Source organism: Tympanuchus pallidicinctus, unplaced genomic scaffold (genome assembly GCF_026119805.1).
Source record: "Tympanuchus pallidicinctus isolate F22 unplaced genomic scaffold, pur_lepc_1.0 scaffold19, whole genome shotgun sequence".
In the NCBI taxonomy this organism is placed as follows: Eukaryota; Metazoa; Chordata; class Aves; order Galliformes; family Phasianidae; genus Tympanuchus; species Tympanuchus pallidicinctus.
Genome location: NW_026294710.1, coordinates 13,941,705 through 14,012,652, shown reverse-complemented (window position 1 = coordinate 14,012,652; position 70,948 = coordinate 13,941,705). Strand labels below are relative to the sequence as shown.

The 70,948-nt window shown below is 44.6% G+C and overlaps 1 protein-coding gene and 1 long non-coding RNA gene across 9 annotated transcripts in view; both read left to right on the top strand.

The window, feature by feature from the left end:
• PFKFB3 (6-phosphofructo-2-kinase/fructose-2,6-biphosphatase 3) overlaps positions 1-22,530 on the top strand; it is a 37,104-nt gene extending 14,574 nt beyond the window's left edge. Inside the window, exons 2-17 of one of the 7 annotated variants that reach the window (XM_052680978.1) lie at positions 4,661-4,778; positions 9,575-9,700; positions 9,969-10,065; positions 10,705-10,771; positions 11,085-11,159; positions 11,443-11,499; positions 12,478-12,602; positions 13,409-13,616; positions 14,289-14,435; positions 14,777-14,881; positions 15,723-15,852; positions 16,041-16,103; positions 16,266-16,330; positions 17,760-17,930; positions 19,327-19,349; positions 22,077-22,530. In XM_052680978.1, coding sequence (XP_052536938.1) covers positions 4,661-4,778; positions 9,575-9,700; positions 9,969-10,065; positions 10,705-10,771; positions 11,085-11,159; positions 11,443-11,499; positions 12,478-12,602; positions 13,409-13,616; positions 14,289-14,435; positions 14,777-14,881; positions 15,723-15,852; positions 16,041-16,103; positions 16,266-16,330; positions 17,760-17,930; positions 19,327-19,349; positions 22,077-22,083 — 1,584 coding nt within the window. In that variant the 3' untranslated portion in view covers positions 22,084-22,530. Of the gene's footprint in view, positions 1-3,930; positions 4,779-9,574; positions 9,701-9,968; positions 10,066-10,704; positions 10,772-11,084; positions 11,160-11,442; positions 11,500-12,477; positions 12,603-13,408; positions 13,617-14,288; positions 14,436-14,776; positions 14,882-15,722; positions 15,853-16,040; positions 16,104-16,265; positions 16,331-17,759; positions 17,931-19,326; positions 19,350-21,110; positions 21,166-22,076 lie in introns of those variants that run through there. The other 6 variants (XM_052680984.1, XM_052680980.1, XM_052680977.1 and 3 more) reach the window with 6 other exon arrangements.
• Positions 22,531-28,131: 5,601 nt separating this feature from the next.
• LOC128079623 (uncharacterized) lies at positions 28,132-53,533 on the top strand. Of its 2 annotated transcripts, XR_008206239.1 has the most exons (4): positions 28,132-28,404; positions 34,626-34,794; positions 37,219-43,713; positions 49,461-53,533. It is a non-coding gene; the product is annotated as an uncharacterized LOC128079623 (long non-coding RNA). The 2 variants fall into 2 exon arrangements; XR_008206240.1 differs by lacking the exon at positions 37,219-43,713.
• Positions 53,534-70,948: the final 17,415 nt, after the last annotated feature.

Genomic DNA, 70,948 nt, shown 5'->3' with positions numbered 1-70,948 from the left:
GTGGTGAGGTGCTGGAACAGGCTGCCCAGAGAGGTTGTGGATGCCCTGTCCCTGGAGATGTTCAAGGCCAGGTTGGATGGGCCCTGGGCAGCCTGGTCTGATATTAAATGGGGAGGTTGGTGGCCCTGCCTGTGGCAGGGTAGTTGGAGCTTCATGATCCTTGAGGTCCCTTCTAACCCAAGCCATTCCATGATTCTATGATTCTGTCTTTGCAGCTCCAAAGTAAGAGCAGCTCCCAGCATGGCACTGAGATGGTATTGGTACATTGGGGTTGGGCAATGCGTTGTTCCTCTGTGGGGATTTCCCCCTCTCGATATTAGTGCTTGTTCCTCAAGCCTGAACCCATCTGAATTATTTTCCCTTCTCTGCTTGCAGCTATTTTAAGAAAAGCCACTGCTTGCAGCAGCGGATGTGCGCTGGGCAACCCGGAGCATTTGCTTGGTGTATTTCAATGCTTGGAGATTGCTTACTGTTGGGGAAGGATGACGTTCCCTTAGCACACCAGGTTCAACTGCAGAGTGCAACAGATTAAAACGTGAACAGCCTGTCCCTGGATGGAGGAGTGGGTTCGTTGGGTGTTTGCATGGGGCTGGGAGACCGGAGCTCAGCCCCAAGCATGCAATGTTCCAATGCAATCCCTTCCACTCTGCTCGCCTTTTGCAAATGCTTGCAGGGTCCCCCCAAAAAACACTGCCAGCAGCAAGTGAGGGACATAACCTCTTGATCCTTACCTTCATGAAAGCCCCCATTTCCCCAGTACACTGCAAACACAATTTTCTTGGCTCCTCCAAGGTTCTGCTGACATTTTTTGGAAACGAAAGAGCTTGTTTGCAACTCTTGTTTACAAATAGCCCTCTCCTATTCCAGATGAGTAATTTTCTCTGTTGCAATGTGGTGTCTTTAGGGCAATGGCAATGTTTTAGGCAGCTGCTGGTTGAATTTTGCAATCAGAGAGAACTGTGCCCAATTCACAGATTGGTAAACTGAGGCCGCGCTGGGAATTGCTCATACAGAGCTGCATCCTTAGGGTGACGGCAGCCCAACTCTGACCCACCATCTCCAAATTTTAACCGTGCAGAATAACAGACTCATAGGATCAGGTTGGATATTGGGACTTGCAATTTCATGGGTATCTCCATCTGATGTAACTCCATTTGATGGTTGGATGAGATGATCTTAGTGGTGTTTTCCAGCCTTAAAGACTGTATGATTCCATCTGTCTTCCCGGACCTCCTGAGCATCACACAAACTGCTCCCCATTGCCTCAATGCCACATCACAAATAGATATACTGCACTGAGTGTAGGCATGAATAGCTCTCACACTTTCCTTTCAAGTTTCCATTAAAGGAAAAAAGAAAAAGAAAATAAAAGAAAAAGAAAGGGAAAGGGTGATGAATCACAGCTTAGTCAGAGTTGGGGCTGCCGTTCCCTGCATTTTGATGGCAAGGGAGCAATGCCAGAGTGGCTGGCTGCCATCCCTAAAGAGATGGGGACTTGAGGTTTTGATTTTGGGTCACATCACGTTGGGATGAGCTGCTTGATCAGCAGGGACACAAAGCAGGGAGTGGAGGAGTTTGGGCTTTGGCAGCAGAGATGCTAACAACCTATCATCACCATAGGTTTCCAGCTCTCCTGGAATTGGGATTTCATGCTCCCACCTCCACCCCCACTCCCTGTAGACCCTTCAAGGTCATTGCAGCCCATCCAGCACCTGCAAATCTCAAGCCATTCCCTTTTTACACCTCCCCACACATCTCGTGCTGCCCCACCCTTTCAAATCAGCTTGCCTTATAAATAGTAATGATGCTCCTTCCAGCTGACCTCCCTGGCAGCAGCTGGCTGCTCATGCCTTTGAAAAACCAGGCCACTTATTTAGGAGTTTAAGGATGGTCTGGCTTTCCGCTCCAGTTATCTGGCTGTCTTTAGCCAAGAATTACAAGGTGGATCTAATTTGAAGTGATGGTGATTTTCGCTCAGGCGGAGGTTTGTTCTCCTCCCACTCCTCTCAATGTTCCCAAGGCAGTGATTTTAGGATCAGCTGTGAAAAGCCACCCCGCCATCCCCACCTTCATACCTTTCCAAATCTCAGCATCCTCTCCAGTTCCCTCACAGCAGCTTTCCTCCCATCCCTCTTTTTGCCTGTGAATATACTTACCCTGCATAGCAGAGTGAGGCACCGTGTGTTGTTTTGCCCCATCCATCTTAGTTCCATATAGGGAGGCAGCTAAAAATATATTCCTTCTGGGTTTGTTACAAAAATATACACTAGGTTTGCTTCTAGAGGAGGAAAACATAATAATGTCAAATACCATATATATAGAACAATATAGAGGATTATATATAGAGAGGAGGGAAATAGCACAATATCTTGTATATACAGAATAACATGGGGGATTATATAGAAAGGAATATACAGAGAGGATGAAAATATCATGGGTATATAGAATAACATATAGCATTATATAGAGAAGAATATACAGAGAGGATTTTATATATATATATATTTATATGATAGAATCATAGAATGGTCTGAGTTGAAAAGGACCTCAATGATCATTCAGTTTCAACAGCCTGCTATGTGCAGGTCACCAGACCAGGCTGCTCAAAGCCACATCCAGCCTGGCCTTGAATGCCTCCAGGGATGGGGCATCCACAACCTCCTTGGGCAACCTGAATATATATCCAGAATAGGATAGAACCCCAGATGTACTTCTTGGCATTTTAATCTCCATGCAATATTTGCACTGTTAACACCTATACAAGCAGACATGTGGCATTTTCAGCCACAAGATACATCAGGTTTACACACTGGCCACCCAGGACCCCTCTTAGGTCCCCCTCATTGCACGGGGGCTGCACCCGAAGGGTGGATATTTAATTATTGGAGTGGAGAGGAGGGGGGAAAGAACATTTCTTCGAGTTGCTAATACAGCTTGACACGATATTCCTTAAAGCGGACAGGTCAACCCGCGGCCGTGCAGGTTGACTGTAAAGACGCGGGGATGCATCGCGTAGTGAAGAACCCAGCGCAGAGCGCACCGCCCCGCTCTCCTTCACTCCGGGGCCGGCAGCGCTGCGCGGAGCGGGGCGGGAAGAGGCGGAGCGGCGCGGGGATCCCCGCGGGGGGAGGAGGCGGCCCTGCCCGGCTCAGCCATGTGCGACGTGAGCGACGTGCGGCGCCCTCAGCCCCGCCGGCCGCCGCCCCCCCCGCGCGGGATGCGCGCACGGCAGCGCGCCTTTACGCGCCCCGTCCTTCTGCTCCGCGTTACGTTATTCGCAACCCATTTCTTTCACGTCAGTTTCGCTTTGTAATTTTTTTTTTAATTCAATTTCTGCTTCAGTCTCAACCCCCCCCCCCCCCTTTCTTTTTAGCTTTTCTCTATTTCACGTTTAAATTTTTATTTATTTAGGGCTTTTTTTTTTTTTTTCTTTTACTTTTCATTTCTGCTTTATTTGCATTTTATTTCTGCTTCATTTCGTCATTTTCTTCTTTGGCTTGATTTATTTGCATTCTCCTCCTTTATTTGCATTTTATTTCTGCTTTGCATTTAATTCTTTTTTTTTCATTTTATTTCTGCTTTTTCATTTTCTTCCTTTTTCTTTTTCTTTTTTGTGTAATTTTCTTCATTTTTCTTCTTTTTTTTTCTGTATTTTTTCTTCATATTTCATTTTTTCTGTATTTTTTCCTTTTTTTTTATTTTTTTCTTCCTTTTTTTTGTGTGTGTATGCAATTTCTCTGCTTTATTTACCCCCATTCTCTGTTGTTTTTTTTTTTTTTTTTTGCCTTTTTTCTTTTGCATTCACCTTTCTTTTTTAGAGTCCCGCTTTACCTCGTTACTTCTCCTTTTCAGTTCAATTCCTGCCTTTATCTTTACACTTTATCTCTGCTTTATTTATTTACATTTCGCTTCTGCTTCATCACATTCTTTCCTGTTTTTTTTTTTTTCCTCCTTTCCCTTACTGCCATTCCGTTTCAGCTTACTTTCCTCGTCCACATTTTTCCTTTCGCTCTCTTCACGTCCCTCTTCCTCTCTTTCTTTCCGACACCCCCACCTTCACTCTCCTCTCCCATCCCTCCCCACCACCTGCACCCCACCCAGCCCCGAACAAAGCCTGCCGGGGGAGCACAGCGGCACCGCCTTTGTCCGCGCTGCAGTGCTGGGGACGCTCACCAGGCGGCAGCTCCGCTCCGCCCTCCGCAGCAGCGCATCTCCGCTCCCCCCTCCCCCCGTTCCGCCCCCGGGGGCGTGGAGCCGCTGCCGGTTCCCCCCGGGCTACAAATAGGCGGCGCCGGAGCCTCGCCGGCTTCAGTGCGAGGAAGGGAGAGAAGCGGTGCTGCTTATCGGCGGTCCTTCCGACCCCTTTCGTGCTGCTGCTGTCGGCTGGAAGGGTTTGACTTTAAAGCGGAAGGGGAAAAACTGATCTTCTTAATTTATTGTACTTATTATTTTGCGTTTTGCTGTTAAGATCAGCACTTCGCCCTCCTCCTGTGCACGCGGTGACCGCGCAGTGCCCGCACCCTCAACCCTTCGCCCTCTGAGTAGCGGATCGTTTTTATTTTACCTTTTTCCCCTCCTTTTTTTTTTTTTTTTTTTCCTTTCCTCCCCCTCTCCCTTTTTTTTTTTTTCCTCCCTTCCCATCCCGTACAAACGCCCCAAGGTGGCCGCGGAGCAGCGCAAAAAGACCTTTGTTTTAACCATGCCCATGGAGCTGACGCAGAGCCGCATCCAGAAGATCTGGCTGCCCAATGACAACCACCCGGCGCTGCCCCGCCGCTGTGAGTACGGGCACGGGATGGGGGGAGGGGGGTCTTGGGAGGTGGTCGTAGCATCGCAGCGATGGGACGGGAGAAGCTCCTCATCCGTCCTGCGCGATGCTGCAAGCTGAGGCGAGCCCTCGCGATATCGGCACGTCCCCTTTATATTCACATGTGGTAGCGTCTCTATCATCTGTGCTGTACAACGCGGCGTGCGCTATGCTGTATCTGCTACCCATGCGATGCGATATGGCCCTGCCTCCGCTCTCCGCCGGCCCGTGATTCATTTCCAGCCCCGGCTGGAGGAAGGCGCGGCGCTCCGAGATGCGTGTGGCCTCATTCCCTTCTTCCTCCGCCCCGTAATGCCGATGGGATTATAAGGCTACGGGGCAGGTCGCTAAGATGGTCTCTCTTTAAATCCGCCAGGATTTTCGGGTTGCGCTACGCCGCGTGTGAGGTTTGATTTTTCTTTGGATAACTGGTGATCAACTCGGAGCCTTTAGCAATGAATTCAAAGCTTGTAGGGGGGAGGTTAGAACAGCGGGTTTAGAAAAATGAGGTTTGCTCATCTCCGTGCTGTGCTAAGGGTGAGATAGGAGGGTGAGAGGAGAACAGGCAGGTTAATCTTTTTAAGTCCTGCATTGATACTGGGGGTGGGCATAAAATAGCATTTCCGAGTCCTGCACCAAAGCTCGGAATGGATGTGGCTGTTCGAAAGTGAACTCTGCGCTTAAAGGAAAATAGAATATTTATTTTTATAACTAAAAGCGAACGCGTGGGTGCCTCTGTGGCATGGATCGCGAGCACGGCTCTTTGCTCGCCCTCAGCTGACAGCTGCCGCTAGGGCAGCTCCGTGGGATTTCCCAATGGGCGGCTGTGGGAATCCATAGGGCCGGGAGGGAGGGGGAAGGGGGGGGGGGGGGGGGAGAGAGAAGTGGCACTTTGCAGCCCTGCAGGAGGATGGAAGCAGTTGGGTGAATCAGTGTTTCCGATGGTTTTCTCGAGGTTTTCTTTGAGCCGCTGTGCCTTTCGGTTGGCTGGAAAAGTTGGCCCGTTTGAAGGAAAACAAAAGCAACAGATTGTGAGCGGCATTCATTTGCACGGCGGTTGCCCCGTGGCTGTGCCGTGAGGGATGCTGTGGCCCTTGTACATCTGTGGCAGCAGCTCTGCAACATCTGGATTGCTGCAGGGCTTTGCTTTTAGTGGGACTGGTGGTGTGGGGGGGTGGGGAGTGGTGTAATGCTTTGCAGCTGGAGTGCAGTGATGTGATTTTTCTCAAGGGCTGACACCTCTGAAAGAAATTCCTAAGTTGTTTTGTTTTTTCTTTTTTTTTTTTTTTTTTTTTGCTGGTTTCTGATAGGGCAGAGTTTTCTTAGCGCTGTAAGATGTTAAGCAGTTCGTTATGAACTTGGCTTCTAATTATTTTTCTTTTGGGGTGGAAACGAGCCGCGCTTAGGCATCGTTCATTGCGATCTAAGGAAAGAGCCCCACTGGGCTTTTGGAAGCAGCGGTTTCCCATAGGCAGCGTCCATTCCTCGGCGGTAACAAAGAACGGGGACACAAAGGCTCGATGTGAGGCTGCTGCGGTCGCGGTGGGGGGAAAGCAGGAGGAACTCGCAGAGCATCAACGGGAAACCGCCGAGTGGATGCTCTGCGCGTGGAATAATTGGCCCGATTGTTCCTGTCCTCATGCAGCTCGAATGGATGCGGCGATGCCTTCATCCGGCCCTCTGACTGCGATCCATTCAATGGGGGTCCGGCTGCACGTCGCTCACGTAGGGGCTGGGAAGGGGCCGGGCAGGGGGATGCAGAGGGGAGAGAAGGCAGAGGGCCTCAGTCCATTGCGTGGCTCCGCACGTGGGACGCGGAGCGATTGCATGGGTGTGGGTGCTGTGGGCTCCTTGCGGTGATGTGTGGTGTAGGAATGCGTCCCTTGGAGGTGTCAGAAGAATGGAATAGGAAAAAAAAGCTGGAAAAAAAAAAAAAAAAGGGGAATCTGAGTGGCGTGGAAGAAGCGGAGTGGGATTTTTGGGAGGGGGAGGCGCATGGGAGCGTTGCCTACAAAGAGGCAGTAAAAGCACATGGATTTGGGAGGTGGCTCTTTTTTATTTAACCATTTATAGAGGAAATTTTTTTTTTTTTTTTTTTAATTCTTTTTCCTTCTGCACTCCAGTGAGCTCTCAGCAGCTCCCAGGCACAAGGGTCTGTGATATTTTCTTATAGGTTGGAGCAATTGGGCTTGTTGAGCTTGGAGGAGGCTCTGGGGAGACCTTGTTGTGGCCTTCCAGTACTGGAAAAAAGTTATTAGCAGGAGGGGGAGCATGATCTAACAGTGACAGGATAAGGGGAAATAGTTTTAACGAAAAATGAAGAAATTTATGTCAGGTGTTCAGAAGAAATTCTTTGCTCAGAGGATTGTGAGGCACTGGGATGGGTTGACCAAAGAAGTTGTGTGAGCTCCATCCATGTAGGTTCTTATTGCTAGGTTGGATGGGGCCCTGATCTGGTGAGTGGCAGCAGCCCATGGCAGTAGGCTTGGAACTGGGTGGGCTTAAGGTCCCTTCTGACCAAAGCCATTCAATGAAATACGCTGCTGGAGCCTTTTGAAAGTCATCCCTGACCTTGGCTTACCTGGACTGCTGTCTGTAATGAGTAATGAATATGCATTGAAAACCCTGATAGTTTTCCACAGCCTGGTGAAAAGGAATGATGAATTGGGTCTTTGTGAAGCACTGGGAGCAAAACACAGGTTCTGTTTCATCCCTGCTGCAAAGTTTCCTAGAGCTCAGGGCTGGCTTTTGTGATTTTGCTGGATTTGGGCTCAAGTTACTGATTAAGTAGGTGCATGTGCTGAGTCCACCACTGACCTTTGGGAAGTGTTTCTAGGTTCCTAACCAGGTGCTTTTTCACAGTATGGAGGAACCTGGGTCTTCTATTTGATAGCAAACTGATCTGGGGAGAGACTCCTTCAGCTGTTCTCTTTGGTTTTGTTGCCCCCATGCAGGCAGGAGCTCTGTGACTGCCTCAGTTCTATTTGGAGCCAAAGGGGGCACGAACAGTACCCAGCATTGTCTCCGTCCCTCGTTAAGCACCTTTATTTTAATTGCTCAAGCTCTCTTGATATCTTTTATATCTTGTATCTGCTAGCATCTAGAGAAAGGAGGAGCTGGTCTATTCAGGTGTAATTCTTTTCCTTTCCCTCTCAAGTTGTTAGAGCACATGAGACATGTTTTCTCTGTACTTTCACACTCAGAGTAAAAGCCCTTTTCCTTTGGATGCCTGCAGCCCCCTGGGTACTCCAGTGTGCAAAATCAGTGCCTGCCACTGAGATCAGTGGGAGCTGCCCTGGGCTTTTGAAACGTGGCACCCAAGGGGACAGGTTGCACAAAGGGACCCAGTGCACTGTCCTGAGGAACACAGAATACTTAAAGGGGGTGAGGGAGAGGGAGAAACCCCACCTTTTGATAGTTTTCTCATCTCCTTTCTGCTTTGCTGAGGCAGCCAAGCGGATGATGAGTGGCTCTTTGCAGTTCTGGCATTTTAACGTGTGGCTTTAATTTGGCTGTAGGATTTTTTTGTTTGTTTGTTGGAAGGGAAATGCCACATGTTTCGCATACTCTCTGCATACCTCTTGGTTTGTTTGCCCATCCCCGACACCAATCCCTCCACGCCGCCTCCATCCCCTGGCAGCTACCAATTGTGCTGCATCCCAAGATCCCACCTGCCCCATAGCGAGGAGAGCAGCTCAGCTCACAGCCCATAATTAAGGCACATTTTTATGGCTCTGCCATCAGCCATTCACTCCCCGCATTCCTTTCCCATGAGGTTTCCAGGATTGAAGGGTGGATGAGAAATCCCGTTGGAGGGGCTTGCTCCTTGCCGGGAGGGCTCAGCACGTGATGCGGGGTGGTATGAAAGGTGCCTGCCTAATCCAAATGCCATTAAGCATCGTTAAGATCTTCCCTTCCTGCCTGTAAAGAGCTTGGCTTGCTGCCTTGGTCTCTTGATGTGTAGAGCCATGTGAACATTAGTGCCGTGGGAGGGCAGTGAGATGCTGCCATGCGTGCTTTCCTACAGACCGATACATTGCCCCAGAATTTACTTTCTAAAGGATTTATGGAGAAAAGTGACTCTCCTGGGTACCTTTGTCACCGTTCTGTCTGTGTTTTGGTCATGCAGTTTTATTGAATTGGAATCATCTTTAACTTTCCAGTCATCACTCTGGGTTTACTTCCACCTGTTTGATACAGGACCCTCTTTATAACAAAAAGTAACCAGCTTAGGTTTAGAAGAAAGAGATAAATCATTCTCACGTATCTGCTTTTATATGCTAATGGTTCCAATCAAATTAGAGCCGTCCTCTGGATTTCCTAAGATCAGCCAACCATAGGGATAAGGGGTTGTGTTTGTTCCCCTTCATGGGAAAACAGAGGCACAGAGGATCCTGCAAGAAGCCTGCAAGCTGTACCTCCACAGCCATCAAGATGTACTCCTTTGTCCTTTTGGGTCTGAATTTGGGTCAGTGTGGCTTAACTGGGGCAGTGGTCTCACCCGTCGCTCATAGAGCCATCCACCATATGCTCCAGCTCTGATGTGCTCATCCAGCAGATTCCATTCTGAAACTGAGTCAGTGGATTTCTCTGCTCAAGGTTTTGGTCACTGAGGCTTATGGGTGGAAGATACAGGGGAAATGGTGCAGAGGCTTTTTGGCCTCCCTGTAACTTCAAAAGGACCTGGAGGAGGCTGGCTCAGCAACAAGGAAGATGAGCTGGTGGATTAACAGCTGCTTGTGTTTTGTTTTCTCTTCTTTCTCATAGCCTGTGGGCCACAACTTGCCAATTCTCCCACTGTGATAGTGATGGTTGGCCTCCCAGCCCGGGGGAAGACTTACATCTCTAAGAAGCTGACTCGCTATCTCAACTGGATTGGTGTCCCAACAAAAGGTGAGATGTTCACAGGCTGCTGGGAAAAGTCCTCAGAAAGTGCTGCAGGACCTCAGTGGTACTGCTGGGGGACATTGTCCCACGTGGATTGGGAGATGTTTCAAAGGAATGGGAAAAATGGGACGAAGAGATATCCATGAGCCTTTTAGAGTCTTTTACTCTAAAGATGTCTTTTCTCAGTCTGTTGCTAAAAAGTGGTATTCCTGGGAGCTGCGTGCTGATTTGATGTGTTCTCCTGGTTTTGATTATTTTTACCTTTCTCCTGCAGTTTTCAATGTGGGGGAATATCGCCGTGAGGCAGTGAAGCATTACAGCTCCTATGACTTCTTTCGCCCCGACAACGAAGAGGCTATGAAAGTCAGGAGGTGAGCATGCGCCCTGCCTGCTGTTGGTGTCCCAGATGAGTTATGAAGCTCACAGTGGAGTTACTCTATGGTTTTGGGGTGATGGATGGAAGGGCTGGGCTGGATCTTGAAATTTCCCTGCTGTAGAGGCACAAATTGAAGCTGTTGGGGCTTGGTGGGTCAAGATTGCCAGTGCATCCCTACATCATTGTTATTCTGAGATCACCAGCAGGCTCATTGGTGAGGGCATGAGCTCTGCAGTGGTGTTTGCTCTTTGCCTCTTCATTTGCAAGCTGCAAAGCAGCTTGGTTTTTCAGTAAGCTGAGGGTGTCACCTGGGAGGGAAGAATGTAGATTTGGAGCCTCCCTCACTCACCTGCTTAGCAGGGATCTGTGTGCTGTTTGACATAAGCATGTTGTAGAGCATCATTTAAAATAAATAAATAAAAAGTTAAGAGGCTGCAGTGAAAGCTCTGAGGAAATGAGGAGGGTGTGGTGCTGGCATTCAGTCCCTGCTCTTCATGTGCAGAAGAAACACGCAAAAGTGTACAGACAGGAAATCATCCAAAGCATCCTTTCATGGTATTGCTCAGCTATCTGCAAAGTGTAGAATACTTAATTTTAACTGATTTTAAATACATGGCTCTGGTCTCTTTTGCAGGCAGTGTGCTCTGGCTGCCCTGAGGGATGTTAAGCTGTACCTGACGGAGGAGGCTGGCCAGATTGCGGTAAGAGATGCCCTCTGTGGTGCTTGGCACTAATGCTGGAAGTGCTGAGCCCTGTGCAGCTCAGGGCAATGTCACCTGCAGGAAAAGGGGCCATATGCTCAGAGACTGGGAGAGGGTTCCTAAACATTCCCTGAAATTAAGCAGATGGGGGAAGGATGTTATAAAATGCCCTCAGTGGGAGAGAAAAGTGTGTGGCTAGAGTGAGCTCAGCTTTTATAAAATATCCACTGTTCCACCAAGATTACTTAGATTGAAGAAGGGCTCAGTGAGAAGCCAAGCATCCTTGTGCTAACCAGAGTCTTTGTTTTTAAAGGTTTTTGATGCCACAAATACCACACGGGAGAGGAGAGGGATGATCCTAAATTTTGCCAAGGAAAATGGGTTCAAGGTTGGTAGTGTTCTGCTGCTGCCTGTGTTGTGTAGACCGCATTACATTATTTATTATTCATTATGTGTAGTTGATCACTGATGTGTTGTCCTCATGATGCTGTGTTGTAAGGGGGATTTTGCTGCTGGAATGGGAGACTTTTCCTGGGTTTGAAAGGAGTGAAAGTGAGGTGAAGGGAATGCTTCTTGGGTGAAGCTGGGAGGACACTTGGGTTGAGCAAGAGCTGGCTGAATGTTCTAAACTTTACTGCTGGCTTTTAGCTGATCTTTGCTGTGCTTTGCAGGTGTTCTTCATCGAATCTGTCTGCAATGATCCCAATGTTGTTGCCACCAATGTCATGGTAAGAGTGAAAGCCACTTGCTTTTGTTTTCTCTTCTTTAGAATTTTTCCCTTGTGTCCAATTGGTTTTCTTTTCAAAAGACATCCTGCCAGACTCTGCTGAGGGTTAGGAGTTCTTTGTCTTTTTATGATATATTTGTCCTGGGATGAGAAGGGAGCTCTTGCAATTCTGATGATGTCCAAGGGTATCAAGGAGAGGTGTATAAAGTACTTAGGATAGCTTGGTGACCCCAAATTCCCTTTTGAAGTGATAGGTGTGGCTAAGGGCTTGTATCCCATCAGATTGCTTGGTGGGTGTGGTTTAAATCCAGTTAGATTTGGTGACTTCAGCCACATGCTGCTTCACAGTATCTATTAAGGTCTGTTTTGAGGAGAATAACAACTCATCTTAGAGGCTTCCTGCTGCTAGCTGGCATTTTGAATGGAGGAGTGACATAAAACATTGCTTATCAGCTCCTTTGGGAGCTACTGGATCTTTGATTTCTCTTCAGCAGAAATGAACTTTTGCCTGTTAGGCTTGGCTAGGGTGAGTAGATGCTAATTGGCCTACCTGGGCATGATTAACTTCAATGGAAGTGTCCTTTTCCTCCCTTGGGCTAAGCTTCAGCCTTATCTCCAGCCTGCCTTTTGCAAGTTGTTTTACAGTGTCTGAGAATGTGTCACGGGATATCCAGAGTCTACGAGGGGGTTTTCATGGGTCTTTGCCCTGCCCCCAGGACTGGCTTCACAACAGGCACCAATCTAGGGGCATTTGTACATGCTGCAGCTGCTGCCCTGTGATGGTATCCCATTGGTTTCAGGATTGGTTGGGAAGTTAACTGATGTGTAACGCTTCTGCTCAAACCCAAATCTCCAGGAAAGGCATCGTATTAAAGCAAGTTAGACAGAACTTAGTCCCTGTGAGTTGCTAGGTGGGGCAACAGCCTTCTCTGCTTGCTTCCTAACCTTTCCTTTTGGTGTGTTGCCTCCCCTGTTGTAGGAAGTAAAACTGTCCAGTCCTGATTACCGGGACTGTAATTCGACCGATGCAATGGAGGACTTCATGAAAAGAATCAATTGTTACCAGGCCAGCTACCAGCCACTTGACCCTGATGACTATGACCGGTAAGAAACTTTCCTGCCTTATAAAGAGCCTGTCTTTGAATGCCTTTTGTTTCCTGGGAACGGGGTAATGAAGTATGGAGCAGTATTTCACTTGGTGTTCAAACACGTGACTGTGCTAGCATAGTGTGTGGCCGAGGCTTGCTGTAAATCATGCTTCTTCCTTGAAAGTGTAATGCTGTTTTCTCCTGCCCGGTGTTAGGGAGTGTGTACTGGTTTTGACCATATTCATAGGAATGCAGACATCTTGAACTGGAAGAGACCTTGAAGATTATCTAGTTCCAGGCTTAAATACAGATGAAACAAAGGGATGGGCTATTGGGCTGGAGTGTTTCTGGGATGCTTTTGTCCTGGTGCCAGTTAAAAGAAGGGGTTGTTTAGACAAGCTCAGGGTTGACCCAGGGTACACAACTGAGGCTCGCTCACCCTTTGCTGTCCTGCATGGCCACGTGGACAGCCAGTCAGTAACTTTTCAGCCTTTCCACTGCTCACAGACATGTCCATGTGCTTTGTGTGGATAATTCTGGTCCAGCTCAGTGCTGTCCCGAGGCGGGATGTGCTTCTTGCTAGGCTTAATCCTCTTTACTGCTGCAAGGAGGGAAGCTGATTACACTCGTGTCACTTAGACCTCCATGAATTGCTGTGACATACCAACTTCCTGTTGAAAATAGCCTGCAGAAAATCCTTTTAGCTGAGTGATTATATTGACTGAGATACCTTACAAGGCTGTTTTGCGGAGTGACGGTTTTCCTTTCTACTTTTCCCACGGACACCTACCCCACCACTCATCCTTGCTGTGTTTTCCCCAGGGAGCTTTCTCTCATCAAAGTCATCGATGTTGGCCGGCGGTTCCTGGTCAACAGGGTTCAGGATCACATCCAAAGCAGGATTGTTTACTACCTAATGAACATCCATGTCCAGCCCCGCACCATTTATCTTTGTCGGCACGGTGAGAGTGAGTTCAACCTCAAGGGGAAGATTGGAGGTGACTCGGGCCTCTCCAACAGGGGCAAGAAGGTAAGGAGGAGAGGAACATTTCCCTGGTATTTGGCTGTAGGAGATGCCATCTGTTGGGCATTGAGTGTGTATTCAATGCCAGTTGGGATGATCTGAAGATCCAATTTTGGCTCAAGCATGGCCACAAAAAACCCTCTTAGGTAATAGTTAAGAGCTCTGTTCACTCAGTAATTGTTTCTTCAAGGATTGGTCAAGAGAGCTGGTACATGGAGGGCTAATATTTATTTTGGCTTTCCATTACCATTTTGAAGTCCAAATGGATTCACTCACTTGAGGTGTGACTTGTCAAGGACTACATAAACATCAGTTGACTCTCTGACAAATAAACAGAGCTGTGGTTAAGGATGGTGTGGGATATTTCACATTATAGGAGAGTCGAGATTGTGACATGGTTTCCTGGATGTTGCTGCTGTTCCTTGATTACATAAGGTTGCAGCTTTCTCTTCTTCTGTTCTGTTCTGTTGTTCTCATACTCCTTTATAACTTTTTGGGAATCGCAGATGTGTGAGGCTGTTCCCCCACCTTAGAACAGAAGGCCAATACATCTGCTATGGAAGACAGAAGAGGACCTGGAGAAGGGAACGTTTACTAGGAAGCAGGGAGGGAAAACTCATTGGGAAGCTGAATGGGATCCCGCTTAGATCAGGAATCAACCTCTTCTCTGTCCTACAGTTTGCACAGGCACTGAACAAATTTGTTGAGGAGCAGAACCTGAAGGACCTCAAAGTCTGGACCAGCCAACTAAAGAGAACAATCCAAACAGCAGAAGCACTCCAGCTGCCCTATGAGCAGTGGAAGGCCCTCAATGAAATAGATGCTGTAAGTAGCTTTAATTGCAGTAGGAGATGATAGTGCTGGCTTTTTTTCAGTCCTGCATAAGTCTCACCTCCAGTAGGGAGTTCTCCCTTCTATGGGGAATTGTGTACTTTTCCTGCTCTGGCACCCAAATTTTGGCTTGTGGTTTTACCTCTACCTTATACAAGATGTTCAAGATGTTGGCTTGAATAAATAGATTAAGGTATCTTTTTCATGAAACTGCTCTATATCTGACCCCTCAGCAGATTAAAGACAGTTAGTTGCCTTGGAGAAGAGTGTGTGTGTTAGGTGGGCCAATTCTTTTTAGCATGGCCAGTAACCTCATAGCTATCCTTGTCTTTCAGGGTGTGTGTGAAGAAATGACTTATGAAGAAATCAGGGACCAGCATCCAGAGGAATTTGCTTTACGTGATCAGGATAAATATTACTACCGTTACCCTTCTGGAGAGGTAGGAGACCTTTGGAGACGTGGCTCATACTTGAATATGGCCTTCTTGTTTTAATGGCTCTTCCTTACACCCAGAGTAGGAAGAAGAAAAGCAAGTGTTACCATTTTTTTTGCTAGTCCATCCTCTCCATTAGATTCACTCAGTGTTGTACTGCCCAGGTTTTCCCCTTTGTTTCATTTCTAAAGTAGTAATTTCATCCTCTGCTCTCTGCGTCACTTGCTGTGGGTTGATGTTGATATCTCTGTTTGTGTCTGGCTTGAGGAACACTATCTGCTTTCAAGGTGTGACATGTGGAGGTGGGAATTTACGTCAGTCCTAGATGGTAATTTTGGCTGTGAACTGACTTATTTAGTCCCAAATTAAAAAATCATGTCCATAGATACTTGGAAACAATAAATATTTAGTCTAATGACAGCAGGTCTAGAGGAGGGTATTTGAGAGCGACTGACATAGACTCTAAACAGCCTTTCATGAAACCTTTTAAAACCTTAGAGATTTTCAGGGTGCTTCATACTTTCGAACTTAAAAACCCACAGAGAAGGAAAAAAAATTTGAGACAAGAGACAGTAATCTCAAAGCCTCTGTGCAGTTATAGCTTACCTCAATAAATTCTTCAGGGCTGTAATCGAGACATAAATGGTTTGTTTCTTTCTCTGATTAGTAGCTATGTTGTAGAGTAGCCAAGTTGAAGCACTATTAAATTTACTCATCTTTTTTATCAGTAATCATGTTGGTTTATAGAAGCATGAAATCAATACATAGACCAAGACAATGATAATTGTTTCTTGTGAGGTCCTTGTCTTCTTGACTCTATGCCCACCTCCCTGCTCTTCTGTTTCAGTCCTACCAAGATCTGGTGCAGCGCCTGGAGCCAGTCATCATGGAGCTGGAGAGACAAGAGAATGTCCTTGTGATCTGTCACCAGGCTGTCATGCGCTGTCTCCTTGCTTACTTCCTGGACAAGAGTGCAGGTGAGCTTCCTGTCCCTGAGCAGCAGGTGGATCCTGTTGGAGGAGGGATGTAGCTTGGAGGAGATGAGATGTTCTTGTGCCCATACAGGGCCTGGAGCATGCATTTCTTTGGTATGGGGTGGGTTTAGGTGCTGAAGAAGGTGTTTTTAGAGAAGGTGGGGTTAATCTTGCTTTGCGTTTCTCCGCAGATGAAATGCCCTACCTGAAATGTCCTCTTCACACGGTACTGAAGTTGACCCCAGTGGCTTATGGTAAGTGGAAACGTTACTTATTGATGTGCTGAGGTGTTCAACTAGCACCTCCTCTTAAATCCAAGCTTCTGGGACATGGGCAGAGGTCTGGAATGGAGCACCTTGTAACACCTTCTGTTGGGTTTGCTGACAGCCTCTGTACCTCTGTGCTTCCTTCTGCAGGCTGCCGTGTGGAATCCATCTCCCTGAATATTGAAGCTGTGAACACTCACAGGGAGCGGCCAGAGGTAAGTGCTTCTTTCCCTCTGAGCCATCCCTTGGGTGTTCCTTCCTTTCCCCTGTGGTAACCCAGCACAGAGGATGACTGGGGAGACTGCTCAAAGTGCCACTGGAGAACTGGGAGCATCAGTTGGGTTCTTGCTCTGCACAGATGTGGCTGACTGAGGGTTTTCCAAGGGAAGAAGACTCTTGCATGTGCCTGCTACCTAGTTTAAAGATGATCAAGGGAAAGGTCAGCCAGTCTCTGACTTTTGCCTTTGTGCTCATCCACTTGCCCGATAGGTAATAGAGCCATGGATAGAGAAGGTGACTTCTCCCAGGTGTCCCAGCTGGCTGGCAGAGCCCATGCTTGGTGACTTGGCCAGCATCTGCCTGTGTCATTTTTCCTGGTGTGCCGGTGGCTCTATGAGGCTACCAGAAAGCTGTTATGCAGGATGGTGGATTACCAGGGGAGAAGACCCCTTGCATGGAGGGGAAGAACTCCATAAAGTCAGGTCTGTGTGCTCCACCAGGAGCTCAGAGGCCAGAACAAAGAGACATCAAAGCAAGGGGGTGCCAGCTCGGTGGTGGGGCTGGATGGTCGCTCAAGGGGAGCCCTGTGTCCCAACCTTTCCAGCTTGTGGTGATGGATCCTGTCTGGGTTTTGGATGGTCTCATCCATCCCCTTGTGGACCACATAGTTTCTTTGCTCCTTGACCTCAGTACATTGGAAAAGCTGGTCACCTTCCCATAGCATCAGGGCCATTGATGCCCTTGCATCACCATTGCCAGGAGTGGCTGTGGGGCTCAGTTAGGATGGATCAAAGCATGTGTAAAGCGCTTGGGTTCCTCTGCTTGGCTGTAAGGGCATTGCCCTCCATCCATCCCACATGCCTTGAGTTGGAGCTTGGTGCTGTGCTGACCCTTGCTGGCTGCTCTGTCCCACTTCACCATCTTTTCTTATCCACTCAGGCTCTCTCGTCTTTCCTCTTCTTGCTTTCACAGTCAGAGGGACCAGCTTTGAGGAGCAGAGCGATGGGCACCGCTCTGTTGTGCTAAGTGGTGGCTGTTGGTTACTGCTATACTTGGTAGTAATGCACGTTTTACTTTTTTTGTGATTGAAGGCTTGTGTGGAGAAACTCTATCTTGTTTCTGAGTGCAGGGCTCTTTTTTTTTTTTTTTTTTCCCCCTCCCTTTCTTGGGAAATCATATTATGTTCTCAATCATTTTGCATTAGTTTCTCTTTTTTTGGCGTCCAGAGCATTTCATTACATCCGACTAATCCTTTGCACATCGAAAGCAATTGTGGGGGGGAAAAGCAGAGGCTGCTTTAAGGAAAGAAACAACTTGCTTTTTTTTTTTTTTTCCTTTATAACTGTCGCCTTCTTCCCTTTTCATTTTTTTTTTTTTTTTAATTTATTTTTATTTACTTTTTTTCTTTGTCTCACTCTAATTTAGGAAGCAAAGAAGGGACCTAACCCGCTCATGAGACGTAATAGCGTTACCCCTCTAGCAAGCCCAGAGCCCATCAAAAAGCCTCGCATCAACAGCTTTGAGGAGCATGTGGCTGTTTCTTCCGCCTTGCCAGGCTGTGTTCCTCAGGAAGTGCCCACGCAGCTGCCGGGACAAGTTAGTTGAACTTTTTGTTTTTAGTTTTTGTTTTGTTTTTTTTTTTTTTTGGTTGTCATTCTTGTTTGTTTGTTTGTCGTCTTCCTTCTGTCGCTCCTGAAGCTGAGAACGGCTTGCACTTGTTGCATCCTGTGCTGCTGGCTCTGAGATGCTCTGTCTGCGCTTCTCCCAGTCTCTACGTTAGGTTGGTTTTTGGGAGCAGCCAGTGATAGGTGGCTGTCAGTCTTTGATCAACTCAGTGCTGTGGGTTGAATCAAGCAGCTGATCTAGGAATTGACTCTGTGTCCCCCATCTAACATTGCTGTGTCACAGAATTGTGGAATGCTTGGGGTTGGGCTGGTCTATCCCCTTGTCAAGCCAGCATCATCCAGCACAGAGTCCCCACAACCATGTCCATGTGAGAGCCTGTTGGCTAAACAGGCAAAACCAAAGGTCTCATGCCTACTTCCTCCCCCAGTGCATTTGCTCCACTGTAGACCTGGGCATTGCAACAGCACAAATGTTCTTGAGCTTCCACTGAGAAAATTACCATCAGTACCCATTTCTGCCTGCAGTTCTCTATTCCCAGAGGAATAGGCAAAATGGGCCAAAACTGAGTAGAAGCCAATTCTGGGAGTTCATCCATGCCCTGTGCATTAGCTGCCTTCTGCAACCCTGCGTGGAGACTGAGGGATTTATAGAATCATTAAAGTTGGAAATACCACTAAGATCAGCTAGTCCCACCATGAACCTGTTTCTGTCCATGTCACTCAGTAAAACATCTGCCCTTTTCTTGGAACCCTCCAGGAATGGTGACTATATCACTTCCCTGGGCAGGCTGTTCCAATACCTCACCATTGTTTCTGAGAAGAAGGGTTTGCTAATATCCAATCTGGTCCTCCCCTGCTATGTTGCTTGTATGTTATCTCTTCTTTCTCTCACTTGAAAAGATGGAGAAGGAGAGCCCTTGCTTGGGACAGGATTCCCAGAAATCAAAGCCCCATCCCTTAGTATGGCTCGAACCAGAGGAGCAGCCATATATGTACATGAGCCTCATATTGTGCTGCTTGTTGGATCTTGTCTTGTCTGCTCCTTCTTTGCCATGTCTGTGTTGTCCCCAATCCCTCCTTTACCAGGATTAGTGTGATGTGTCCCCTGGCTCCCCGTTAACTGCTCTGCTTCATTTCTTTGCATGAACCTTTCCACCCCATACAGCACTGAGCGCATCAGTTCCTCAGTTTCTTGGCTTTTGGGGCTTTGCTTTGGGATGCTCAAGTCTTGCAACAAACCCTGTCCTGGCTTCAGGGTCTGGAAGTGTTTGGTGTCCAGGTGCCCCACGCTGCTGTTCCATGTTCCCTGCCCTGTCTCATGCAGCATTACTGACACCTCTCTTTCCCTCCTCTCTGTCTCTCTACAGCCTTTACTAGGAAAGGCATGCCTGTAAGTACCTTCTTGCGTCTTATTCTCTTCCCTCCCTCTTCCCCTGCTTCTCACTGTCCCACTGGTTATTCTGTTGCCGTGAAACCTCGCTGGGCATGGTTTTCTTGGACTGAATATTTGTTGGGGTGGGAATTGGGTGCGTCTTAAGAATTACAAAGAGGAGGCTATGAATGCTGCTTTGTCCAACCCCTAAGTATCCTATCTTGATTAAGTGCCCAAATTCTGTTGGGAAACAGAACACATTACTAATTCAGGATGCTGTCTGAATTCCTGCTTTCTCATTGAGTAGTTGGAGATACCCTTGGATTTTCTTTGCATTTTCCATGGTAGCACTTCACAGGTGATAGATCCAAATGGTCTGCCTGTTTTGTGGACTCTTGAGTTATGCTTGAGCGATGCCACTGAAGATTTCCAGATAAGGTTCTGACCTCAGCTTCCGGCAGGGTTTTATCACCTGTGTGGGAACTGAAATGTAATTCTGAAATGTAATGTGGGATGATCCCACGTCTGTAGTTCTGCAGATGTTAATTTTGGGACTAATCCCATTTGTCTTGGGCATATTAGACAGAAGGATGCCTTGACCTAGCTCTATAGGCAAGATGCCTTGAGCCTTTAATGCATTACTTAGGATTGACTGAGGTTTTGACAGTGCTATTAAGTTACTGTATAATAGGGACAATATGGTTCTGGATAAATTGAAGCCTTTGGACTCATTTCATGTTACCTCACTGAGTAAAGAGAGCATCAGTTATTAGACAAGGAGTTCTCAAATGTCTTCTCAAAAACTAGGGAGATGTGGGAGTTCAGCTGGGACAATGCCGACCTGTCTCTGTCCTTTATAGAGCAATCAGCCCACCTCCATACTTGTCCCCATTCATTCTGTGAGACCAAGATGGGAAGAGTTGTTATAAGCTGCCTTTGGTTGTGTGTAGCAGCTAGTGGACTTCACATTTATTCCCATTTTCCCAAAATGGATGGTAGAAAAGTCAGATTTTGGCTTTGTTGATGGGTTGGGAAGAGCATGCTGATGCTCCTGAGTGAATATTGAGCTGCCCACCACGGTGTGCATGCCTGTGCTCCTTCTCTTGCCTCAATGAAGTTTCTGGTCTGGTTGCTTTGAGAGTGACTTTCTTATCCCTCCATCTACCTTTTTCCCATCTACATTACAATAAAAAGTATTGCATGCTGGACACAAAGAAAAACCACACTGATGTTGAATTTGGGAGGATTGCATCAGATTGTGCTACACCAAGAGCTCTGGGAGCAGGTGGTGATGTCTTCCTATCCCATCTGTAGGCTGGATGCAGTGAGCTAAAGTTCTCCAATACTGGGAGTCTGTTTCCACTTACTATTGTGGGACTTAGGATTTGCTTTTGAGGGAACCAAGAAGATGCCACTAAGCATTTGGTTTGTGAGGGACCTTCACCTCTGTCTTTTCACCTTGTTTGTGCATCCAGTCCTTCAGTGTGTCCCACCACAACCCATATGGGGTCAGGGAGAGGAGGTTTCCTCCCTCCCTCCCTTGTTTGCACTGCTGGAGTTGGTTGACAGCAGCATACATCTCCAGGGATACCTGGAGAGCCCAGGGACATAATAGCTGTGTGCTCCTGGACTAGTTTGGGTTTGTGGGATGGACTGATGTGATGGTTTATTTTCCTTTTGCTTGGTTTGTGATCCAAAATGCACTTTGTAACAACAACCCAACTTAAAGTTTCTCCTCTTCCTTCCCTTCTTCTCCCCTTTCACTTTTCATGCTTAAAGACGACCTGTTTGTCACTTTCTCAAAGTTTTTTCTTTACTAATATTTCCAAGGTAAATAGCTGTGGGTGCACGTGGCTTTTCCTATCCCTTGTCCTGTCTCTTTAGTTACTGCAGAAGTGCTGTCTTGTAGTATGGCCATGGTTCCTGGTGCTTGTAAGAGACAGTTTAGGTTGTAAAAGAGTAAAAATAGGTTGAGAAGCCTTCCTAGCTGTTTCCTAGTCCCTTCCCCTCCCACCTGGCCTTTTTTTGTATAGTTTTGTGATGTGAGAAATGTCCTTGTTGTGGTCATTGCTCCTTGAGTTTCTCTGATGCTTTCCTATAGTCATCACTTCTGGGAGCTGTTCCTTCTAGTGTTCAGCTGGTTGTCCCTGGATTTGTGGTCCTTGCTGCTTGCTGTGCACTAGTGGATGTCTCTTCTTGACACTGTGATGGTACCAGGGCTGTGCTTGAAGCCATTCTAGATACCTTGAAATGTTACAGGTGAATATTGGCTTCAGCTGCACCGCTGATGGTGGCTGGTTTCCATGCCAGGTCCTCCAGGCCGTCACTGCACTGGCCAGAGGTGGTTCTGCAGCAGGGCACTGCTGAGGATGGACAAAGAATGACTTCCACCTAGCAGATGTGGGGGCGCTGCCCTCCTGTGAGGGAAGCAAGAGAGATGCTTAACTGGGCTCTTACAGTGTCCCGCCGTCTTGTCTTGCATGGACCAAAGAAAAGTTCAGGCCTACCTTTGCCAGATTCCCACCCTGTGGATGGGTCATGCTCAAAGGAGGGGCTTAGGCAGCAAGTCAACATGTCTCCCTCACCTTTCTCCTTGAGTATACAACGTCTTCTCCCTCTGTGGTAGATAGATGCTTTCTTAGTGGTGACCCATGTTGTAGCGTTGTACCCCCGTCCCTTTCTCAGTGTGCAATTGAAGATGCTCCAAGCATGACCCCAACCGTGCTCCTTCCCCTCTCGTTTCAGAACATGAACAACTCGCAGAAGCCGTCGTGAGTCCCTTAGTGCTGTCACGAGGCCACCAGCGACGCCAGCTCCCATCCCATCGTCATTTCTGAAGCTTGCTTGTAAAACAGGTCTCCTCCGTTTGTGGTGAGGTCGACCCTCGGCTGTTTCTACCCACGCCTGTTCATCTGCAAACTGCTCTGCTGAAGGGGGGAGAGAAGTGGGAGAGCGATGGAGAGGAGGGAGACGAGCTCCCAGGTCTTCAGGCTGCAGCCTTGCTCTCCTCCCTGGTGTCCTGCTAGTGTGTAGCAAGCTGGGAAGCGCTTCTAGCGCACAGGAGTTTCCAAGTTCTAATTTTTCCTTCTAAGCGGTTTTGAGCTCTTTTTGTATAGACTAATGGTACCCATCCGACTTTGGGTGGAGTGTGTGTATATATGTGAATGGTGCGGGGTTAGCAGAGTAATGGGGACGTGAAGGGAGGGTGGGAACAAAGGGGGAATTTTGATTTTTTTTTTTAATTTTTTTTTTTATTATTATTATTATTATTATTTTTTTTTTTTGCAAGAAAGCCCTTAATGTACTGTGCTGCACTCCCACGCCAGCGACAGCCTGCCATGCGCACAGCCCAGCTCATTGAGATACATAAAAACTGCTGGTTTTAGCCAGTAATAATAATAAAAACCTTCATGTTAATTGATGCATCTCGAAAGGGGGGGTTGCAGAGAAGTTCAGTGTGCTGCTATGAAGCTGGCTATATGAACTGCTTGTAATATTGAGGGGAACCACACTGACGTTGGCTCCTGGGGATGCTCTGCATTGGAGGAAAGAGGAGATGGGTGGTTGTGTCCGTGCATCACTGCAGGCCGTTAGGTGGGCAGCTGCACTGGGTGCATTTTGCAGACACACAGGTGTCTTGGCCAGAATGCAGGAAGGGTGTTGATGAGAAGTCTTGAGAAGAGAATTTTTTGTTGCTGTTCTTCTTTAATATATATATACATGCACACAGGTGTGTGTGTGTGGGTATATGTTTATACTTAGAAACCGCTTGGTTTTTGCACTTTATTTGTGGCAGAAGCATGACTATAATTTTTTTTTTTTTTTTTTTTTTTTTTTTTTTTTTTTAAACTTGTGCCTCTTAAAAGGGGAAGCTTGAATACAGGCAGTGTTTGTTTTTGGTTTTGTTTTTGTTTTTTTTAACTTTTTTTTTTGTAAGCTGGGAAGCTGGTACTGCGCAAAAGCAGTTGCTGTGGCTTCCAAGGGGTGTGTGTGTGTGCAGGGGGCAATGGACACAGTCCTTGCTTGGGCTCCATTGGCCAACTCTTGGAGGTTGGAGATAAGAGCTTTTTGATGCAGACTGTGAGCCAGCAGTTGACCGTAGCAATTAACCACTACTGCGTTGTGCAAAAATCTGTGGTTTTTCATCCAATCCCCTCCTGTGTTCAGCATCTCTCCATTCCCTTTTTTTTTCTCTCCTTTCTTCCACAGCTGAACTGTGGAGGTAGGAAGCAAAGTCATCAGGGTCTTCCTCCAACACTGGAGGGGTTGGAGATGGGCAGCCCTTTGCTTTAATCCTTTCTATGGCTTCCTCCTGTCTCCTGGGTAGGAAACAACATCCCTGCAGATGGAAGCGGAGAAGTTTGTGGGGAGAGCGTTGATTTTTCTTTTTTTCCTATTGTTGTGAGGTGTTTTTTTTTTTTTATAATTACTATTTTATTTTGGTTTCTGGGGGGGAGGAGGGTGGGGGGGGGGTCGGTCCCTTTGTCCTGTGAGAAAAAGGTGAACCACAGTGCCTAGTGCTTCAGTCCCATGCAACAAAACCACATTGCATAGGCTCGGAGCAATACCGACAGCAGGGAAGGCTCAGGGACTACAGTGGTCCCTATCCAACCATCCTGGTGGTGCCCTGTGTGAGCGTGTCCATATGTGTATATTGTACAGATGAAACAAAAACACTTATTTCCCCCCCCCCCCTTTTTTTTTTTTTTTTGAAATTGTAATAACTGCATTAACGTGGACTTGTGCGCGTGCGGTTGACGTCAGCCCTTCTAGTTTCTCTGCCTTTGAGAAGGACAGACACTGGGGGAAGGTGACTTTGCTGCCTTCTCAGCCCGTTTCCTGGGGAGCTGATGTGTCTCCTCCTGCTACCCAAAGATAAGCCAGCACATGCAAACGTGCTGTCTGGCTGCCCGTGATTAATCCTGTAAACACAATGTTTGGTGTGTATTTGAGTGTGTGTCTATGCATACATACATATACATAAAAGTCTGCAAGAAAAACAACAAACCCAAACCTTAAACTTAATTTCTTCTCTGGAAATAGAAATCTTAGTCCTACAGAAAGATGACATTTTGAAGTTGGTAGGCTTTTTCTTTTTTTTTCTCCTCCCTTCTTCAAGAGGTGAAGTTGGCCCATGAGTAGCAAAGTGGTCCTCATGCTTGGGAGTGGGTGGCCAGATGTCATCTCCATCCCATTCCATCATGCTTTCCGTTGTGTTTTGGCTGGACAACCAAAGCTCAGGCAATGATGCTGCAGCCATGAAGGGAGGGAAGGTGTGAAGATGAATTTGTTGAACCACACCAGTCATTTTTTTTTCCCCGTTTCCTTTGTTTTTCCTGTTGGTTTTTTTTTTTGTGTGTGTGATACTTGAATTTATTTTTTTATGATTTTTTTTTTTAATAGCAAAGCGCTGTTTATTTATTTAATGTATACTGCAAAGCTTGGAGAGAAGGGTAGTTACTTGGGTTTTTTTTTTTTATTATTATTTCTGCTGTTAACTGTTCTGTATATACATCTGGAATAATTGCCTGATATCAAGCTGTGCCAGCTTAAACAGGGTCTGCCTTTCAGTAATTTGTATATTTTGCAGTTGCTGGACCAATAAAATAACTTGTTGAAATACAGACTTGATGTGGTTATTCCCTTGCTTTAAATTTGTGCCCTTGGGTACAGCATGGAGGCCAGGTTGGATGGGGCCCTGGGCAGCTTGATCTGGTGTGTGGCAACCAGCCCATGCCAGGGGTTGGTGCTTGATTTTTAAAGTCTCTTTCAACCTAAACTGTTCTATGTTCCAAGTTAAGCTTGGTGTTCCCAAGGGTGACCGTGTCCCATGCAATCCTGCTGTGTACATATGGGGATTCTGTTCCTATGCCTTGTAGACTCCTCAGCCCTACAGTGCATTTTCTGCAGATCAATTGAGAAAAGCCCTTCTGCTTCCATGGCTTAACTCTTTCATTTTAACCACATGGCAGCAATTTGAAGGTTTCTATTTGGTCCATGAAGAGCTCAGTAGTAGGAATGATGGTGTGATCCATCCAACTGAGCGCTCACAAGCACTTATGGCAAGAACTCTACTTGCTCTACCTGCTACATCCCACATGAATGTAAAAGGAATCCAAGGTTGTTCAGAGAGGTGGTGGCTGCCCCGTCCCTGAGGTCAGGCTGGATGGAGCTCTGGGCAACCTGATTGAGCTGTAGGTGTCCCTGTTGATTGCAGGGGAGCTGGACTAGATGACCTTTAAGGGTCACTTCCAACTTAAATGACTGTATGACAGTTTCTGTTTGATAGCAGCCATTTATTCAAACCTGGTACACCTCCTTACAATGCTTTGGTGCTGCTGTGTCAAAGCAGAGCTGTTCTGTAGGATCGTGCTGTCTTTGCCCCACAGCTGGAAAATGGTAGATGCCACAAATTGAATTGTCAGATTCTGGGCAGTTGTGGCCCTGAAATAGGAATGAGAAGGCAAAAAAAGAAAAAAAAAAACCTTGTAGGTGTGGATTTGGCTACTGCTGGTTGACAACTGCAAGTGCCGCTCTGATCTTCCCTGGGGCTTTGGGGCAGGAGGAGTCTTTTTGGAGCAGAGCTTGAGATGCTCAGGGGCCATCTACCTTCTCTTGTCCTCATTCTGTAGGGTTTTAAAATGGGTTTGTACCTGCATTTCTCTATGCTTGCATGCAGACACTGAGAGCTGTGGGGTGATGCTCACTCTGCAAACATCCCAGAGGCGTGGAGGACTCACGCTCTCCAGGAAAGTTGGTAACCACAACGCCTTCTTTATTTTGCTTATCTAGCAACCTGCCACCCTCCATGACCTGAGTGAGGACAAAACATTCCTGCCTTGTTTTAGGGCAGGGAGCATGGCCTTGCATCCATCCCATACAGAGCTGGGCTGAGGCTGGGCACAGACACAACAGCAGCACTGCTCCTGCATCCCCTGTTATGGCTGTTTGAAGCCACAACAACCTCATCCTTGGAAGGAGACCTTAGAAACAGCTTTCACCTCCCAGGGCAGCGCTGTCAAGGCTGTTCAGCAAGGAAATGCTTTTGCTTCTCCTTCTGCATGCAGGGACAGGAAGGGACTTGTAGTGCCATCTGGTCATGTTAAGGGGGTGTGTGTGTGTCACAGGTTACTGTCATCCAAGCAACGTCTCTTTTTTTAATTACTTTTTTATTATTATTATTATTATTGTTATTTTTAATTATTGTCATTATTATTAATTTGTTTTATTATTTTTTAAAAAATTCTTTGTTTTTCTGCAAGATGCATTCTGTACCGTGGCAGACGTTCCTTGAGGCAGGCTGGATTTAAAGGTTACCCCTGACAGCAGGGAACATTTCCTGCTCATGGTCAACTCTGTCTCATTTCACTGGGTTCCGTTTTCATTATGTTAGGAAAATAAAAAAAGCAAATCCAACCTCATTGCCAGCAAACAAACCAAGAGAACTTGTGATTGCTATAAAAAAAATGCACAGACCAGTCATGCTGGCTGACTCAGCTCTGATTGATGGCTCAGGAATGTGTCTGATACGTGCAAGGGATTAAATAAACTGTGGGCAAACCTTTACAATGCAGCATGCTGTATGAAGTGCAGCCAGCACCCGTCCACCTGCCTGTGCCTGGGGATGTCTGCCACTGCACCGTGGGAGCTGTGGGGTTTGTTTCCATTTTACCCTGCAAAAAAATAAAGAATAAAAAGGAATGGGTATTTTGCAGGGTTGGGTGCTTGCTTTGCAAGGGAACTGCTTGCTGCTTGAGTGTTTTAATGGGGATTGTCTTGGTTTGCAACAGCTCCAGGTGTCTAAATGCAGGTGTGCACTTTTTCTACAATGAGATTGGGTAGGATGGGATGAGATGAGCTGGAATAAGATGGGATGACATAGCATGGGAAGAGCTGGGATGGGATGGGATGGGATGGGATGGGATGGGATGGGATGGTGGCAATACCAACCTTCTCTTCTTGATCTCCCCCATCTTTGAATGCCCAGGTTCGGGGTCCCCTGGTAAATCTCTTCAGTTGTGACTCTGATGGAGGAGCTTTTCCTCCTTGACACCTAAACTTAAATAGGAAACCCCAAAGGACAGAAGAAAAGCAATCCCCGCTGCCTCCCCTTCTAGCAGGATTGGCAGTGCCTGGTGCTAACCCCACTTGGGGAAGATGGTCAGATGGAAGGAGGTACAGCAAAGTGAAGGGCTTATTCTATCTGCCCTACAATTAATGCCCATCAAGGGATCTCGCAGCTATTTACCCTATGGCTTTGCACCAGCCTATGTCCTTCTGGTAAGAGGGAAACCAACAATACTGAAGCTCTGCTCTACCCTCAGGTCCCACAAACATAGGGTGTTTTTAAAAAACATCTCAGAATTTAAATGTTAGGTAAGAAAGGGATGTATCCAGAGAAAAGAAGAGAAAACAGGGAGCAGCCACCAGCTGTGCCACCAGCAGCAGCCACCCTTGCCCAGGTGCTCCCAAGCCCCTTGGTATAGCTGGAGAAATCTAATTTTGCACAGAACTCTCCTGGCAGCTGCAGAGCATCCTCTCAGCTCCACATCCCACCCTATGCAAGAAGACATTAGAGATACTTGGAAACCCTTTTGGCCTTCCAGTGACAGATGCTTTGTGACAGCCCCTTGTGACATCCTGAGTAAATACATGAACATTTTAAAATACTTTTTTTTTTTTTTTTTTTCAGATGGTGGGGTCACAGGGATTGCGTCATTTCCTCAGGCATGTGCTTTTCCTCATTTTAGGTCAAAAAAAAAAAAAGGTTAGAAAAAGAGAATTGAAACTGGATCTAGTTGTCAGCAGTGCTAAAAGAAATTGCACTGTCTGAAGAGAGTAACAGTGGTAAGAGTGATACTGAAATGATTGCTATCACCCTGAAATTCTTCTTCAGTGCCTGTGGCCACAAAGCTGGCTTCTGTTTACACCATTCCTTGGAGGTGCCCTGCTGCACTCTTTTTTGGAGGCGAATGGGTCATTCTAGAGCTTCCCTAGTAATCCAGCATTAGCAGAAGCATTGTCCTCATGAGCTATCACCACTCCTTGATGACCAAAACCAGCCAACAATGAGGTAAGTGCCTTGAGAGGTCTTCTTGAATGTTATCTTCCATGATCCTATGGAGGAATTAATTTGTAACACGATAAGAGCATGTCCAGTGGGATGCTGAGAGTGGTGACCTTGATGGCAAGGCAGACCAAATCCAAGTGATGAAGCTGGCCAGCCAACCTTTTGGCAAAGTGAGATCATTCTTGTCTGATCTAAGGAGGCTTGACAATGTTCCTCAGCTAGCATGACCTGAAGGGGTGGTGATGAGCTAAGGCTCAAGATCATATAGGCATTGTGAATTACTTATTACGCCAGTACAAGGCACAGTCCTTTGTATTGCATCCACACCTCATGTCAGACATTGTTAGATGTCTACTGCTGCAACAGATATCTTAGCAGCCTTTGCACTGAAATCCAAGTTGGCAAAATTTTGGCCTTGTACAAAAGTGGATGGCAGCAGAGGTTGTGACCAGAAAGCACAGCTGAACTGGAGCTATGAGAGAAGCAGTAATTAAGACCTAAAAACTAATTACCATTGTGGAGGGTGGCTTGAGAACCAGCACAGCCCCAAATCCAGATATTTCTAGCTGCAGCTTAAACCCCACAATTAAGCTGTGATTTTGGTCGTTATGAGGAGGTATTTCCAGAGCTGGATCTGGTCTTTTGCTGCCTTTATTCACCAAAACAACTGACTCAGCATCAACAGAATGAAAACCCAGCATTTTGATAAATGTCATCCAAACCAGACTGGAGAGCACTGCACTGCATTGGATGCTTTCACCAAAGCTGGATGCCAACCTGTGGGCAGAGATGCTGTTTCTTGTAGAGAGAAGGCTGGCTAGCTGGCAGGGCTTGTATTGGTTTAGAAGTACCTAAAAATACTGATGTCTTCCCTTGGGAGCAGTGAATTCCATGATATGGCAGCATGGAGAAACAAATGCTACCAAGCATTTCTCTGGTTCTTGGCCCTTTTCTACCCACCCATGACTCCAGGCATCAGTGGAAGAACAGAAGGGAAAAAATTCACACTGTCCTCGAGAATGACTTTGCAGGCACATCACACCATCAACCCAGTTTTCAAGGTAGTGGTACAAATGTTAATAGCTTATTTCCTTCCAGTCTCTCCCTCTGGTGATGCTGCAGGGACTGTGACTTACTCTGGCTGTTCGAGGGCTGCTCCTTCACCTTCCGGACAGGATTAATGTCACCAGAGGGTGATGCCACCCTACCAGCCAGCCTCCTGAGTCACCCAGTCTTCCTTCTGCCCAGCCTTGATTCAGCTGTGACAAGAGGCAGACGTGCTCTCCTGCCACACATCCTCACTCTTTTTAATTGCCCTGTTTCTTTAGCATTTGCTAGGCATTTGCAGCACTTCTTGCTCTGCAGCCTTGACATGGTATGTAGGCACCCCCCAAGCTTATCTTCCTCAAACAGCACCTAAAGGCCCTGTTTGTATCATTTAATAAACAACAAATACCTTCTTTATTGACCAATTCTGGTGTTCCTGTACTGTAACAGAACCCATCGGTGTGGATAAGCAGATCAGACAGACTCCAGCTCTCCTCATAGAAGCTACTTAGAGAAGTCATTTTCTTATTTGGCTATAAATTACCCAGCAGGGACTGGCTGCTGTATAAATAAAGCGTAATAAAATAATAATGCACCAATATTCACAGTAATTAATTTGTAATAATGACTAGGATGCCTTCCCAGACTTGCTAAACCAGCATGCAGGCTTTCAGTGAGTATTCCTGAGCACGGGCATTGCACAGAGGCTAATTTTAAGCTGCTGCTTCTGGCTTATTTTCCCTTGACTAAATCTGTTGCACAGAGGTGAGAAAAGTAGGTCTGCACACATTTCATAGAAACGTTTGTAAGAATCAGCAAACTGGAGATGAGGCTGGAAAAAAAAAAAAAAAAGTGAATTAAATCAGGAGAGCTGTAATAAAGGCTTTGCAAGACTTATGGTTGAAGTTGGCTGAACACCAAGGCTTTTGGTTCACCAGAGGTTTTCTCTTTCAAATGTAAATAAAAATAAAAACATATTCCCGTCCAAGTGGGATGGAAACCAACATCTTTCAAAAATCCCAGAGCTCATTTCCATGTCATGAATAGACATATCCTTGTCCCCTGGCAGGGTGGCAGAGTGGCAGGGGTGGCACATCCTATGAAGATCCCTCTGCAGCATCCAGCATCCTTCACTCAGCTGCAGTGAGCTGGAATCCAAACAGAACAACTCTGGTCGTCCCCTACCCATGGGGAATGGTTTTAACCCTGGGGAATGACTTTAAACCAAGAACAGGGAGATGTAGGTTCTATATTAGGTGGAATATTTTTTCTCAGAGGGTGGTAAGGCACTGGAATTTCCAGAGTGCTTGTGGATTCCCCATCTCTGAAGATGTTCAAGGCTGGGTTGGATGGGGCCCTGGGCAGCCTGGTCTGGTGGTGCTTACCTGTGGGCAACCCTGCCCACAACTAGAGGTTGGAACTAGATGGTCTTTGCAGTCCTTTCCAAACCAACACATCCTATGATCCTATGGCATTGGGACCAAACTGTTGGCCTATTTTTGACAAAACATTGTTTTGTTGGAAAACAATATGCAAGATAAACTTATGGGGATAAAGCACCACTAATGAGAGTATGGGAACTACTCTTCACCACTCAAGGAAGAGGAAATCAGGGTTTACAGGGTTAATCAGGTGGACACACACCTTGCCCATACAACAGGTCACCTTCAGCCCCTCTTGGGAGACTGGGCAGAAAGCAGGTATGAGCTCAGGAATGCAGATAGGATTCAGAGGGGTGTCTTTGGCATCTCACCATCTTTCCTTGCAATGCTCTTGGAAACCATGAGAGACAGAGGGCCACCACTGACCCAGACAGGCTGAAAGGGTTGGCAGGATAAGTTCAAACAGAAAGCCCACCTGTGTGTCTGTAGTGGTTTTAGTGAAGGTATTAATTACCCTTCTATCTGCTAAGCTGATCTGAACATGTCTGCAAATGGCTGCTTTCTCCCAGAGCTGTCTCCTTGCAAAGCTGCTGCTCCCGGCATGACTGCTCCGAGGGCTGGCAAGGACAGGACACAGCGATTAGGGGCTGTGAGGATGTCAGACAGCCTAGAAGGCTCTGTGTCATGGCTGTGAAGCTGATTTGCCTGCGAAGAGGCTGACTCAGCAGTGATGGGAGGGTTAAGCTAAGCCAGGTGATTGCACGCCTGCCACTGGGAGACAGCATGCACGTGGGATTTGGTGGATGACTGCTATTGCAATAGCTCTGAGCTTGTAATGTGAGTTTCTCAGCTTCTTTGGGAGGGTTTCTTTGCTTTCTGCATACATGCAACCCGGGAATCTGAAGCCCTCTGGTATTTCCCAGTGACCACACAAGCAGTGCATTGCATAATATTTCCCTCTGGGTTGTCCCAATGGGTTTACGTGCCATTCTGAGAGGGAGGATTGGACTTCCTGGCCTTGGCTTTTGCAGATGTTTGCCAGGAGCAGGTAGGACCCCACACAATCACACTGTCCAGGTCATTCCTCAACTGTATGATAACAGGAGGATAACAGGAGTGCAACTCTCACAGGTTATGAATCAGTCACCACCAAAAGAAATACAAGCAACAACTAATAATTAAAAACTGCTCAGGAAGTCAATTTTTAAAGTGCTAATGGTCACAAGCAAATTGGCCATCTACTTCAAAAGGGGCTGTGTTGGCCCATGTATAAACATTAGATGAAGTATCCAGAAGAAGCTGTTACATCCCTCTATTGTTTTGAATGGGTGATTTTAGATAAATACCTGCAGGACCCATTGTTCCAAGAGGTCTGAGTCCAGTTTTGTAGGAAGATGCTGTGTGGGGAACCCATGCTTACTCAAAATCCATTTGTATCCTCTAGTACACAAATGCCAGAGGTTAAGATATCTCTGTAGGAATAAACAACAGCTGCAAGGGTTTAGGAATGAATGCACCAAAGGAAACTAAGGGCTAAGAATCCAGACTTGTCTCCTCTGTTGGATCAGATATGCTTTGCAGCCCATTAGCTGCTCCCAAGCCACTCTCAGTTATCATCACCTCTGCTTGCGGCGGGGTGAGACAAAGCACAACACTGAGGCATTTGGTGTAAAATAGCTCTATTCCAGGGTGGAAATCCAGTAGCATCTGCTTTCAAGTAATTAATTAAAGAACCAAAACAAATATGCATAAAGAGCAAATGAAATCATATTGGACTGGTCATAAAGCTGTCAAGGAGCTTGTTTCTCATGCTGACTGGGATTATCTGTAGTTGTGCTATCTGTAGGAGCTCACTAGGTCAGGAATGGAGTGTAGCAGGGGCTGTGACTGCTCAGAGAAGTCATCTCCTTTTAAACAGGGCTGGAAGAGCTGGGAAAGCCAGGAAGGGTTCTTCCAGGTGAGCTTCTTTCTGTTTGAAAATATTGCTTAGTAAGTTTTCTGCAAGAATGTGCTAGACTGCGTTTATATTGGCAAACCAGCAGTTCTGCTCAACCACTATGACAGTTGGACTGGAGGAGACTGGGAGCCACTGGGTAAGGAGCAGAGCAGGCTGTGATTCACATTATGATCATGCCACACATGGCCCTGGGAAAGTCCCAACACTCAGAGCAAAAGTCAGTCCCAACAGCTGTGTTCCAACTGCATGTGGAGGGTGAGAGGTGTGGGGAATGGGGAACCACCATTTCTTGGCCTTCTGAGTCAGATGCAGAAGATGGTTTTATCCCACCAGCACACCAGCTCTGGTTAGGCAGGAAGGTGGGCAAGCAGTGCTGCCCCTCATTTATTTATTTATTTTACTATTGTTATTATTACTATTATTATTGTAGTTACTATTAACATTGCATCTATTTCTATTATTATTATGTCTGGGAGTGGCACATCTAATGCTGAGCATCTTGGGAGGTCAGAGAGGAATGCAGGCTGCACAATGGATTCATTATAGCTCTGCTGGAGCCCAAAGCCTTTAGGTGGTTTCTTTCCATCCAGGACAGGTCTGGAAGCAGATCTGGCAACTTGTCCCATTTCTTATCTCCAGGATCCCAGGCACATTTCACAGCTCCTTACCTTGGAGATAAATTCCTGTTGTAACCTCTAGCAAAAGTCACATACCTGCTTGCATGGCTGATGAACATTCTGCTTTCAGACATCCCCAAGGCATCTCCCGAAGGAAACCCAAAGTAAAAACATCCTCCCTGCCTTCCAGCATCCCTCTTCCTCTCCTGTGGTCCAAGTTATAGACTGATAAGGCAATTTGTGCAGTCCTGAGAATTGGCATGAAGTAATCTTGACCAAGCAGTGATCCCACGTCATTCATCAATCTCTGTCACCATCACTCTGGGCAGAAGTGCTCTCACCTCACACCAGTCACACCTTTCATTTCAGGATCTCTAGACAGCAGACAACTGCAGAATTCATATCATCTATTTAGGTAGATGATGGAGCCACAAAACACAAGGGCAACGGGACAGTTACCCCATCTTAACTTCTTGACCATGTGTTCAAGTGAATTTCACCTATCTGTTTAGAGTGAAGCCTGTAGAAAACATATAGGGTTGACTTCTCCCTTACTTAAGAAAGTCTGGAGGCTGTGCATACATCAACGTTTAAGTTGTGGGTAGTCACAGCTCCCTGCCAGTAAATGCAGTTCGCTCACGTGCAGTGAGTGGAAGAAGTGACTGAGAGTTGCATCTTTGCTGGGAACAGCACAGCTGCTCAAAATGAAAGAGCAGAGCAAAGCTGTGAGCACAAAATCTCGTGTTGCAGAGTCATTTCCAGTAATTGGTGCACGCAGCGTGGCTTAGGCAAAACATTTAACTGATGGGCAGTTATATATTGGATAACTCTCTCATTGCTTGGTTACAAGCTTCAATCCAAGAAGGTTTTGTACAGAGCCCAGAACTTGTGCATTGCGAAGGGAGATGGGGAACCAAGCTATGCCCATCCTTGAAGTTCATAATCTGCTGAGATCTGTGCCAGCTAATGCTTGTTTTACCCATGGTGAGAACAAGTGTTCCCAGTTACGCAAAGCAGCACGATTATGGAAATGAAGTGTCAGGTAAGCCAAAACAACCTACTATGAGATCCACAAAAAATAAAATAGAAATGTTTAGAGATGCAGAAACCACCCTCTGCTTGGAGCTGGGAGAAATGGCATCGTCCAGGACTGTGCATCAAGTCCTATCTGATCACCCACGCAATGCACCAGCTCATCATCTCCTCCTTCTCTTGCCCAAGGGATGTTTTGGCTCCAGGAATGAGAAAAGCTGATGTGACCTAAATCAGGCTTTCCTCCTGCTCCCATCCTTCCAGTTTGAGTAAACAGCAGTGGATGTGACTGAGCGCACATATGGTACCTCATCAACGCCTCTTCTCTGCTCCAGGTTGTATTCTACCTTCCCCAGAGGTGAGTTTGACTCACTGTATTTAGTGAGTATTTTAGAGAGATGCCTTCCCGTTCCCCACACTGCTCATTAATTCTCCCTGATCAGCTCATCCCCAGCACCCTTAGTGGTCACAGAGCACTTCTGACCCTCCCTCCCCCACCAAACCCCACTGGAGGGCTGGCAAAGATGGAGAAAAAAACAACATCACTGCAAAAATAAACAAGAGAAAGGCTCACCTGATCAACCTGAGTGCCAGCTCCACCCTGGGGTGTGGGATAAACACTGGCAACTATTTGTTCATCACTACTCAGCATTCAAATATTTGTTTCTCTTTGTCTCATGGACACACTCACATTCATGCAGCATGCCAGACACCTTCCTTTGCAAAGAAGCCGGGCACAGTTTTGTCCACTGAGGCAGGGCAGGAAGGAGTTCCTGCCTGTGAGGTTGTTATGAACACGTTGGGATATCTGGCAATTTGGTGTCCAGATGCACAAGAACGTTTCTGCTTGGATAGCTGAACTTCCACCTAAGTGCTCATCTGGATCACTCATTTATCCTCACGTACTCACGAGTTTTTACATATGTATATGTGTGCGCATGTATGCATATGCATTTATGCATACACGTATTTCTATCCACCCACGTTCACCTACGTATGAATACACAATGCTGGATTTGATAGTCTGGATGCCTCAACATTAGCAATGCATGAATCTGATATTTGCAGAAGTGAAAAAATGGCACATGATGCACACATCTACATCTTTTCTCAGCATGTGTCATTATAAACATGCCGATATAGAGATGTATATAATATCAGTATGCTCTTATATGAAAACGGGGCAAAGTTAGAACACTGCATTGGATGTCTCTGTCAGAGTAAACATCAGTAGAATAATTTAATTAGAAACTGTATGCTAGGTTTATTTGGCTGAGTCAATATGAATCTGGTGTGTGCACTGATTTCAGAACAGGCTGCACAGCGAGGTGGTGGAGTCACCATTCCTTGGGGTGTTTCAAGGAAAGGGGAGATGTGGCACTGAAGGATATGGGTTAGTGGGCATGGTGGGGATGGGTGGACTGGATGAGCTTAGTGGTCTTTTCCAACCTTAATGATACTATGATAGATGTCCTGATCATCCTGATGTAGCTACCAAGAAAAAAAAACCATGTCCTCGTATGACTCAAGAGGAAAAGTTTCTGATTGACTCCATGGCCACTAATGCGTTTCATCCATAGACAGATTGAATTAAGCCACAGGGAAAATGTGGAGGTGTGGCACCTGGGAAAAAAGCTTTCCTTGATGGTGAGCACACGTGACACGTGACACAGCCGCCTCTGGATCTGTCCCAGCTTGATGGAAACTGGGGAGAATATTAGTGGGGCAAATTAGTTTGCAATGTTGATTATGGTGATAAGACAACAGTGTTCAGTAAGAAATTTGATTTCCTATCTAAAATGATCACAGAATCACTGAATCATAGAGTCACAAGGTCAGAAAGGACCTACAAGATCATCTAGTCCAATTGTCCTTCTATCACCATTACTACCCAATAAGCTACTAAACCATGACAACCTGTGGTGGGACAAATAATGATGCCAGAGGTTAGGGAATAGGCCCCAGGGAAATGTTTTTTCTTTTAAAGTCTTCAAGGATGTAAAAGAGAGGAGAGTTTTCATGCAAGTGGAGAACTTTTTGGAGCTGGGGCTTTATCCAGAAGTGACCCTTGGGATGATTCTCCATTGCCCTGCAAGACTCAGGAAGGAAATTTGGACTGATAACTCAGAGAAGTGTTAAACACAGTGTGAACATTTTGTTCTGGCAAAATTCTATCTGCCCCTTATACCTACAGATAAGTAAGGAGATGTTTTATCCTTACCAATGCTTTTGTAATTTTTATGACAGCAATTTACTAAAAAGACACAAACCTTATTTGAGATTTCCCATTGCAGCTCCTGCAACACACTTCAGTGCCCCCACTGCAGTGTAAACAAAAGGTGGGTGATGCCTGGCTTGCTGAGAAGATGTGATCCTCACTTTCGATTCAGGTGATGTGAATGGCCTTGTGCCATTGACACCATTCACTCCACTGACTGGCTAGGGAGCTGGGGTCAGTCAACTCTGTAGAGTATCTCATCTACCCATCACTGGAATGACACAAATCTGCATTTCTTATCTAGGAAACCCATGCAGTCCCAAAGCCAATGCACCATAAGTTATAGCAATCTACTGGATATAATGTATGTACATTCTGTGCTCCATAAAAGACCAAAGAATTACTTTCTTCTACTTTTCCCCTGAAACCAGGAAGAACAGACAAGGAAGTCAGGGAGGTCAAGGTAATATTCTTTCAGATTCATTGAGCTACACATAAGATAAGACATGTTCTATCAGATAAGAGAAAGAATGAAGGTTCCTGACCTGAAATCTCACGGTACAGGTACTCACATGTTCCCAGCAGTCTCGTGGTAACAGTGACAGACAGTGGCTTGGAGCTGACTTGCAGCACTTCTGTAATTGGAGACACACCTGTGAAGCTATAAATGTTACTGCGTCTGGGGAGATTACTGCAATCAGAGAAAGAAGGCCATCAGCTCTCTGCAACCATGCTGAACTCTGAAAATGGAGGAGTAGCAAAGCGTTGGAGAAGGCACTACACCTGCCCAGAAAGAGGGCTGTTCTGTGGTGCATGGTTTGCTGCCATTTTCACACTCCCTGTTAGAGCCAATAACTCTCATCCACAGTGTGTGACCCTTCATCTACTAAGAGTTTCTCTAAGATTAGCCTGCTCTGCACTGAGCCCTAATGGCCCAAATTTCACCCCTTGGGTCCCTCTGTAGTGGTCTCTCGGGGGGGAAAGGGCTCCTTGACAGGCCCTGGAAGGTGAGTGTAGGTTATCCAAGGCTCCTTGGTGTGCTCCAAGGTCTTCAGCGCCATCTACTGCCACGCGGAACCATGTCTGCCTTGCCGTCTCTATAGGACACTGACGATGGTGATAGTGATGACGACTGTTGCCCTGCAAATCCTGTGGGTTGAGTGCAAATTTTAAAGTATGTTAGTGTCTGGAAACAAAACGTGCTGCTGTTTGCCTTTCAAATTCATAGAAAAGGCAAGAAAAAGCAAATAACTCGAGGAGTGCAATGAGCAAAAGCCTGGTCAAATGTAATAACTGGGAGATATGCTGCTGCTCTCTCTGATCTCCTTCTGGCTCTAGGATGTTCCCCACTGTCAGCATAAAATTATGAGGTGAAGGCTGAGTAGGCCTTTCAGTGAAGGTCAGAGGGAAGCAGACAGGGTGGTTATTGCTTTGGGTTTATTGGTTTGTTTAAGATCAGATCTGAAGCATTCCCCTCGTCAAGCAGCACAGGGGTGTTAAACCAACAAGTGAAAAGATAGTTGTGTCTGAAGCAACATATTTCCCTACGTCATGTTCTAATCTTAGTCACCTTGAAGTAAATCAGCTGAAATCTGTGAAGTTGGGCTGGATTTATAGCATAGTATTAAGCGCAGAAATTGGGCCAATGTGTTACTTCTGGGTAGAAGAATGTAGATGTTCAGCCCAGGCCTGTAAATATCCAATTTGTAGAGCAGAATAGTAAATCATCTCAAATGTTCTCAAGATTTCATCCACATGACAAGAGCTTTGATGGCCAGATGCAGAAACAGCTCAGTTGAGAGATGGTATCATACTGAAGCACTCTGTAGGCTACGTTCCTCCTCCAGTCCTCTTTTCTCTCTGCAAGAACCAGGTTATTAACTTTATAAATTGCAGAAGCTCAGTCAAATCAATCCTACTTTGCCTCTTCTGTAATGAATCCAAAGAGCCATGCAGAAGCTTCAGCACCTTTCAGCCCCATCAGTCCACTTGTAGGCAAGGGAAAAGGTGAAACATGATGTGGAAGCATTGTCTGTATATCTACAGTAGGGCAGTAAAAGTTTTACAACATAAAGGAAATGAGTAGGACTTGGATATCTCCTGGGCTGTTCCTGATGCAATTAGAGGTAAAATCCCTATCCTCAGCTTCCTTGCAGAAGAACTTGCTCTTGTTGAGGGAGTACCATGTCTTCCAGACATATAAATAACCAAAGTTATTTCAGCAATATTTTTTGCTCCTGTGTTAGCCAGTGTCCAAGAAGCTAAGACACATTTGTTTCATCTAATTTTTATGGGTAGTCAAACGAATATTAAAGTTGAGATTATTTCGAGTTAATGAGAGAGGGTATGGGATGGCTCCAAATCACGCTTTTGTTGCATTGTGTACTTTCAACTTTGAATATCTCTCTTCTGTTCCTTGAGCAGGGCACTGAATCCTACAGGTGGCTTTGACTTCAGATAACATTTTTGGCTGAGAGATCTAGAAGAGATCTCAGCACATTCCTACACCAAACAGACTTTACCAAGGTCTGATATCATAGAATCATAGAACCATAGGATGACTTGGGTTGGAAGGGACCTCAAGGATCATCAAGTTCCAACCCCCCTGCCACAAGCAAGGCTGCCAACCTTCATATCTAATACTCGACCATATATGCTGTCAGACCCTCTGTAAAGTGGAAAATAGAGGCAATTAGTATTTGAAGAATTGAATCTTGAAGAAAAAGAGATTTGGTAGTAGAATGTAAAAATTGGAGATTGAGCGCATTAAAAATTTTGCTTTGTGCCACCAACAGGCACATAGGAGCACTGGTGGTCTGTGAGTTAAATACAACCTCAGGAACTTTCGCATGTTCTTCTGATAAGGATGTGATCAGCATGTTTTAGTATTGTAATGAAAGTGGCAGATTAATATTAATTAAGAGGTTTCCATTAACGAAGGATCAGAACACAGCCCAGCATAAATGCAACAGAGATGCTTCTGTTCAGCTCCCGCTGATGTTATCAGACATCAGCTTTCTGCTGCAGATGGTTGGGTAAATTTAAAGTGTCCTCCCCTAAAACAAAACAGAATGAAAGGAAAAGAACTAAAAATGCAGCATGCTTTCTGCAGAAATGAAACTCCAGTCAAAACACTGTCTCTCTCTACTGAAGAACAGTTCCATTGACCACTTCTACTATTGGTATGAATACTAAGATTAGGCAGCCTTCCTGGATTGGCTTGTGGGTGCATAATACAACTTGCCCATTTTTGGTGTCCTGGTGTTGCCAAAGTCTACACTTCCCTTTGGCAGTCCTGCACCTTGGACAGCAGAGAGCTGAGATCAAGGGTTCATATTGACCTTAGAGTGTCTCTGATACCAAACATGCCTAGGACTGAGAAGGACAGGCCTGGGGCTGAATGATTTCACTTTCCAGTGCTTCAACTGAGCCAGATGCAAAACAGCGATAAGGGATTCTCGGAGATCTTTGCAAAGTGCATCACGACATGGTTATGTAGGAGTTAATTATTCTAATTGTTATAGACTTTTTACTACTAGTGATTTAGCACAAAGGAATCTACCTGAGGTGATGGGCAAGAAACTTTGCATAGTGCTTAGTCAGCATGATTTAGAGACAAGACATACAAGCTCTGTTTTTGAATCTGTGGCCACGACTCCTCCAAGACTTTGGCCAGGACACTTAAGCATCTCAATGGCTCACATTACTCACATGTAAAACAGTGTGCATATTGCTGAGCAGTTCAGGCAGGGAATGAATTCCTTGCTGAGACAGCCTTGCTGAGTGCCAGGAAATGCAAAGATGCTTATCATTTTCCTCCTTGTGGCTTCCATTTGTGGTCTTGGCATTGATGTTGTGCTCTGGAGGGGCCTGTGATAGCAAGTTTGAATTTGGCTTATAGCAACCAGCACGAGCAGAAGGAATATTCTACCTCTGGTAAAATATGCTTGGACAACTTTCTCCTATTCTAAACATGTAGAAATGGAGATTTTAAAAGCTACGTAATGTTGTACACTCTATCTTTCTGGGCAACTGAGACTTTTTTCATAAAATACCATAGGAATCAAGTTCACCTGATGTGTCTGCAGGTCTGAACTAAGATTGCCTATCATGTTGACTCTACCCATGTGTAGTTTCCTAAGGACATTTCTCCAAGTTGCTTCCCTTTAACTCAGTTTGAATTAGTCAGACTGCAGCTTCTAACTGCCTTCATAGAAGCATAGAATCATTGAATGGGTTGGGCTGGAAGGGACATCAAAAATAATCTAGTTCTGACCCCTTGCTCTGGACAGTTAGCCCCACCAGCTCAGCCCAGGACCCCACCCAACCTTGCCTTGAACAATTGCAGGGATGAGGCATCCACAGCTTCTCTAGGAAACCTGTTCCAGCACCTTACCACCCTCTTAGTGAAAAAATTTCCCCTGCTATCAAATCTAGATCTCTCCTCTTTTAGTCTAAAAACATCCCCCCTTCTCCTCTTACTACCTACCTGTTTTAAAAGTTGATTTCCCTCCTGTTAATAATCTCTCCTTAAGTACTGAATGACCACAATGAGGTCACTCTGGAGCCTTATCTTCTCCAGGCTGAATAAGCCCAGCTCTCAGCCTCTCTTCATAGGAGAGGAGCTTCCAGCCCTCTCCTTTCCAGAGACATGGTGATTTTCAGATCTAAGAAGATAAACATTTTCAAGCAATGAGTTAAAACCAGCTAAAATTTCCTTTGTGGAGAAAAGGGACAGATTCATAGAATCATAGAGTGGACGGCTTACATTGGAAGAGACTGTAAAGACCCCTCTGCCATAGGTAGGGCTGCTACCCACAGTCAACTCATTCTCATCTACCATAGGTAGCTCTTCACTCTTTCCTATTAGTTGTGCTTCAACTATTTCATTTTTTTTCTTTTTTCGTTTCCTTTATTTATTTACTTTTTAAAATTTTTTGCAGGTTCTTTTCAGTTCCGAATTGATGTGTGAAGAACCATAAATGTAACCAAAAGTGAGCCAGAAGACCACGACTCTGACTCAGTTTTCCAAGTTTCTTTCACTGTGGCTTCAGAATAGTGTCAAAGCAGAAGGGACTGTTTATCTTTCTGTTTATTTTCTGTTTATCTAACAGTCAAAAGTGTGGCCTCTTGCATCTTTATAACAAATCACACCAAAAGAATGGGCAAATGAGTCACAAGCACGGTGCAAAATCATCTGATAGAGTTTCCAGTTTTTTTCAGCCACTGTTGATATTTAGAACATGCTAACATGGCTCTTGAAACAATAGTGAATAAAAACAATTCGGGGAGAGGTGTGATATTTAACTTGGCCAGAGCCTTCCAATATTTCTAAATCACACTGAGGTCCTTGGGTGAAAGAGAGTATAAAGGCAAGAATATCATTATTACTAGTTTAGACTCTGCCTTCCAGGCATGTGAAGTACCAGGATCTCAAGGTCAGGGCAGAACGGAGCTGCACGCTATGTGTGTAGAGCTCTGGAATTTGATCCGAGCTGCTAATTAGAGGGGGGACTTTGAACTGCCTTGGTCAATATTTCCAGTCACAAGTTATTCACAATAACTGAAAATGGAGTTTTAAAGCATGCAGGTTATCTGTCAGCCTGGGATGAAAGGGCTGAAGTTTAATTTCAAGAGGTTCTCAAAGACACTAGGGAGAATAGCACTGTTCTTTGCAAATTAATCTCTTTGTATGGGAAAAATAAGGTATGATGAGAATCAAAACTGACTTTTCATTTGATAAGTGAGTGGCTGAATGCACACAGTCCTGACCCACAGTTGTAGAGCACAAGTTCAATCCCTGTTGAATGGGCAGGAGCTTATTGCATGGGCTCAGGGACTATTGGAGTGCTAATTTAGGGATGTTCTTAGCCATGAAGTGCACCCATATCACACAGAGACTTCTTTTGCAACATTAATTAATGAAAAGGGAAAAAATTAACTTTCTGTGGCAACGGGCATCACAGGGTCCTTTCCAGCAGGTGCAGAGAGGTTACAAATTTTCTGCATTTCTGCAAAATGTATTCATTTGTGTGAGATCAGGGTCACCCCTGTGCCAGCTGCTGTTCCAGACTAGTTCTGCATAATGGGTGCTGTAGGAAGCACTATGAGAGTGCAGTGCTTTGTGAGGAAGCTCTCTACCACTCGCTGAAAGGTGATTGTGGTGAGGTGGGAGTTGGCCTCTTCTCCCAGGTAACAGTGATAGAACAAGAGGGAATGGCCTCAAATAACAGGGGAGGTCTAGATTGGATATGAGGATGAATTTCTTCTCAGTGGTTAGGCACAGACTGCCCGGGGAGGTGGTGGAGTCACCATCCCTGGAGGTGTTTAAGGAAAGCGTAGATGAGGCATCGAGGGATGAGGCTTAGTGAGCCTGGTGGTGGTGGGTTGATTATTAGAACAAATGCTCTTAGTGGTCTTTTCCAACCTTAATGATTCTATGATTCTATGAAGCTGAGACGGTATGAGAGGTGACTGTAAAATGCCATGCCTCATGGTAAAACAGTGAGTGTAACATTCCTAGGAGATAGAAACAGGGAAAGAAGAAAGGCACTCCCTGCTTGCAGTAAATCCTTCTTGGACACTTGACCAAAAGGCTCATAAGAGTGCAATAGTAGAAATACTTAATTTTCAGTGGGAATGGTGATATGAATCTAAATAGTCATTTGCCTCTGTCTGTCCCTCTTGAGCAAGGCAGAAGACCTTGCATGCACAGATCAGATTGTTCAGTCCCAGCCTCTTCTGTGGTGAATGAACTATCAGATTAAGATGAAAAGTAATTGGCTGCAAAGTACAAAATTATTTCCTCTTCTGCATTCAACCCGTGGTGCTCTGGAATTGGTCCAGTTGCTTGCATTTTATGAAATACGGGACTAAAGTTCCTGATAGCAGGCAGAGATACAACTTGTTCCTTGGAGATAACCGACACGTGGGAAGAGATCTTTATGAGAGCCTTGTACATGTTGTGTCTGCTGCAAGAAGCCTTATTTGAACCCTGTACATTGGTAGCAGGATGCTCTTCTCATGAGCCTGCCTTGCCTTGGGTCCAGAAGAACTCAGGTAGGAGGATTTTCTTTCCAAATAGCTCCTTTCATTTTGGTGAGAACAACCCTGGGAGTAGAGCAGATTCTGGCCTTGCAAAACTATTCACCCCATCTTACCCAAGGCCATCAAAAGATCCCCATCAGGTGGGCAAATTCCCAGATGAAGTCCATGTTCCTCCCCACTTCACTTTTAATGGGAGACCACTTCAAAGATCAGCCAGCTAATATTGGGTCATTAGGGCTTCCAGTAGACAGAAAGACTGGAGAAGGCAAGTGAGACTTGAATTCTACATAGATCCTGCAGCCTGGTTCTCCTAAGTTATTTCTGCATGTCTGTCTCAGGCTATCCCAGGGCTACAGGCCATTTTGAGTAAGAAAAGGAGATAGCGTAAATGCAAATCAGTCAATGAGCTTTTCCTTTTCATTTAGTGTCATCCACAAAGAGCAACACTAGGCTTGCCTTGGCTGGCATTTAGACCATTGTGTGAAGTAAATGCTTCTGGGACTGTGTTGTCACTAAGCAGCTGACAAGAGCAACTGGTGCAAGACAAAAATGAGACTCGTTTTCTCATGTTATTGTTCACTATTTCACCCAGAATGAGAAGGAGATGATAACTTCCAACCTCAAAAAGGACAGTTAGGAGGAGCTGGTAATTCAGCTCATAGTGTGTTTCTGTTAGAATGCCCTGCTAACTAGTGCACACTTCTTGATCAGTAGTAGAGTAGTTATGAGATTAGGGTTAATGGACCAGACTTGTTGGAAGTTTTTTATTCTATGCTAATGTCAGATCAGTTGAGTCCTGTTTCTATTAGTTCTATCTTTCCAGGTTGCTGGATATAAAGGAACATGGTGCAGGAATGGGTTGTAATCACTTCTGTTTCACATCAGTGGAAGGTGCCAACACCAATGTACCTATGTGCAGGTTTTAGTGCTGATTGTCCAAACTCCCTTTGTAATCAATCTAACCATGGAGCCGATGGTGCATGCAAAGAGATCCATTCTACCCTAAAGGAGACACCAGGAGTGAGAATCAGTTGCTTAAACACACGTGGCAAGAGCAAAAGTTTCCCTGGATATCCATCCACGTGGGTTTGACTGATATACCATAGGGATAATCATTCCCTGGACAGAGGACATATGAGGGTCCTTGAGGCTTTCATTATCTGGTGAAATAAAATATAAGTAGTTTTCGTTACTGAGAAAAAGATTGAATTAATGACCAGTAAGGATTCCTTGAGCTGTTGCCTAAGTAAAAGCATAAAAGAAGACCCCGTGTGAGAAGGAAAGCACATGAATAAACTAAATAGGAACCACAATCCCTGCAATGCTAATGGTGGATATCAAAGAGAAATTTGGTCTTGTGGATGGCTCTGGTTCCTGATTCCCTAAGGAGAAAAGCCTTCCAACCTCAGCAGTAAGATGAGAAACAGCAAGTTTTTCTTGGTACTTGTATGCAATTGTTTCTTATTCCAGAAAAAGGGGAGTGCCCACAGAGATGCTGATGAGTCTCCATGGTCCAAATCATTGCCAAGACAGGTTTTGTTTCCATGACTTGGCTAAACTTGGGGCTTAGGAAGATCTCCAAGTGACTCTTTTGTGATGTCCACAGAGTCCTTGGCTGTTCAGTGTGGTTCATCTGAAGGATTATTTCTGTGAGGTGGTGTGAGTTGAAGGTTTGAACCAAACCTTGCCATTGCCTGGAAAATTTCAGTTATTTTAAGGTTTTTTCCCCCCTGCAGTTCTAATGTTTAAAGAACAATTATTTGATCATGTTATACTATACATGATCCCTTTTCACACTTGCTTGCGATTTTTCACCCCTACTAAATTCCAAAGTGATGTGGTTATCTTTAAAAGCTCAAGCTTTCTGGGAGATACAGCCATGTTGTAGCCTCCTTCCTGGGATTTTTGCAGCCAAACACTAAAATAACCAGCACACCCAGCAGCAAAATCGACCTGTGAGAAGATACAACACAGATGTGACTGAATTTGAACATGCAAAGAGATTCCTATCCAGCACGGCTAGATTCAACCTGCCCTTCTCACATTTCAGTGGTTTTAACTCCAGATCATGCAGCTCAAGCAAAATCTTGTTTATTTGACAGTAGTGTTCTCAGTAGACATCCCCAAATAACTCAAAGCTGACCACAAAAAATGGCAGAGCTGTAGCTCGCCAGGCTTTCTATCCTGCTTCTCCAGGACCTTCACACCTGCCCCTGCAAAATGCTGCATGCATAGCCTCTTTGACTAAGCTTCTCAAAAGCAGAAGAGATGAAAAGCGAGGCTGTGCATCTCCATTCTCTGCTGCAAGAGACATACTTTCCATCTCTAAATATGCCACAGGCACAGTTCTGTTGCTTTGAGGGATCTGAATATTGTTTGGACAAATTCACTGGGAGAGTGTTCAGGAAAAAAGTCACAGTATATTTATCTTGTCATATTTTCCCTTAGGTCACCACTGTCAGCCATAATACTGGGCTTGAAGGCCACAGTGCAGTTGTTTTAACATTGTTTTGTGCAAATTAATATGACTCTTGAGTTTGCTCTTTCTGGTTCCAGACCAAAGTGCATGAAATAAGCACAAGAGTGGGGTGAGAGTCAGTTCAATGCCATCCCTGAAATTAGGGGAGAGAAATATTGGAACAACACAGTGAAAACATTGCATTGGAGCATTGGAACGTCCCTGGAGGTTTTCAAGAAACATGAGATGTGGCACTGAGGGACATGGTTTAGTGGGCTCGGTGGGGTGGATTGACTGTTGGACTGGATGATCTTAAAGGTCTTTTTCCATCTTAATGATCTGATGATTCTATGATTGCCCTTAAACTAGGTAGGCCCAGAGGCTCAGATGTATCAGCCACTTCTGCAGTCTCCTATCCCCCTTACAATGGAGATAGAGGTTATGAGATCTAGACACACACAAATAAACAAATATGGGGAAGGATGAGATCGATGAGAAAGTGGTTCACATCTGTACCTTCACCTTGGCTTGAACTGCTTGGAAAGTGGAGATGAATAGTTCTATATGTAGGTATTGGATGTTTTGAATTCAACTTCCACACTGGATCCCAGCATAAAGCATCATACTTCAAGAAGGAGGCAATGCAGAAAATCTTGGAGATGTGAGCAACTGGTGTTGAGGAGGTCTTATCCATGCCAGGCACCAGAGAGGATAAAGCAGGAGAACCGAGAAAGATCAGTGCAGAGAGCAGGATTACATCTGCCTGCACTAAAGAAATACTTCTGAGCAAGACCTCACCACCTGAGCCTGCCTGCTTCAATCCCTCAATTCCCAGTTCTCCTCTATTAAAAATGAATAAAAATGATGAAATAGCAGACCTTTGCATTGGTCAGAGCATTATTTCTGCCTTTCGTGGACAGAGTGGTAATTTTCATGCAGAAATAACTTTGGACAGAGTTATTAAAAGATTAAAAAACACGCCCAAAATGAAAAAAAAAAAGAGAGAGAAAAAGAAATGCAGGCTGAAAAAACAAATATCCTTACCAGAACTCAGGGGCGTTTCTCATAACATCTTGACTATGTTATGAAGTCTGATTTATTTTCTAAAAATGAAATAAACAAAAAAAAAAAAAAAAAAAGGATGAGGTAGACTGGAACACTTTGCTGAAATTCATATGACCAGCTGATAAACCATATTAAAAGTCTCCTGTTGTAGCCTTGTGTAGTCCTGCAGCAGCAAGACTGCTCTGCAATCATGTTGATTCCTGCAGTGACGCAGAGGTCATTGCCTTGCTTGTGTTTTTGATAGGCTCATGCCTTCTCATTGTAGCACAGTTCACCTTCTATGGGTGGAAGTGCCCAGTACCTGTGGTGCAGCATGAGTGATGCTGAGAGCCAAGGGGAAAGTCCCCAGAGCTCATGACTGCGTCACGGCCCTATGCCAGCCACAGGCAGGTGATTGCCTTGTCTGGAAAACAAAAGGTGAAGCAGTTACAGGTGGCCCCATGTTGACATTTCAGGGCAATAACATGAAAATTCTGCAGAGAGGTTAGAAAATAAAATCTTGACAAACAATGGAAAAGCTGTGATTTCAAGTCAACCTCAGTACAAATGGCTGTCTGCAAGAGGATGGAGGATTTTAGAACTCGAGCACAAAGTGTCAAGACCCACTCAAACAGCTTTGATACCAGCATGCTGTGTCACTGCTGGCTTCAGCTCCTTCTTAAATATAAAAGTGAACATACAACATCAAGGGAAAACAGATGTATTTATACAGTTGCTAACATTTATTTGGGCCAGCAAATTCTAGGCATGTCTTAAATACCTCTACTATTTCTTTTTTTTTTTTTTTAATACACCAAGTCTCATGGAGATGAAATCACACTCCAAGGTGACTTCGGGACACACGACCTCAAAGCAGCCCTGGACTTTTGCCTTATGTCTATAGCAGGTGTGTTACAGCTTTATACACACTTGTCTCTTGAAAGGATCAAAATAAAGCAGAGTGTTTCACTTTCTATCATCTAGTCATTAAAATGGTATAGAAGCTTTATAGCTTCTATAGCTGCAGCTCAGGTCCAAGTAAGGAGTTAGGGGAAACTCAATGTGCCAGCCATAAAAAATAATGAAACAACAACGTGCCACCTCCCTCATAATTACAGTTTGACATCACGAACGTGTGGTATTTATTAACTTCAGCCTTTGGAGCTGACATCACTGCAGAGTCGGGGTCCGGGAAATCTCTGAGTCATATGGATCACAGAGCCAGGAAATGTCGGCAAAAGATAAAGTAAATAAAGTAAATATTGAAGTGAGAGGAATGGGAAGCTGGCAGTAGCTTCCTGAAGGAAGCCACAAGCCAGCTGCAGGCTGGGAACAGACTGTAGTCTTGGGTTAAATGTCAGCACTGAGCTCGGCTGACAAATGAAGGCAGAGCTTCTTGCCTAATGATGTCAGAGAGCGAGGTGATGTGCTCAAATATGACCCACAGCCTGGAATGTAAACAAGAGTCCTTCTTCACAGCTCATTGCAAAAGCAATAAGTGTTTCTGTGGGGGAAGCAGGATACGCTTCGATCTCTGTTAATTTTCCTACCAGATCCAATTTCCTGATCTATGGATTAGGGCTGGATGATGGTGAAGACTTTGCACTCTCGGCAGCTCTAAAGGCAGCTGGTGTCAGCTTGGTGTTGAGATGAGAGGGTGCTCTTAGTGTGACGCACAGGTTTGGGTGGACAAAAATTGTTTTGAATCCTGCTCGAGTTCAGCAGATGTCTGCAGATGAAGAAAATAAGTTGGAAACTATTATTCTTTTAAAACTAGGATTTAGGCATCCTCTTGTAGTCTTTGCCTTTTCAAGCAGTTTTCTTTATTACTTTGTTTTCCCGCACTTTCTTAGTGGAAGTTTATTTTCATAGACTCATAGAATTGCTTAGGTTGGAAAAAATTTAAAGATCACCCAGCTTCAATCCCCTGCCATAGACTGGTTGCCACCCATCAGATCAGGATGTCCAGGGCCTCAACCTGGCCTTGAGCACCTCCAGGGATGGGGCACCCACAGCCTCTCTGGGCACAACTTCTCTAGATAGCAGAAAATAGAGAATATTCTTGGGGAGCGGTGAAGAGGAACCAAAGACCCAGGAGGACCCACTGCTCTGCACTGGCTTTCTCTGGCCTCCAGGTGATTTGTTGGCGTGTCTGGAACCACACAGGGCTAAGCCTGGGCATGAAAAACTGAACATAAAATGTTGAAAAACTAAATAAAAGTTGATTAAAAAAATATTTTCTTCTGTTTTAAACTAGGTTCCCCATGAGAGCTTGATTACGTCGATGAAGAACTTTGTACAATGAAGCAGAGAACCCGGCGAGAAGAGAATTAAACTTCACTCATGCATCAGTGAAAGAGGAACTGTCTGTCTGATGACTTCTGGCAGTGCTGGCAGGCTTTTGCCAGAGCTGGTGAAGACATTTAAGTTTCACTTCACTGTGGGAACTTTGTCTGTGGCTTGAGATTGCCATCACTAGCAAAAGTTATTTTTCGATGCAAAGCTTTTGGTGTCATGTGCTGAAGCACAGCAAAATTTAATTTGTTCATTTATTTTTTTTTTAATTATTATTTTTTTTTCTCCTGTAATTGCAGCCCTGTCTGGGGAAATGGAAGGCTTCTGGAGGGAAGGATTCTGTGCCTTTGCACAGCTCTAATCCTAGCACTGGTTGTGTCTGATTGCAGAGCAGGAAGTGGGCATTTTCATTCTCCTGTCTCTGCTCCTCTTTTGTAGCTCTGCAGGTTGAGGGAAGAGGAAGTCCCTGGTTTACACTTCCTTTCAGGTGCAGCCTTTTGTAGCATGACTCATTCTGTGCTCATCTTTGACATGTAACTTTGCACTCACCATCCCCTCTCCTCCTGCAGCCCTTCCATGCCTGGCTCCTTCTGGACACCCAAAGCTGCACAATGAGCCTGCCCTCCCACAAGGCATGAAGTGCATCCAGCTGCATCCCACTGGCCTCGCTGTTTAGTCCCATACATTTGCACTGCTTTATATCATAAGTCCTTGCCTTTTGTCATCTTTTAAACTCTCTCTGACCCCTTACAAGGCTTATTGCTACCTCATGCGAGTTTCTGGTAGACTCTAGAAGTCTCTGATGCTGGATTAAGCAGGAAGGGTTGGCATTATTAGAATATGTGGAAATGCAAACTTTGATTAAAAAAAAAAAGAATTCAGGTGTTTGCAGTTTCCTTTTTTGGCTAACTCTCATTTTAGCTCATTTTGGAGCACAGTGAAAACAAGAGGAAGAACCAGTTGTCTTTGATTCTTTGTTATATTTGGTACATTGAAAGTGATTTTAAAATTACCCCAGACTGGGATTAGAGGATCTTGTGGTATAATTCCTCTGAGGCCTAAGATGGTTAATGATTAAACAATAAATTAAACAGCATCGAGTTCTTTGATGCATTAGTGCCACATGACTTCCAATTGCTTTAATAGCTTGATCTCCCTGAAATTCCAATCTTATCTTTCATTACTGTGGCCTAACAGGAAGGGAAAAAAAAAAAAAAGCCATGGGAGAGAGTAGCAGTATTTCTAGTTGTTATCTGAGAGTGCCAAAGCCTGTGGCATGCTATGTATTACTACACAGTAGAAAACTGAAACCAGGACTTTACTGGCCAAAGAGGTCACCTGGCCATCTAAGAGGATCAAACACCCTCAAGGGGCTTTGCAGTGTTTTTATTTAGTCTAGATGACATGCATCTCTCTCATCGTGTGATCTTTAAACTAAAATTGGCACCCTTATAATTGTGCTCTGTGGAAAAGTAGAGAGAAGAACATGAAAAGATGTCCTCTCCTCTGGCCAAACCAAGCCTTCAGGCCTTCAAGCAACAGTTGATTGTGTGCTGATGTTCTGCACTGATCCAAATTTAACTTCTACATCCTGTGTGGCTTGCAGGTGCTTCTCCAGGTTTTTCACAGGGGCTGTATGCCATCTACAAGTACTTTCCAGATGTTTCAGGTGTCAAAAAATGTCTTGAATGGTCATGGCAGTGATGAGTTGGACTTGATCTTAGAGGTCTTTTCCAACCTTAATGATTCCACGATTCTATGATAAATGGCACTAGATATGTCTACGTTAATGAAGAAACCAGTTGAGCTCATGAATTTGACCCCATACAATTCTACCAGGCAGAGAGAACTGAAGTGGGATTTTTGTGTCTGCTTGGAAGAGCTGATCAGTGGGCAGTGGATGTGTCAAGGAAGGACAACTGAAGTCAGCAAGTAAAGGAGACTATTAGTGAGAGCAGAAAGGAAGGGCAGGAGAGAAGTGGTTTGACAGAAAAACAAGGAGGTCTCTCCACTTGTCCTGCGGTTGCTTTCTCATTTGACTTGTTTCTTGTTTCAAGCACTCATGCTGGCAGCACAGCAGACCCCACAGAAGACTGGGTGGTTTGAGTACTGCGATTAGAAACTTCCTTCCTGCCAGTCTAATACAAATTCAAAGGAGGACACAGCACAGAAAACACTGTCTGTGTTTGATGCCATCCTCGTTTACCAGAGAGTCATCCTTGCTATTTGATGGGTCTCTAAGATTCTGAAGTATTGTGCTGAAATGTAAATGATAAACGTGACAGTTAGATATGTTATGAAATGGCTGTAGTTGGAAATTGTGAAACAGGACCTGCTGTACAGAGAAGTTGAAATCTCGTGCTTGGAGGATGCAGAAGAGTGAAACAGAGATGAGTCTGGGGAAGTATAAAGCTTGCAGCACATCCTGCCCTGACTGCAAAGTGGGCTTTTCTATCTCTGACAGCCATCATGAAGAGTGCAAAGCCAAATGAATAACATACGTCTTTGGGAACATGCAGGAAAAGATGCCCGCCACATTTAATATTGGAGATGGCCATAATCTTACCCCAGTTTAGGACTTTGATTCGCTTGCTTAAACTTGCTCCAGATGTAAGACATCTACATGGACTTGACAGATACAAGACAGGGTCAGCAAGACAACAAAGCTGCCATTAGGATTTGATGCTATAGGTCAGACAGAGTTCATGTCAGTTGTCACTGCACACCTCTTGCGACTGGATTTCAATGTCATTAGGGCAGTACAGTGAGGTTTTAAGGGCTGGATCCACAAAGAAAACAAGTTGTGGGACCTCCATTCAAACTCAGTCACTCACAGGTCGTTATGGGTATAATCTGACTCACCTTCACCCAAGGAGAAGCACCTTTGACAAGTGGCTGCTCCAGCTTAAAACTTAGAGACTGTGTCAGAAAATCAGTACAAACATGCTCTCAAAGCCCCAGGGATGGCTTAGCAGGTTGGAAACACAATGTAAAAAGGCAACTGCTGCTCTGTACTGCTGTGCATGAGGCTTGAACTTCAGCTTTGAAGACTGGGAACCCAAACCCCTCTCAAGCATCCCATGAATTTTCAAAAAGAGAGAGCAAGATACAGCTGGAATTTAATAAAATAAAGCTCCTGTTTTACTTTATTTTTCCCCTAGCTAAATTACTTTCCTTATTCAACTCAGTTTTCCCAGACATTTACATGCAGCAGCCAAGAGTCATTTTTGTACTGCCCTGTTTCCACTGGCGGTACCTTGCTTCCAATAGAATCACAGCACATTCCATTAGTTTTCACACTCATAGACAATCACATTTATCTGTTCACTGCCCTTCAATGGCAGGCAGCTTCTACTGGATTTCTGTATGAGGACCATACCCCCTACCCACTAATTGACATTCAGCTCACAGAATCACATCAGTGCAGTGTGATGGTGGAGAATATCAATGCACGGAGCCAGGAGGGGGAATGGGAAGGGATAAGTTTAAAGTTTTTGGAGCATTGCAGCAAATGCAACTGGGACTTCTTGCATCAAAGCCATGTAATATGGCCGTGTGCCCCAAGCTCTTCTTTAAGGGTCTCAAATGATTTCTGAGATGGACATCTGCCCTTCAATGCATTCAAAAATGAGGCTGGGCTTTGACAAAATGAATGCTGGAAACGTCTCTGCTTTTCAACTTAGGGTAATGGGAAATAGGGCAGCCTTCAGCCTTCACTGCACTCTGCTAGATATTGTCCTGGATCTGAGGATCAGAGGCTGAGAGGCATAGTTTTACCTCGTGGTTAGAGACCTGGATTGATGCTAAAGAGAACTGGATTTTGTTTCCAGCTATGCCTTTGGGATGACCACAGGCATCTCAGCCCATATCTCTATACCACGTTTTCCTTTTAGGTTAAATATTTTCCTTTGAAAAATCAGGTGGGATGCTGCCAAAAAAAGCTGCCACAAGATTAGATGAGCCCAATTATTCATTTTAACAAAACTCAAAGTATGAAAGAACGTAAAATATTTAAAAACCCATGAGGAAATTGTACACTGGGTAATTGGGATTTACCTCAGAAGTTAGGGACATGATTCAGTTTCCCAGCAGAGCTGCCTGGTATCACATGTGAGGCTAAACAATACCTCCCCAGCCTCCAGCATCCACCCCAGAGAGAAAAACATCTCTTGAAGACCAGTGTCTTCCAGGTCCATGATGCCCTGATAATCCAGATACTCAAAAAGCATCTCAGCTGGTTCCAGACATCTCCAAGCATGCCTATTAGTACAGCCCTAGGTTTCCACTGACCTTAACATGAAGTCAGTTGTCCTTCTCAAATGGGGATGTCTGTGCATAGGGAAAGGTCAGTTGTTTGAACAGAAGTTTCCGATGTCACTTGTGGTCTTTCTACATGGGGCTGGCAGATGCAACACAGGCCTAGGAGACTTATGTGTTCTTGTGAAGTAGCAGATGGAGAATCATGCTGGGAAACTGTGGGGTAGAAAAAATGACACAGAAGATCAGGTCAAGCAGGTGACCTTAAGGAGTTTTGCCTTGATTTTAAGAGATGATAATCCAATGGTTTCTTGCGGATCAGGGAGCCCAGGCACTGGCTTTTGTATTCAGTCCTTCCTCCCACTGAACTTCTATTTAGAAGAAGCTAGATTTTTTGAATGAGGAGAGCTGAGATTTAGGAGATCTTGAAGGTTTGAGGGCAAGTTACTTCATCTCATTATGCTCCAGAGCAGATAACAATATTTCTTCCTCCTTTTGTCTGCTAGGAGATAAAACTCAGTAAGAGGAGTCACTCCTTAGATGACCAGGCTGGGCTGCCTGCTCTGGTGGTTGGCAACCCTGTCCATGGCAGGGGGTTGAAACTAGATGATCTTTAAGGTCCTTTTGAACCCAGGCCATTCTATGATTCGAGCTGAGCTTGGCACAGCTTTTCTGCATACTCTGAGCCCAGCTTTGCTTATACAGTAACGCAACCTTCTTGTTAAAAAGGAATATTTTTTAACAGTTTTGTTTATTTTTGTCTGGGGAGAAGGGACAGCCTCTTGCAATATTTGTGGACAACCCTTGCTAAAAGGAGATCTGATCTCAGGCACCGTCTCCAACCAGGACTGTAATTCCAGCGGTGATAACAATAACAAACATGGCAATAACCATGCCCAAATATAGCTCTTGGCACTGTTTTTTCCTGTTCAAATACCAATTCCTGTGACTGTCATTCTTTGCAGGCTTCCAAATCCTGGCATTTGGAAGTTGCAGTTGCTTCCAACAGAGCTTTTTGTCCAGCAGGGATTACTTCCAGTAGACTGCTCTGCAAACTGTGATGCTGCACTTCGTCCCTCCAAGGTAGAGATAGGAGCAGCGTGTGACTCATGCCTCTCATATGATCCTGAAAAGAGAATTCATCATTGGTTCAGCTATGCACGTAATTTTCACCTTATATCTTCCCCTTCTGTACAAAAAGATTTTCTCATCATTTCCTCTTTTGGCTTTGGGAGTTGTGAAAAGATCTTCTTCCTATGTTTTTTACAGTCCTTTTCTTAACCCACTTTTTTGTTGTTGTTGTTCTGCAGGGACATAAGCCCACCTCCAGAAAGCCTGGGCATGGAGAAATGTGTTTCCAGTAAAACATACAGCTGGCTCAGCACCCAGAAGGTGCCAAGGATGCTGGACGTGGGGCTGCATTACAGTGCTGCAGTTGAAACAAGCGTAGATTGGGAGAAATGCTGTTGTTTTCTTCCCAAATTAGTCAAAACCAGAATGAAATATTAGCATTTTCCAGAATTGTTATCCCCCGCCTTAAGCTTGACTCTGGAAAGAACTTATCTTGGTACTTCTAGTCCAAAGTAAATATTTTCAAAGTCCTGAATTTAATGAATTTTCTCTATTTTCTTTTTTCTGTCATTTTTGGGAGTCATGTTTCCATTAAAAAAAAAATAAATCAGATTCTTTCTAGCTGTCAGATGCTATCTGTATTCTGGTTTAATTGTTTCAGGCTCCTTTCTTCCCTTGCCAAGCACTGCCTTCACCTCTCTCACTGGATGAGTGTGAGCTTGGTGGGATTGAAGGTCCGAGGAGTATAATGGAAAATGTTGTCCATATTGTGAGGCTGCTGAAAAAAAATTTAAAAAAAAAGGGAAAAGAAAGAAAGAAAGAAAGAAAATGGTTCAAGGTACAGGAACTATTTTTACAAATTCCATGTGTAATGAAAATAGGCAGAGCATGAGGTCAGCACGACCCAAGCGAAAAGCTTCTTTTCTGCTTAACTAAACAAAACAAATAGATTCAAGTTATTTTGCCAGAAATGAAGTTGTTTGTTTTCATCTTACTCAAGGGAAAAAGTAAAACTCTGTGTATATGTGGACAGCAAATCCACGGACAAATCAAGGAAATCTTCAGTTATGCAAAAACTGCACTTTCCACTAACCTAACTGATGGGAAAGGGTACATAATCCCTGAGCTGATGGAGTGATGGGTTTGCTCAGACATGCCTGATTATATGAGTATTCAAGAGAAATTTATGAAAATTTCAGAGAAATGTCAGGAAAGACTGTTTATGCAGAAGGAAAAGCAGATCCTCAGTTTCACTTGCAACTTGGAAAGCAACAAGGAGCAGCAGAACAACCTCCTGCAGATGGACAGAGCCATGGGAAACTGAGCATAGGGTGAAGAAGAAGAGGAGATTCCAAGTGAAAAGGCTGAAGGAAGAAGCTGGAGGGGATGAACACAAAGTAATACTGAACTGGTTCAGATGTGATTCAGCAGACAGATGAGGAAAGCATGGACAGTGCTCAGGACGCTTTGAGTCTTCTTCCCCTCCATTCGACGACTCTCTGGTGTAGCTCATGCTGATAGCACAGTGTGATCACACAAACTCTGGAGGTATGCTTTCACAACCCTCTGACAAATCTGGAAGATCTTCCTAAAAAGTGCAGCAACAGCCCTGTGACTGCCAAGGTTGAAGTTCCTGGGTTGAACCACCAAGTACTTGATACATAGGGAACACGGTTTAATGGGCAATGTAGGTGGATGGTTGGACTAGATGATCTTAGAGCTCTTTTCCAAACTTACTGTTTTTATGATTCTACGACCAAGACAGGCCCAGTATATGTAGAGCAGGAGCTAATGTTAATAAATATCCAGGAGCAGATGTGTCTGGAAAGGCACTCCTGCAGCCTGCAGTCACCTGCTCTGGGATTCTCAGGGGTGACTCATTTCCTTCCATCAGTCACAGACATGAATTCCCCTTGGCATTGTTGCACGGTGAGGTCAAGGTACTCCTATGCAGTCAAATAGCAATTGTTTGTTTCTGTGAAATATGCTGTGTCTAACTTGGTTCAAAGCAAGGCAATGGCTTCTGTTCTAATACTGTAAATGATTTCCTAGATGGCAGGTGGAGTGAGTCAAGCTTGGACATGTCTTTTCCCATCAGCACTGAAAGATAGACCAGTTAATTAACAGACAGAAGGACAAAGCATGGGCTCGCTGGATCCCTTTGGAGCACTGTTTTTAAATAATCATAGAGAGATTTGTGAGTCAGAGAGGAGCATCACCATAATCTAATCTGGCCTTCATGCATATCAGAAGCCAAATGATTGCACTCTGTATATTCAGTACTGCAGCAAGGTCTTTGGGTCAACTCTCCCTGGGGTGGTAGTTGAACCTATGCCCTAGAAGGGCATAGGCTCTTTGTCTTTCTTCCCAGGCTCACAGGCATGGAGAGATCAATAAAGATATTTTTAAGGTATTTCCTGGTCCCCAATCCAGTAATTTCCACTTCCCAGAAGTGAGAAAGTATTCTGGACTCTAAAAACTGCCTTGAAGAAAATAAGCAGAGGGACAAAACTGTGTTCTCATTTGTCCAGTCATCCCACAGTATCCAGGTGGTTCATGTGCTTACTCAGATCAAGGGATCTTCATTGGAAAGCCAATGGTTTTGGAGGCTGATGGATAGCAAGGAAATGGCTGGAATAAAGGACAGCCTGGACCATCCATGGGTGGCAGAGCTAAGGCAGCCCAACTTGGCAGTTCTTGAAAATGATCTGTCCAGCTCCCTGCCTGTGTGTATTTCCAACCTTTCAGTGATCCCAACAAACCCTGTGCCCCCTTGCAAGTCTTTGAACCACATAATTCTGATTGTGCATGAAACATATGGTTTGGAAAGGAGGAACATTTAGAGGACTACTTTTCTATAGTTGACTTTATTTAGGCAGATACCTTACACTCAGTGTAATCCCAGGAAAATATCAGGCATTTGCAACTGTGATTCATTTTTCCTATTTAAGTAAAACACCCCACACTCTGGATACAGTTGTTCCATTGCATTGACAAAAGGAACAAGGAGTTTGAATGCTGATAGAGCCCCTCATGCTCGATTTGCTAATTCCTATATTAAATCAAGCCAGATGTTTTCCTACAGCATGGCCCGGCTTGATCAGAAGAGCAGGGCTGAGTCACTGGCGGGCTGATGAGACCCCCTTGGGCTCCAACCTTTGCATCCATGAATAATCACTGTCGAGTGGCAAAAGCACTGTCTTAATAGGATTCAGAGAGGATTGCTTGTTCAGATCTCAAAGGCCAGCTGTCGCAGTGCATTACATCCATCCTGATCTGAGGTCAGACTTGGTAGTTGAGCGATATACACTAACAACAGCAAGACATCCTCCTCATTTGTACCTGCCAGCAATGTGACAGACACAGCATATCAACAAGTAATTGTGTGTATTTATATAAGGAGGGGCGAAAAATTTTTTAACTCTTAAGATTTTTGCCTCTCTTTACGTGCATGTGCATGCATGTACTATTTTATTTCTGCTGTCAGTCTTTCTATATTGAGAAATTCATTAAAAAACCCTCTTCTGGTCTCATTTGTGCTGTGGGGTGTCTGATGATACTGATGATACTTCAGTCCATAATCTTGATCAGTGTCGGTCCCAGCAGAGGCTGCCGGATTTACCCACACCTTGCATGATGTCCTGGATCTGGCAATACTTGATGTTTTAAGTTCAAGAAGAGAGTTCTGATCTCCTTTCTCCACTCATCAGTTTTTCCCCTTTCCCTGACCACTCCAGCTAGATTCAGGTCCCACTGTTTGCCATAGGAATGAAGTTTTGCTACAGATCAACTTCTTTGCCTTTCACTCCCTTAGCAAAACATAACAATTTTAACTACCCATGTCAACACTTGCCTATCTTCACCTCAGGCACATTTCCAGTTACCACAGGCTACATTTCCTGCATGGCTTTTTTTTTTTTTTTTTTTTTTTTTTTATTTCACAACTACCTTATGAGGTGGAATCAGCCATTCTGGATGTGGCTCTGGGCAGCTGAGTCTGGTGGTTGGTGACCTTGCCCACAGCAGGGGGTTGAAGCTAGATGATCTTTGAGGTCCTTTTCAACCCAGGCCTTTCTGTGACTCTATGATTCTATGATTCTGTGACATGATTCTTGTGCATAAGAAACAAGTCTAAGAGTGAATAAAATTGGGAAGCTTAAGAGGTATTGGGGTGAATTGCTTCCCTGGAAGCTCAGTGGGTGGAAGTGCTGGATGATGGCTTTGCTTCAACTCAAAAATAAATCTCCGTTAAGGAAAGATGGGGAGAAGTTCAATGACAAGAGAGAAGGCAATGGGAGTAAAAAAAAAAAAAAAAAAAAAAGGAAAGAAAAGAAAAGAAAAATAAAATAAAAAGGCATTTGAAAGGGAAGAAAGGAGAAACACTTTTCTTTCTGCTAATTTTATTTTCCAGGCTACTAAAGCTCCGCTTTAAATTAAGTCTAACCTTTCCTTTTAGAGGCAGCCGAGGAAATGCACTTTCAGTTGAAAAACAGGCGGTGCTCTCTGAGACAGACTTCCCCTTTGGGGCTGCCAAATCTCAAGGCTTACTGTCCTCATTTAACCTCTTCCAGAGCCGAAAAATATCCAAATTACTGGCAGCCTCATGCACTGGCCATTTGCTTGGCTAATACCGATCAGGCAAATTAATTCCAGTGAATTTAAGCAAAACCTTCCTGTGGCTGTCAGACAGCAAGTTAAGTCTTCTAATTCACTGGAAAGGAAGTGGAAAAGGTAAATAAGTCAAATGAAAAGCCTTCTCCAAGTGTTTTTGTGTGCAGCTGCCCTGGTAGTTCTTACAATCATAGAATCATTAAGGTTGGAAAAGACCACTAAGATCACAGAATCACAGAATTGTAGGGTTGGAAGGGACCTCCAGAGGTCATCGAGTCCAACCCCCAATCCAGTATCTGGTAATTCAATGTCTTTGAATGTGGAATCTGAAAACAAACAGCTTGTCCCCACACTGAAGCACCATTATCAGGCAGAAGAAGATTGGCTCACTGACTTTAAGTATCCTGACTGCAGGCATACTTCTTCATATCCACTCATCTTAAAAAGGGGGTAAAAAGATGACTTTCATCATAGAATCATCATAGCATTGCCTGAGTTGGAAGGGAAACTTAAAAGTCATCCTGTTCAACTCCCCTGCAATGACAGGGACACTACAGCTAGATCAGGTGCTCAGGACCTAGTCCAGCCTGACCTCGAGTGTCTCCAAGGATGGGGCAGCCACCACCTCTCTGATTTTATCCTATTTTATGATGTTGGCCCACAACATCAGAGGCAGATGCTGCAGATATTATGGTAGAATTTGAACCTTCCCACCGATATCCTGTTACATTTTGTTGATGTGTGACAGATGGCAGCAGAGGGGCAGCCTGACAGAATGGTGTCTGACATGGAAGTGTGTGTGAAGTTAAGATGTGTCATGAATTCCTTCATGTGAAAAAATCACACCAATTCATTTGACATTCATTGACGCTTGCTGAATGTTTATGGAGACCAAACAGTGGATGTGAGCACAGTGAGGCAGCAGTAGTGCATTTCAGCAATGGTGACGTGAAAGACAAGCCACGTTCCAGATGGCCATGCAGTCCTTTATTAATGCAGCATGCATTTGACTCATCACTGGCAAAAATGAAAATGCACAGCTCATGGTAGTGACTGTGTTGAAAAATAGTATTTTCATGCTGAGAATTTGGTCTTTCAAATCTTTACTGTGTTCTTTGTATCTGTTGTAGTTTCCATGGAAATAAATAGGCACATTACTTTTGGAGCAAACTGTGTACATTTTTTTTTTTCAGCAGATGCAGCAATACTGGCATCTTCCTCAGCAGAGAGTGTACAATGAGTACAGGATGACATGCAATGTTAGTGGTCCTGGGGCAGAAAGAGGTATTTTAGACATAATAAAAGGGAAGAGATAAACTATAGCCAACACAAGTACGATGGGAGAACATTCCAGGCCTCTGGCACAGCTCCAGCCAAAACCTATGCACAAGTTGGTCTTGGGATGTTTCACAAGGACTGCAATTATCACCACAAATGAGGAAAACATGCCTTGTTGTTAACAAGGAGCACGGATATGTTGTGGTTGTCCTCCAGTTCCTCCAGCACCTCATCCCGAGCTGTGATTGCAGTGGCCATCTCCACCACCTTTCACCGTTGGTTTTGCCTGGCATGCTGGCTGGCCATAGGTCACCACTTGCTGCAACGATCCAAAATCCCTTGGTGAAATAAAGCTGTGAAAGGACATAGCACCATTTGCAATAGATGGGTACAAATGTGTTATCACTCCTCACGCAGGCTCCAGCTCTTTTCCTGAGGATGTTCTATGGAACAGTCAGAATATGTTTGAGATGTCACCTTTTGTCCATCCATCAGCTGGGCCAACATGAACAGACTTTCCCAGTTCAGAACAAAGCCTGTTGTGCTTTGTTCTCTCAAGAATCAATATCTATACTCATAGCACCATGCTCGAAGTCAGAGTTCCAAGAAACTGGGCTTCAAGCCTAAATGTAGCTCTGATTTTATTCCCTACTGTCTTCTGCACACAGGAGGGGCTTGAAACTAGATGATCATTACTGACCTTTTCAGTCCAGGCCATTGTATGATTCTATGATTCTCCAACCCTTCTGAGTTATGGAAGCACTGACTCACAGCTGGAGTTGCAGTTTTAAAAAATATTATGGTATGGAGAAAAGAAGCAATGCCAGATCTTATCCTCCATCTTCTCCAAGATGTTGTATGCCCTGGGTTAACAAGACCTTAAAGCTTAAGGACAGCTCCTTGTCATCAAGGCATGGAGGCATAGGACTGTTTCTCAGCAATGTAAGGTAGTGGGAAACTCACTCTTGCACATGGGAGTTTTTAAAGTGATGCTGAATAAGCTTAAGATGGGGGTTACATTTTGGGTTGATCCCTTGGGTGCATGCTGAAAGTCTAGCCCCTTGCTTCTGGAGTGTCAATGAATTTAAGGACTTTGCAAAGAGAAAGCAGGAGCTGGGTGTAAATCAGGAAACCTTTTTGTCTGAGAAGGCTGAGGTCAGATCAGATTGCATCCTGAACGGGTTAAATTCGTTCAGCAGGAACTGGTGAATGCTGAGTGTCTTTGCTCCTGTTTCCCAGCTGCTTTCACAAAGGGTTTGTTGCTGTCTGAGTCTGCCCCAGTCCGACTGTCTGCAGCAAAGTCAACAGTCCTGAGTGTCTCGTCTGCGCCCTGCAGTACCTGCCGTGGGCAATGTGGGCTAAAACCCTCTTCTGCCTTTGCAGTCCACCAACAGACTGTGAAAAGTAACCCATGGTGGCTGGCTTGTAGCTGCAGTAAAGCTCCCTGACAACGTCAGGCTGTAATGATGTTTTTTTGTATTAATGAAATGAATGCCTTTTGACACAGCATTTTGTTAATTTTATTCCCCATCTTACAGGCTGATAACACACAAAAAAGGGGTGATTTGTCTGTTGTTGCCTAATTTTCAATAAATCCACTGACAATTTCACAAGATGTATATATAACCATCACACTTCTGGGGTCCTTTCTATCAGATGCCTGAAGCCAGGAGTGGATGCTTTTTTGCAGAATCTAATTTACAGTCTGACCTGACAAATATTCATATGGGCGTGAAAAGCCTTCTGAAGATGCATCAAGGAACATTGCATCCCCTGTCATCTTCCTCACTGCTTGCTCTATCTCAAATTAGATTTGGTATTCTAACTTGTTCCAGCTTCAGGCTGATCTTTCTTGCTTCAGTTAAACCTCAGACTTGAAGCTGAAGACATTTCACACACGACAGGTTGGCATCTGTTATCTAAAGGTCCAGCAACACTGATGTGATTGAATTTGGACCAAAATCTACGCTGGAATAAATCAGTATGAACAATTAATAGATTATTGCTGGGCTGCTTTACACCAGACCAGTTTTACTTTCAGCAGGATTAGCAGAGGACAATTTTCCAATGAGCCCATAAAGTTCTGCCTTTTTATAATATGAGATCCTTGCCCTTTCCTTCTGTTAAAACTTGTGGCACATTTCTGTGGCTGTAAATGTCACAGATGACAGAGGACAATCCCACTATTAGTTTAAATCACCTTATGTGCTTGCAGAAATCTTGTTGCAGGGCACAGGCATCTGATGACAAGGGAGGATGAGAAGGCAGCGGAAATGCATGGTTATGTAGGAACATGGGAGAGAGGCAAAGACAAAAATGTCATGTATACACAAGGCATGTTTTTCTGCTGCAGAAGATTTTAAAAAAGATGTCAACTATTTCTAAGTATTTTCTCTGTGTTTTTTTTTTCATGAAACAATGAGCATGGAAATATTTCATTACCTTTTGCAATAAATATGGAACAACTCAGCATTCACATTCTCCCTCCCAGCTCTCATATACTCCTGTGTTCCTCTAACAGTAGCAATAGTGTCTGAGCTTTTTTTTTTTTTTTTTTTTTTTTTTTTTGCCTGTCTAGGGGAAACACGTGTATTTTTTGTAAAAAAAGAAAAATAAACTTCTTGCCACACAGTTTGCCTTCCTCACATGGCTAACAATGTGTCACACATACACAGTTTTCCTGTAGAGCTTAGGAAATGCCTTAAAGCCAAATGTTATCTTTGCAACATTCAGTTTCCTTGGTTGTACAGGTAAATAACAGTGGTACCAAGATCTTATCTGATATTTTCAGCCCTCGATCTCAAAAATTTTTGGAAATCAAGAGGATGAGGAACTGGAACCTTATTTTGCAAATGGGGAAACAGAGACATATAGAAACACCATGACTTTCCAAGTTCATCCTGAACATCATCAGCAACTGACAAATCCTTAGCTTTGCTTTTATGCTATCATTTGCTTTCACTGTTATTCAGAGCACCTAAAGAGAATGAGTTACCCAAATCCCTCTGACTTAGTGGAATTCTCAATCTTCAACCTGATTTCCATCCTAAGTACCTGAGCTTGTTTAGAATAAATTTAATTCCTGCTGTATGCAGATGTGACTGAAAGAGAACTGATCCAATGAAAAACATGTCTGAAAGTCTCATCTTGAAGTCTGAGTCACGTACACTTTACCAGAAATGTCTGGTGAAGGTTTTCAAGTGGAAAATTGCCATGAGCTTGTGATGGCTCACACAGAATGATTCTGGAAACTAACACAGCAACAAATCTGCAAGTAGAAGGGCCAAGTCCTAGAGATGGAGCACAAAATGGATCCAATGAAAGATATTTCAGGACCTGCATGATGCAGCCTCTCTTCCAGGGAAATAAAGTGATACGAAAGTTCTGAGTGCTTAAACCTTCAGAGAAGGCATTGTTGTCTATTTCTGTCTTTAGTCCAAACTTCCTGAGAAATACTAGCTTTGTTTGAGTTTGTTTCCAGGCAGTGTTACCTGTCCTCTCAGTGGTTTGGAATGAGAGGCTGTGAAAATGCTCAGGATCAGGTCTCCAGGAAGAGTTCATTGCAAAAATGACTTTCTCAAATATATTTGTTGGGTGCAGTAAAAGAGGAAATCAGAAGAAGAAGAGAAGGCAGAACTGCAGCCAGCAGATGTGCTGTTTTGCACGTTGATATTTGGTCCTGTGCCTGTTGAATCAGCTTTTTTTTTTTTTTCTTTTCTTTTTTCGCCAGAATATAAAGAAGAGACTGAAAATCCTGATAACATTGGCCAAACAAGCCTATTTCACTCCTGTTGCTGCAGACAAGTGTGTAGAATAAAGCTCTCACCCTGAAACTCTTCAGATCAATTAGAAGGTCTTTCTCCATTGACCTTACAGCACAAAATCTGGTTAGCCCAACTGTTGGTAAAATGGTTTCCAAGCATGCATATCTAAGCTCTGTGATTCCTTCAAGAAAGGAATGGCTTGGGGCCCGCAACACAAGAAGGATGTGGAGCTGTTGGAGTGGGTCTGGAGGAAGGCTATGAGTATGCTTGGAGGCCTGGAGCAACTCTTCTAATGAAAAGTTGAGGGAGTTGGGCTTGTTTAACTAGGAGGAGAGAAGGCTTTGAGCAGAATTCATTGTGGACTTCCAATACTTGAAGGGAGCATGTAAGCAGGAGGGAAAACAACTTTTTACATGGTCTAATAGTGATAGGACAAGGAGGAATGGCTTTAAACGAAAAGAGGGGAAATTTAGGTTAGATGTTAGAAAGAAATTCTTTACTCAGAGGAGTGTGAAGCACTGGCACAGGCTGCTGAGAGAAGTTGTGGGTGTCCCCTCTTTGGAGGTGTTCAAGGCCAGGTTGGATGGGGCCTGATCCCAAAGTTGGCAATCCTGTCTACTGCAAAGAGGTTGGAGCTTGGTGATCTTAAAGGTCCCTTCAAACCTAAACCATTCTATGATTCTATGAGAGGAATGAAGACAGGATTTCAGCAGAAGCAACCATTGTCTGCTGCCATAGCCACTGTGACATAAGAATGGTGCCTCAAGACAAAGAAGAAAGAGAAAGAAAAGAGAAGAGGGTATTTCTAAGCAAGAGAAGATTCCACAGGAAAAGTTGCTTCTAACATCATCCCCAAGTAAAATGAACCAACTTGTAGAACTGACTCTTAGAATCAGAAAATCAGATAGAAATCATAGAATCATTAAAGAAAAGACTACTAAGATCATCTAGTCCAATCATCAACCCATCACCACTATGCTCATTAACCATGTCCTTCAGTACTACACCTATCCTTTTCTTGAACACCTCTGGGGATGTTTCCCCCATTTCCCTGGGAAGCCTGTTCCAATGCCCCACCACTTTTTTTGAGAATAACTTTTTTCCTAATATCCAATCTGAACCTTCCCTGGTGCACCTTGAGGCCATTCCTGTTACCTGGGAGTAGAGGCTGACTCCCACTTCTCTACAACCTCCTTTCAGGGAGTCCTGCAATAAGCAATAAGGTCTCCCTTCTTCTTGATCTTCTGTCACTCAGGGCTGAAAGCAACTTGCTTTCTAAATTCAGATGCTAAGAAGACCTGGACCTGATCAGTGCTTGCACATGAAGACACCACAAGCATAAATGAAGAAGTCAGGGCAGATGTTAGAATCCAGAAAATGTTGAGTTGAAAAAAAAAAAACCCACAGAAAATCCACCCAAAAAGAGCAAAAAAAATTTTTAAGCAGCTTTGGGCTGGTGGAGAGGAAATGAGGAAAACTTCTCCATGCTGACTCATGGGAGACAGACAACTGCTCAGCTGTGTGTCGTTTCCTTTGCTCTCTGTTTGCAGGGACTTCCCTTCTATCAGCAAAGGAGCAGCTGGGCCTGAACAGAAAGGAGAAAGATATTTTGGTCACATGCTTCTGGTAAAGGCTTCACAATGAGCTACTTTCTTCTAGCACTGAACAAGGAGCTTCAGTCACATGGGGTAAACAATATCATCTGAAAAAGTCTCTTTTTCTTCAGCTGGCAATGGCTCCCAAGAGTTAGGCTGGGAACTACATAGACAGAATTGCAATTCTGAAATCCCAGATCAAATATTTCTAGACCATGGTAGATATCTGAGGATGAAAGGGGATGTGGACTTGTGATAGGTTCTCTGTGACATACATTCTTTATATATGTCATTAAATTTCCAGACAGTTTCAATGGCTGTGATGTGGATTCACATGTCTCAGATTGGAGGGAAAACTCATGGTGCTGATCTCAATCAGCTGGGGCATAAGAAATGATGGGATATGTCTATTTGCGAGGAGATAGATGCCATGATTATATGACTCTATCAGATATAACACTTTGGGACATGATATAGTCAGCATAGTGGTGATCAGTTGACAGTTGGAAGGGATGACCTAAGTGGTCTTTTCCAACATTAATGATTCTATGACTCTGTGATCCTATGGAGACCAACACAAGGGCTCCTGTAGGACAAGCAGACCCCACTGTAGTTCCACTGGCTTCTTTGTAACCCTCAGGATGAGTATAATGCTTCTCAAGGAGCTTCTCTATAGATCTGTCATCAGAACTTCGCATCAGCCAAAGCTTCTTTCCTACTATAACTTGCCTCTGTTTAACTGATGACACATCATTAGCAGAAGCTATTTAGATCTTTTTATGTGAAACCAGAAGCACTAAACAGGGCTTAGCATTCCCAGCAAGGGGTCAGTTCCCTCTCCCTTCCCTTTTGAAGCAGGGAATATATGCATGTGTGTGCAAAATGCAGTTCACAGTGGCTTTGCAGAATTATCCAGCCCATTGCTCAGGCTCTGTGGCTGATACCTTTGGTAACCTCTTGAACTTATTCCCTAGCAGGGCATGGAAGATGTGTTAAGGGAGGGTGTGAGCTTTCACATGCTTTGGTCCTTCTGGGCTAGAAGAAGCACTTCTGAGTGCAGTCAGACCCAATTTTGTGGGACATCCTGCCAAGAGTCAGACAGCAGAAAGCTCCCAGGCTATCTCGAGCAATGGTAGTGAAGAGTGGAAGGCTCAAGATAAGCAGACAGACATCTTTTATAGTTTGAGATATATTAGGTTGGCTGGGAGTATTGAGCAAAGCAGACATTTGGAGCAGATTTCAAAAGCAAAGCTCTATGGCTAATAATCTCAAGGGGTAACCACATGAGGTCTGCTACTGATGTTCATGGACCCCTGAAAGCTGTAATGAAGACAAGCTTTGTCCTGTGAGCCCTGTGGTCACGGATGCATGCATGGCTGGGCTCTGCTGGACTTGGCAGACAGCTGTTGGCTCTTTTTCGCTGGAGAAGCCTTGTCCATGCCAAAGGAGTTGAGAAGACTGCTGATGTGTCACCACCTGGGGTCCAGATGGAGCCCTATGGACCCGTGTGCTCGTGTCCCCATCTAGTGGTTGTCCCCAAGCTTGCAACTTGTCCCGTCCCCGTCTTCAGGTGCCATTCAACTCCGTGGGGAATCTGTTGGTTGCCTTGGGGTGCAGGGATTGTGCCCTTCGTACATATGAAAGTCTGATAAGCAGCCTTGCAAATGTAACAGGACCGTGTCTCTTACACATTTCCTACACATGGCCTAGCACTGGGAAATGTGTTGTGCACAGCCCATCACCTCAGCTAGAGCTGCAAGCAATACTGAGGAGAGGGAACCTTTAGGTGGTGATAAACCAGTTTTTTTTTCCAAACCTCATGCTGATGACTTGCTTCCGTGCAAGCAAAATTTTGTTGTGCAATCTGTTTACAAGGAGAAAAATCACCCTAAACCACCAGCAGCAAAAAAATGGATGATGAGTCCAGATCTGAGTCACTTCTCAAAGCAATAAATGAGTTTTTAAGCAGAATTGACATTGCTTGAAGTGGAAGTGGGAGCTGTGTGTAAATATTTAGCCTATCCAAGACTGGGAAACAAGATGAAGAGATTTTGATGCCATGTGTAACTGGAATAATTTATTGCACTGACTGGAAATGACCTCTCCAGAAAGATGGGGGGAATCATTGGGAAGAGACAGCAGAAAATCCCCTCTGAGCTGCTCCATGCAGATCTCCTCAATACTCTGATCATGTCTCTTTACCAGACAACTACTTTGAAGGATGAAGGAAGAGTAAAATCTCATCAAAAGTCTCTACTGAGCACCTTGAGAGTTCACTGAGAATTGCAGGGGCTGCCATTGAACCAGTTTGACTTGCTGGTTTCACAAACACAAGGTTGAATATGCCACTAGATTTTATGGTTTTGTTGCTCTCTTTTCAATATGTTTTGACAAAAAAACATTAAAAATTCAAATAAGTTTTGTTACTTTTTATTATATATTTAATGAGGTCTGCTCCAAATGTAACGCCTCCTATTTCATGATGTTGACCCATGACATCATGTGGTATGGCAGTAGGAGTTGAACCTTCCCATTAATATTCCATTACTTTTTGTTGCTGTGTTACAAATGGCAGCAGAAGGGCAGTCTGACAAAATAGTGTCTGACATGGAAGTGCACGTGAAACAAAGGTGTGTCACTGAATCCCTCGGTGTGGAAAAAATTGCACTTGTTGTCATTCATCAGCACTTACTGAATGTTTGTAGAGACCAAGCAGTGGATAGCAGCACAGTGAGGCAGTGGGTGGTGCTTTTCAGCAGTGACAGCAATAACAGTGGGTCACCTCTGCTGGTACAGACATTTATAAGCATGGCATGCAGGCTCTTGTTCATTGCTGGCAAAAAAATGCATAGCTAATGGTGGTGACTGTGTTAAAAACAGTGTTCTGTAGCTGAGAATTTGTTCTATCAAACAGTGTTATTGTGCTCTTTGTATCTGTTGCTGTAGCAATGGAAATGTATAGGAGGCACTACTTTTGGATTGATCTGCATTTATGTGGCCCAAAACAATTCCTCTTTGCTCAGTGCAACCCAAGCCTAAAGGTTATACACTGATGGCTTAAACCTATTGGAGAAACACATAAATGGAAGGGAAAGCATCTGTTTTCCTCCTACCCTTCTATCTTTTGATCACTGCCCTAATTTGGCTGAGATGGACTCCACACAATAACAACAGGAAGATTCTAAAGATCTTGGTTTTGCTTAGTGAGTAAATGTTCTAAATCTTTCTGGTTGCTTTTTAATAGCATGCTTTGACTACTCTTGGATTCATCTGCATTTTCCCAAATCAGTTCTTTAAATTGATGTATTCCTCTTAGGCTGGTTTGAAGTAATCTGCTGGGGTTTCCAGGGATCTCTACAACAGCTCCTTCGCTTCCCCTCTGTAAAAGCAGGTAGATTTTCTGCATCAAAATCTCTACATTATGTGCTTAACACATATCACAGCATAGCATAAGAATGATTGTGCAAAGGTAGGCCAAAATGCCATCTCAGTACCATGTTTCTACTGCAGTAGTATCAGAGCTGGTCTACCAGTGAGCAGTCACCGGCTATTAACATTGTTCAGGTCACTCATGACCTTCTAGGCATCTTTCTCCACTTACAACATCTCCTTTCTAGCTGATTTCTGTAATATAGCTCAGACATACTTTGACATTAAGTGTCAAAGCTGAGAAGTAAGGAATAGTTCTATTTTCCTGAACACTAATAGTACTCTTTTCAGGTATAGTTAGGAGTTCAAGATAGGACAGATGAACAACTCACTGGAAGAGTGAATTTTTCTCCTTGGATTGTATATCTCAACAAAGAGGAGGTTGAGACATCATTGATGCCTTTTGCTGTCAGTTTGTATTTTGATAAGCAATGTCTACCTGAACTGATTTTTTCTTTCCTTTCTGACCCCCTGAATTTCCAGGTTCTGTGATCTGCTCTGTCACTCCGTAACTCTCCTTCAATGCATGACAGACTTCAACTCAGCTCTTGCTGGCAGACTGCACCTTTATATTTCAGTATAACACTTTACACACTTTATATTTTTGGAGCTAGATTTTCCCTGCAGTCCACCTCTTCTTCCTCTTCATGTTCCTTCTTCTCCCCAGAAGTGCCCACATATCTTCCTTTCCTTCTCCTACCTTCCTCATTTTTCCTTCCCCACATTTCCAGACTCACACGCAGGAAAATGAAGAGATGAGTCCTTTCTGGTGTATAACCTTCTCAGGACCATTTCTTTCAGCATGAGAGGTGCTGGGTAAGGTCTTCCAGAGTTAAATCATACACTCGTCACTTTTCTCAGGGTATGATGGGGAGTGGAGTGATCCTGGGAATCTGTTTCTTCCAACCCAAGCTCGCTGACTGGGGACCTGTCTTGGCAAACACTGTCCATTACAAAGACTAATAAACAAGTAGGCAGGCTTACAGTGGGGTTGGAAGAGAGAAGAAAGATTGTTTTCCAAGTTCTGCAGCGATCCCAGATTTGATAAACCCCCTCTTTCCCTTTCTTCTCCCTCCTTCACCTCCCAGGGGGTACAGCTTAAGCATTTATGAATGCAAATGCTTCTTGAGTCAACCGCAGGTCAAAAAACAGCGTGCAGACAGGATAACACATCCTTTGTTCCACCAGGGCACATGCTGTAACTCAGAAAAATGTTGCCTGTGCCCCTTAAGCTCTGTTCTCACTCTCCCTTCCTGCCCTCTCCCCCTTCCTCCAGCTCCAGCCTTGTCCCAGCTCGCAGAGAATTTGGCTTTCTGAAGTCACGAAAGCTGAAACTATCAATATCACACTGATCTGCTGAGCAGCCCTGGTACTCTGTTTCTAAAAATGGCTAGGTTATATAATTTTCTTTTTTCTTTTTTTTTTTTTTTTTTTTTTTTAGGGGG